This window comes from Phoenix dactylifera, chromosome 8 (genome assembly GCF_009389715.1).
Source record: "Phoenix dactylifera cultivar Barhee BC4 chromosome 8, palm_55x_up_171113_PBpolish2nd_filt_p, whole genome shotgun sequence".
NCBI lineage: Eukaryota > Viridiplantae > Streptophyta > Magnoliopsida > Arecales > Arecaceae > Phoenix > Phoenix dactylifera.
The window spans coordinates 14,125,734-14,179,868 of NC_052399.1; the positions used below are offsets into that span (position 1 = coordinate 14,125,734).

General features: G+C 38.6%; 3 protein-coding genes across 10 annotated transcripts; all 3 read left to right on the plus strand.

Annotated features, from left to right (window-relative positions):
- Positions 1–20,448: 20,448 nt before the first annotated feature.
- On the plus strand, positions 20,449–28,950 carry LOC103695519 (ACD11 homolog protein-like). Of its 3 annotated transcripts, none has more exons than XM_039128981.1 (4): positions 20,449–20,947; positions 21,989–22,161; positions 28,335–28,466; positions 28,600–28,950. In XM_039128981.1, the coding sequence occupies exons 1-4, from the start codon at positions 20,681–20,683 to the stop codon at positions 28,739–28,741; spliced, it is 714 nt and encodes a 237-aa protein (XP_038984909.1). In that variant the 5' UTR covers positions 20,449–20,680; the 3' UTR covers positions 28,742–28,950. The 3 variants fall into 3 exon arrangements, with proteins under 3 accessions (XP_038984909.1, XP_008775108.1, XP_008775103.1); XM_008776886.4 differs by having other exon boundaries at positions 20,450–20,947; positions 28,335–28,480; positions 28,648–28,950; XM_008776881.4 differs by having other exon boundaries at positions 20,454–20,947; positions 28,335–28,480.
- Positions 28,951–31,489: 2,539 nt separating this feature from the next.
- On the plus strand, positions 31,490–34,709 carry LOC103697608. Its single transcript, XM_008779515.4, has 2 exons — positions 31,490–32,023; positions 34,319–34,709. Exons 1-2 carry the CDS (start codon positions 31,580–31,582, stop codon positions 34,490–34,492), a joined length of 618 nt encoding a protein of 205 aa, XP_008777737.4. The 5' UTR covers positions 31,490–31,579; the 3' UTR covers positions 34,493–34,709.
- Positions 34,710–36,481: 1,772 nt separating this feature from the next.
- Positions 36,482–52,863, plus strand: LOC103695498 (serine/threonine-protein kinase prpf4B-like). 6 transcript variants are annotated; one of them, XR_003383248.2, is made up of 16 exons: positions 36,482–37,038; positions 37,391–38,691; positions 38,800–38,978; positions 39,119–39,336; positions 39,526–39,594; positions 40,617–40,689; positions 40,845–41,001; positions 41,116–41,407; positions 41,654–41,768; positions 42,000–42,163; positions 42,499–42,573; positions 42,712–43,127; positions 43,630–43,692; positions 44,182–44,235; positions 44,372–44,399; positions 52,782–52,863. XR_003383248.2 is itself a non-coding variant. In XM_008776871.3 (12 exons), exons 1-12 carry the CDS (start codon positions 36,649–36,651, stop codon positions 42,898–42,900), a joined length of 3,222 nt encoding a protein of 1,073 aa, XP_008775093.1. In that variant the 5' UTR covers positions 36,482–36,648; the 3' UTR covers positions 42,901–43,318. The 6 variants fall into 6 exon arrangements, 1 of the variants encoding a protein (XP_008775093.1); XR_602253.3 differs by lacking the exon at positions 52,782–52,863 and adding an exon at positions 52,365–52,767; XR_602254.3 differs by lacking the exon at positions 52,782–52,863 and adding an exon at positions 44,584–52,763.
- Positions 52,864–54,135: the final 1,272 nt, after the last annotated feature.

Sequence of the window (54,135 nt, forward strand, 5' to 3'; positions counted from 1 at the left end):
TCTACAAAAACTTGGTCTAGAAGGGATACAGAAAAGAGAGAGATTGACAAAAAGATACAGATAAATAATAGAGGCTTAAAAGTGATAAACAATAGATTTAATAGCTTCATACTCTCCATTTAGCTAAACTACTAACATCTAAACCAAATAATTGCATTCAGTGATGTTTCTGTTTCAGTTATTATATGTATATATTGGTCCATTATCTAGAATAAGGGTGTTAGATACTTAGTTGGGGTTAAAAAAGCATGGTACTGTTATTATGATATGAAACAGTGTCTTAAACTGATCCAGTTTGTTCACCATATGTGCGACATTACCATGAATTGCATATGGTAAGAACTGAATGGTTAAAATTCAGTTACTTATAATTTTGGAGAACACTCAGTATATATTACAACCAAGATATCCTAGATGCAAAACTTTAAAGTTAGCGCAAATATTAAATAATGGGGTCAAAAATAAGCAATACAGAAATCATATTAAAGGAACATGTCACAAGAAAGGAATAGCGGTAGTTATGAAGAGAGGAAAACATCTGGAGTCTGGACAGTTAAGAAGCACAGAGATGCAAGGATCACTGAAATATGCGAGTCCCTCATAAACTAAAACAGGGCAGGGGGAAAAGAAAGATGATTAACTAACGGATGCAGAAACTAATAAATCATCAATAATGTGATTAAAACATTACCATTCCGTGCAATCCCTTCCTCCTAGCTCTTATTCCTCGTACACATACTACCCCGCCTGCCGCTCTATCTCGCTTCTAGAGGGCAGTTTCTCCAATTACCTATTATAGATCCCAGCTTTTAGCGGAGATTACTGCACAAGTATTCGAATTCGCATATTAGGTTAGCGAGTGAGAGCCTACCACTTCTTGATTGCAACTCTGTGCAAGAACAGTTAATTCGTCAACAGGTTGCCCTAAGAAGCGTGCAAGAAGACCAAAAACTTTCTAACCTAATCCTGTTTCACCTCGTCATGATTGCATCTCGTCCACAGATAGCCCCCCAAAAATGTGTAAGAAGACATACCCACTTAATGGAGGATCATCGACGGAGAGAACTCTGAACCATGTAAAAACATCAAACTCCGAACTATGCCCAATCTCATCTCTTCTTGATCTCCTTGGATGCAACTCGGCAACGGGCAGTCGTCCTGAAAGGCAACCAAGAATAGAAAACCAGTAATCAAAACGGGCTCAACTCTTCTTGACTGCGTCTCAGATATACAAAAAGATTCATTGAATAACTAAACTATTCAAGAACTCGATATCCGCAACTTCTCATGCAAAATTTAGTTGAAAATAAGAAAAGATTCAATAAATCAAAACAAAACCTCAAGAAAAGCATAGTCAAGAAAACCCTAGATTGTAGATCATAAACTGAGAAGGAATGGAAGCGAGACAGAGCAAAGGAGGGGTGGGCTACTGGGTGGTGCTGCCATCGATAAGAAGGACCTCACCGAAGCCTTCCTTTCTTCCAGCTAGCAAGAGTCAGGCTCCGGGAAGGCCGCCAAAAAGAAGGGGGGTGGTTCTATATACACCCCCCCTATTGCTCAGGACACCCCCCAAAAATTAAAAAAAAATTAAATACTCTCTACACCCCCCCATTTGCTAAGGACGCCCCTAAAAAAATTAAAAATTCCTAAATTACCCCCCACCCTCCCCACCCCCTCACCTAAATTGCTCTCTACACCCCCCAAACCCCCCCCCCACCCCGCTCTTCCCCTCCAAAACACCTCGCCAACGCCCAAAACCCCCCGTTCCCCCTTCTCCCTCTCGTCGCCGGCATTCTCCCGATCTCCGACCACCTCGCCGGCTTCTCCCGGAACCACCTCGCCGGCTTCTCCCGAAATTTTTTTTTTTCACGGTTCGTGCTCCGTTCGGCACTGAATCGCCGAACAAAAGGCTTCTGCTCGGCTGAACAGTGCCGGACAGAAGCCTTCTGTTCGGCACTGTGCAGCCGAACAGATCTGTTCGGTTGAGGGTTGCCGAACAGAAGGCTTCTGTTCGGCACTGTTCAGCCGAACAGAAGCCTTTTGTTCGGCGATCCAGTGCCGAACGGAGCACGAACCGTGAAAAAAAAAAATTTCGGGAGAAGCCGGCGAGGTGGTTCCGGGAGAAGCCGGCGAGGTGGTCGGAGATCGGGAGAATGCCGGCGACGAGAGGGAGAAGGGGGAACGGGGGAGGAGGGGTTTAAGGGGGGTTTGAGGGGGGTTTTTTTTTTTTTCTTTTCAAAACGAAACGAGGAGGAGGAAGGGGGGGGTGTATGAGAAAATTTCAAGGGCAATATGGTAATTACACTAAAGGTTAGTTTGGGTTTTTTGTTTTTGGTTTTTGGGGGGTGTCCTGAGCAATAGGGGGGGTGTATATAGAACTATCCAAAGAAGGGCGGACATTGGGGGGTATATATAGCAGTTTCCAAAGCACTTAGGTTGAGAAGAAAATTACAAAAATAGCCCTCCTTCGTGGGAAGGGTTGTGTCTTTCGAGCGAAAGAATGTTTTCCTTTATTCGTGCGAAGGCACCATTGGATCGGGTCGGCGAATGAATGAGAGGATTTGGAGTGCTTTCAGATTTGTGTGAAGCATGATTCAATGGTCAACGTCGTCAAAAAAAAAAAAGATCAATCATTCTTTCACCTCAAAGATACAACCCGATCTCTCCTTGGTGCACATCTACTCCAAGGAATTAACTGAAATTTTTACAGTTTTAATTTTTTTATATTATATTTCTATATCAATTGTTATAGATAGATATATGAGTCTTTTCTATTCTCATAATTTATATATTTATATAATAAAAAATAATATATAGCATTTTTAATTTTTTTGACTCATCGGTGAATCCACTATCACTGTATAGTAATTTTTTTCCATAATGAATTAATTAATCTAAAAATATTTAGAAAAGCTCTATTCTATTTTTTGAGGTAATCCACAATGATGTAATGAAAGAGAAGGACCCACAACAACGACGAAACGTCACTTGTAATTTAATTGATTTATTTTTTTCTTTCCTACATGCAGAGGAAGAGAATATTTATGGGGGGTCGCAATAGCTCTATTTGTAATATTCCTATCTATTGTTTTGGAAATTTATAATTCTCCAGTAACACTAGGTTGTTTAGAATAAATGCTGATTTATTGAACGGTTAGGAGTTTGTGATCATTCATTTTTTGATGGTGTCAGTTTCGCATTATCTATGCTATAATGAACAAGTTGGGCGCTTGTTTCCTTCTCAAGGGATCCAATCTAAACGTTGGGCAAATTGGCCGTGTTAGATTTTGATCCAACTTGATCTCAACCAAATTTGAAATGATTTTACATTATAGATACAGAGCAAATTTGAATTTCTAATCCAACTTTCATTGTGTTCAATTGAGTTTGCTCTAGTTTGGTCAGCTTAGGCCAAATTATAGGTAATCCACTCGTGACCTGATCGAAAAGGTCTTAACTTGTGGTTCATGTTAGTTCAATGGGTTGAGTTTGGGTGTGAATCCTTCCTCACAAATTGAAGATTAGGTCCAAGTCTACCCTTCCTTTAGCATGACTAGTTAAAGATTGTGTGATATCTTTTGATGTTGATGATATTTATAGACCAATGAATGGTACCAATAGCTTTATAACTCAACTAAATTAATAAAAAATAATCCATCATGGATCATCTGATCGAGTTAGAATATGGGCTAGATTTGTATTGGTACTTCGATAACAATTTATGTACATATAGATGTATATCATATCTAGATAGACATTAAGTGCACAAATATATCGACCTATGCATTTATGGTACGCCAATTTATGATAGATATTTAATTGAACTATCAAATATGTGGTTTATTTATGGAATCTAAGATGATATCAATATTTTACTTTTTGGGTATATATAAATAATTTACTTATTGGCTTAATAGCACAAATAATAATTGATGCTCTCAATGTTGGTGCTATATGACCAAGTCAGTAAAGTTTTTTGTAGGTTTACTTAGAGATTTAGGTTCATTTTCAGTATTCACCAAAGTGCGGAAAGTTAGGGAGATGTCAGTTTATAAAATTAGTGAAGCTTTGTCAATTCTATCGGATGATCTGAGATCAAATCTCACATTCACCAACATTTGGGAGGTTAAAAGTTTCTAGAGAGGCTACCCCTCCCCATCCGCCCTTTTCTATCCAAAAGGAAAAAAAGGAAAAAAGGCCTAGAGAGTATGGGATATGTGGAGAAGGAAAAGAAAACATAGGAGCACCAATAATATCATTAAAAATAAATTGTTATAAAAAACTAGATTCAGGCCAACTTTGAGCTTTGTTCCTAAAATAAACAAATTTAAATCCCAACTAGTATTTTTTTTGTTTTAAGGCACTGGACCAATAGAAAATAGATTTTTGTTCGACTTTGTTTGAAATTAGGCTTGATTAAATAACAAGCTAGCTAAAGTTTATCCAAGTTTCTATTCTTTTTTTTGTGGGAGATTATTTCAGGCCATGCTTGATGTAGCCTAGGCTCAATCTCACCCCTAAAACACGCGTGCACGCATGCAGACCATGCAGTTACATGATCTATGTGTATTTGCGTCCTGATTAGTGTAATCATAGTAACTTATATCGGATGATCTTGAACAATATTAATGTGTTCTGCCATAAATCAATCCATCAGGTTTGAGAGGGACTAATCTGCAACACAAAAGTTCCCCGATGGATTTTATCTAATAAAGTTCCTGTCTAATTTGAATTGGTCCCAGCAAGGCACTTAAATGAGACTAATTCAAGCATAGCATGACAGACTTTTAGGTTATTGTCCACTCATCGAATCCGTAATTATATAATGGGCGGGAGAGGGACGTACTGCTCCCAAATTTTTCAAAAAAGGAAATTGGGCCCCTTCGATTAACATCAAGTAATCAAACAAAATGTTGGGTTCACCTAAGATCTTATACATCATGACTTTAATGAGGTTCTAATGCATCGGTCCTGGGAGTTTCTTACTAAACATATATTTTGAGATGTTTTAAATAGCTAACATCCTAATTAATTATTAGTTACTTGTTCAAGTAGCGACGGATATGTATCAATAGCTGGCGCGACCATATTTATATGCCCAGCTCGATCGCAGCTAGTTCATGAGAATAATGAAATCAAGCATTGCTACTAGAGTCGCATGTAACTCTTTTCTTTGATCGATCATAAGTGATTTAACTGTACACGATTAAATAGAAACTAATCTGGAAGAAGTTTGCAACTCATTTCCACAAGAGAGAACAAATAAGAGCGCGGGGATGAGATAAGAGCGCGGGCCGTGTCGGGCCCCTTGCCGACACCACCGCTCCTCTCTCCTCCTCCGCCTCAACCGCATCTCGAATCCCGCGCCCGCTTCCCTCACGAGAATCCGGCACTCCCTCCTCCTCCCGTTGCCGCTTTCCTCCTATTCGCCGCCGCGGCATATATCCTTCATCCTCCTACTTCCAAGCTTTGCCTGTAGAAACCCCTGTTAGAATAATTTCAAAATATGGGCTTACACTGATTGCGTATTTTTGTTTTATAAAACGGGTTAGACGTATGGCTCAGAATGGTACTATGGTTAAGCCCAATATGATGTGTGATCATTTTGTTTTATGGGCTTTGGTGCACCTTGGATGTATAGGATTGAGTCCTATTTATTGTGGTACTTTTGGTATGTAGGCCAGAAAACCCAATTAGGGTTTTGGAGCCTTTAATGGGAAGGCTCCTCTATGTTTCCTATATATAGGCTAGGTCCCCCTCTCCTCTCCATATGGTTGATAGCTTGCCCCATTGACGGCTATCTTTTGTGAGGAGCAAGGAAGGGAAGATCCAGCCGCTATTATTCCAGGTGATTGAGGAACGTATTCAATATGTCTTCCGCAGGTATATCTCTTAAACTTGAATACGGTATTATTTGTGATTCTAAATCTTAGCATGTTATTATTTATGTCTAACAATTGGTATCAGAGCCTCCATGCTAAGATTAGAGTCCTTCATACACAATTATGATTTCATCTAGACTTACGGATTAATTTTATGCATTGGTGAATGGATCTTCTGCATAAATCTGCATACACAGATTTTTCATTGATAATCAAATATCAGATTTGATTTTAATTTAAATCTGCCATTGTATATTATTTTCGGATTAAAAAAAAAAAAACTCTGTTTTCCTTCTCCCGCATACATCCTTCATCTTCTTCCCGTTCTACAACTCCTCTCTTCATGGGCTAAAAGAAGAAGAAGATGAAGGATGGCAAGGGGCCTTCCTCGCCGCTGGCCGGCGCCTCTGTGCCGTGCGACGGCCGGCGGAAGGAGGCCGAGGCGGCTCGCCCGCCACCACCGCGGGCGGACGGCCGCCCCACGGCGCCACAGCAGGCGGACGCCGCCGCCACTGCGGGCCGCGGGCGCGTCCCAAGCCATCCCACGGCCGGCCGCAGGCCGTGGGGCCTCGCGGCGACGCCGTCAAGTCCCCGGGAGGCGGACGGCATGGTCCCGCGGCTGGGAAGCCGGGGGCGCGTCCCAAGCCACCCCATGGCCGGCCGCAGGCCGTGGGGCCTCGTCGGGACGCCGCCAGGCTCGGCCGTGGGGGCCCTCTCCCGGCCACCCCACGGCCGGCCGCGCGTCTCAGGGCGTCGCGGCGGCCCGGCAGGGGGGTCGCCGGCCACGGGTGGTGGCCGGCACAGTGGCTGCCATGGGAGGCAGCCACGAGTTGCTTCCATCCCAAAAAAAAAAAAAAAGGGCGGCGGCCGTGAAGACTGAAGAGGAAGAAGATGGAGAGGGAGAGAATAGCTAAGGGTTTTTTTTTTTTTCTTTTGCTTGGGCTTAAGCTTGGGTTTTGGTTTTGGGCTTGCAAAGCCCAATCTGAATAAGTCCATGATTGCAGGTGGGCCTTTTATTTAGTCAGCCCATGTTTATTTCATTTGCATTTTATCTTAATGGATCAGAATGGGTTTCGGCCTGGGGTAAAGAGTTAGTAACCCATTTAATTATTGTTTAAATACTGAATAATTTGAATTAGGCCCTCATGCATATTGATTATTGAAGTGTTAAATTTTGGGCATATATTTTGGACATATCTTGCTACCATATATGCCTTGAATTTTGTGATTAACATTTTTTGTTTAAATCACATATGATTTTAATTATGACTATAGCATGTTTAATGGTTATGATTTTGTCACATAACTATCATTTTGTGATTAAAATTTGTTGGGCATAAAGACTATCCTTATTTTCCCATTAAGAGAATATTTTGAAATTGAAGTGGGTGGTAGCCACCAAAGTGGCACACTCACTGATATTTATCTAATTTTCTCAAAAAAAAAAAGGATAGCATTGCATTTTTCTAGATTATTGCATGCAATATCTTGCCCGAAGGTGTTATTGTGTATGATGATTTAGAAAAATGACATGAAGTGATTAATGGGATTGCATTAGCTTAGAATCATTCTTCTGCCCAAAGGCGATGGTGTTTCGAAAGCTGATATGATTTTATTAATTGGCTTCATGATATGTTTTAAGAGTACCTTATAGCGTGTTGTATTGTTAGCCCAAAGGTGACTTTACAATGATGCACCAAGGCTCTTACCGTAATTAGACTTATATGTTTTTCAAGTTGATTACGGACTATCTAATTAATAGCCCAAGTTGATTAGATAGATATGTTATCATCCATTGATTGCATGCATCATATTTGGATGATATTAAATAAAATATGTTGTTTCCGCAGTTTTGAATGCCTCTTCCCTTTTCAAGCCAATTGTCTGCTATTGAAACCTTGACTGAAAATAATTATGTGAGATGGGAGATAGCACCATCCTAACCTGTGAAACCAAATTGTCGTGAGATAAGATATTGAATTATGCTCTATTAGCTTAGCATAACTATAGCTCACCGATCTCCAATTGAAACTAGCTACATCACATGCATCAAACTTAAAATGCCTTGTAGTGCCTGCTGGAAGCCCTGGCAATATTAAGAAAATGCTGAAGGCAAGAAGAAAAGTTTCCATGCAGAATGCTGGATGAGGAAGAACGGCACCCATCCCTTTGCTACTCGTTTAAGACTCGCTAGTGGACAGATTGAGTAGGTGACATACGTTGAACATTGAATACTGGATACCACACACTGGTGTCCTATTTCCTCAAGCATGGGCCTTACTCGGTTGTCCCTAGCGTTGGGTCAAGTAGAACTTTAGAGTGCTCACAAAGAAAGAATGCTTTTTAATGTGCCCAACATTAGATTACCAAAACAACCTTCACCAGTCCGGAGTCTCTCTAGTTTATGACATGAATTGAAGGGTGCAGCTCAATGACCCACCATCTGCTGTGAGTAAGAATGGCGTGGCTGTACTATATGAGTCCTACAACCTATACCTCTTCTATATTTGTGTCATCTTATTATAACCGAGGCATAAATGGTAATGAATGGATGAACAAGACCCTTCAGCTAGTGATATGTACATCATAAGGAGAGAATTAAGACTGATATGATTACTACTACTGCATGGTAAAAGGGCCTTTTTTGTAATCCTTTGGATACCCTTTTGTTTTGGGATTTTAGCTTAGAAGGGTGCGGTTGTTGCAATGAAACCTCTGCAGTCACCAACTTCTAAAGGGAATTTGATTAGTCTTGGTAATCAAAGGGAGACCGCCCAACCCTAATAATTACAAGAACTAATAGTGGTAACAACCCTAGCATCTAATCATTAAAAAAAAAAAAAAACCTTAATTGCTTATATTATACAATGCCATTCTGCTGGCTTCCCATATTGGCTGGTAAGAAGTTCCTCTATATTATGGCATAAGCGTTTAGGGCACATTTCAAGAGAGCGAATGGAGAGATTGATGAAAGTTGAGATTCTACTCTCTCTGAATTTTTCGGACTTTGACACTTGCATAGATTGCATAAGGGGAAGCTAACTAAAACTACAAGAAAGGGATCCACTAGAAGCGATGGTCTTTTGGAACTAATTCACACCGATATTAGTAGACCGTTACCTTCTACTATATGTGGGAACAAATATTTCATAACCTTCATTGATGATTTCTCGCGTTATATTTATGTTTACTTAATTAATGATAAATCCCTCGCTCTTGAAAAATTCAAGATATTTAAAATGGAAGTTGAAAAACAATGTGGAAAAAGTATTAAAGTTGTGAGATCTAACCGTGGTGGTGAATACTATGGTAAGTATGACGAGTCCGGTCAGAACATGTGTAATTTTGCGAGATTTTTTTTTACAAGAATGAGGGATAGTTCCTCAACACACAATGCCAAGAACACATGAGCAAAATGGTTTTTCTAAAAGGCGTAATCGAACTCTGAAGGATAAGGTTAGGAGTATGATTAGTAGAACAAATTTGCCAGAATTCTTGTAGGGTGAAGCATTGCAATCTGATATGTACATTCTGAACAGGGTTCCTAGTAAAGCTGTTGAGAAAACTCCTTTTGAATTGTGGACAGGTCATAAACCCAGTTTAGCCCATTTTAGAGTTTGGGGCTGCTCAGCTGAGGTTAGGATTTATAATCCTTCTGAAAAGAAATTAGACCCCAAATTGATGCGGGGAAGCATGGGATTCAATCTCCTGCAGCCCGCTGCAATTCACAGCAACAGGAAACAGAGGAGTTTGGGCTCAGGAAAACAGAGCTTCAGGTTTTTTCTTCATTCACCGTGTAAAAAAAAACAAGCCAAAGGAAAAAGAGAGCGGCGGCCCTTTACACCAATCCTTTTTATAGGGCCACGATCTCCCTCTAAACCCTAACAATAAGGACTCAATTCCTAACCAAATTCGAATTAAAACAGACTCCTAATCAAACTAAAATCAAGCCAGATTTCAAAACAAAATTCAGACTTTAACAGACTCAAGTTCAAAAGTTTCAAACAAAGTAGGACTCAATTAAACCAACATTCAGGATCTTGTAGACCGTAGGATTGATCTCTAGGATCAGGAGATCAAGTGGAATTTGTTGGAATCCAAGGATCGCACTCCATCCGCATCGTCTTCCTTGGTTTCGTCTCGTCCATACCCACCCTGTTCCCAGGCCAGCAGAACTTTAGCAACAGGGGAATTTTCAGCAATTCCTTGATCTGCATCAGTCCCCTCCACTTGGAAAGAACTCGTCCCCGAGTTCCTCTCAGGATACAGCGGCTCTCCCGGATCATGATACTCATAGAGATCAGCAACATTGAAAGTTTTTGAGATTCCCATGTCTTCCGGCAAGTCAATCACATATGCATTACTATTGATCTTCGTTAAAATCTTGTATGGCCCATACTTCCGTGGCTTCCACTTGCTGTATGCTCCCACCGGAAATCTCTCCTTCCGCAAGTAAACCATTACCTCATCTCCTTCTTTAAACTCCTTATATCACCTATGTTCATCCGCCTTGGCCTTGTACTGGGCATTCATACCTTCCAAGCGCTTCTTCACCTCCAACTGTGTTGCTTTAACTTCCTCCGCTAAATTTTCTGCTGCTACACTCTTTCCGGGAAATTTTGGTAGACGAACTAAATCCACAGCATGCTTTGGAGTTTTTGTATAAACAATAGAGAAAGGTGATTTACCGGTGCTTCGATGATTAGCACTATTGTAAGCAAACTCTGCTTGGGGCAATGCATGATCCCAATGCTTCGGACTATTCCCACAAATACAGCGAATTAGATTTCCAAGGGTTCGATTAGTGACTTCTGTCTGCCCGTCAGTTTGAGGATGTGCAGTGCTACTGAATTTTAAGGAAGTGTCAAACATTCTCCATAAAGTAAGCCAAAAGTGACTCAAAAATTTTGAATCCCGATCCGATGTGATAGATTGTGGGACTCCATGCAAACGGACAATCTCCCTGAAAAATAACCTTGCAATATGGGACGCATCTGATGTCTTTTTACAAGGGATGAAATGCGCCATCTTGGAGAACCTGTCCACCACGACGAAGACTGAATCCACACCTCTCTGCGTTCGGGGAAGACCCAATACAAAGTCCATCGATAGATCCTCCCAAATGTCATTTGGCACAGGTAGGGGCATGTAGAGACCGGTGTTTTGAGACTGTCCTTTTGCTGTTTGACAAATATAACACCTCTGGACAAACTTTCCAACATCTCTTCGCATTTGTGGCCAATAATACCTCTCCATAAGACTAGCAATGGTCTTGTCTCGGCCTAGATGCCCACTAAGCCCGCCACCATGAAGGTCTCTAATCAGCTTCTCTCTCAGTGATGATCTGGGAATACACAAGGAATTACCCCGGAATAAATAACCCTCTTGTATGTGAAAATCTTCCATTGCATGATTGCTGGAACACTTGGCCCACACATCCTTGAAGTCATCGTCTTCAGCATACAACTCCTTCATGCATTCGAAACCCACAACCTCCAAGTGCAAGGTTGTCAATAATGTGTTACGCCGACTCAATGCATCTGCCACTCGGTTCTGTTGTCCAGATCGGTGCTTCAACACAAAAGAAAATTTCTGCAAGAAGCTTACCCATCTGACATGCATGCGGTTCAAGTGGTTCTGGCTATTGATGTACTTCAAGGCCTGATGATCACTGTATAAGACAAACTCCCTCTGAACTAGATAGTGCTCCCAGTGCTTCAATGCCCGGATGATGGCATAAAACTCAAGCTCATACGTAGTCCATTTCTGCCGTGCTTCGCTGAGCTTCTCACTGAAGTACTCCACGGGCCGCCCTTCTTGAGTCAGAACAGCCCCTATCCCAACTCCCGAGGCATCACACTCTACCTCAAACAGCTTCTCAAAGCTTGGCAAAGCTAGCACTGGTGCCAAAGATAATTTTTCTTTTATCAATTCAAAGCTGGCTTGCTGAGGCTCTCCCCACTGATACCGACCTTTCTTCATACATTCAGTAATAGGAGCGACAATGGTGCTGAAATTTCGAATGAAGCGCCGATAAAATGTTGCTAACCCATGGAAGCTGCGGACTTGGCTGACATTTGTGGGGGTGGGCCACTCCCGTATTGCCCGCACCTTCTCTTCATCAACATGTATACCGTCGGCCCCAACAACAAACACCAGAAACACCAGGCGGGTAGTTACAAAGTGGCACTTCTTAAGATTGACAAACAATTTATTTTCCCTCAATGCAAGCAAAACCGCCCTCAAATGTTCCTTATGCTCAATCTCTTTACGGCTATAAACCAGGATATCATCAAAATAGACAACGACGAACTTTCCAATAAATGGTTTTAATACCTGGTTCATTATCCTCATGAAGGTGCTCGGTGCGTTGGATAGGCCAAAAGGCATGACCATCCACTCGTAAAGTCCATCCTTCGTCTTGAATGCCGTCTTCCATTCATCACCGGGCCGAATTCGGATCTGATGGTAGCCGCTCCGAAGATCAATTTTGGAGAAGACCTTTGCTCCTTCCAGCATGTCCAGCATGTCAGTCAAGCGGGGTATGGGAAATCGGTACTTTACCGTTATCCGGTTGATCGCACGGCTGTCCACACACATGCGCCAACTTCCATCCTTCTTCGGTGTCAACAAGGCTGGCACTGCGCATGGGCTCATGCTCTCCCGAATCAGCCCCTTCTTCATCAGATCTTCAACTTGCTGCTGCAGAATTTGGCTATCCTTAGGGCTCAGGCGGTAATGAGGTAGATTGGGAAGGCTTGCGCCAGGCACTAAATCAATGTGGTGCTGAATTTCTCGCATGGGAGGCAGCCCATACGGCAATTCTGCAGGTGTAATATCCTGAAATTCCATCAGCAACTCCTCAAACTCCTTGGGCACCGGCTGCATGCTTGCTGAATTTGATTGCTTCGCGGCCAGCACCATAATTTGCTTGGTCTCCTTGACGTCCTCCATGAACTGCTCTGCTGAAACTGCAAGAAAGGATTTCCCCTCCACTTGAGAAGATTTGGGGATGCACCTTTCATTCATGGGAACTAGGAGGATTTTCCGGCCGTGCCACCTAAACAAATAGGTGTTGTCCCGACCCCTGTAAGTGACGTCCGTGTCATGCATCCATGGGCGCCCCAGCAAGACATGGCAAGCATCCATGTCCACCACATCACACACAACCTCATCCTGGTAATACCGTCCAATTGATAATGGGACCTTGCACACCTTGTCCACTCTTGTTTCAGCACCCTTCTTAATCCACCCGATCTTGTAAGGAGACGGATGATCTTCGGTCTTCAATCCCATTGCATCGGCCAGTGCCAAGGAAGCAATGTTCTCACTGCTGCCACTATCGATGATCACATTACATACTGTTTTATTGATGGTACAACGAGTTTTGAAGATGTTGTGGCGTTGGGACTCCTCTTTAACCTTTGGAGAAAGCAAAATTCGCTGAACTACAAAAGAAGCTGGAACCCCCTGATCAGGCGTCGTCACGGTCACCTCCTCCTCTTCTGACCGCTCCTCCTCTTGCTCTTCTTCCTCATACAACACCCCTTCATCCTCCTCCGCCTCTACTATGTTAACGGTCCGCCGCCTCGGGCACTCATTGGAACGGTGCCCAACCTCTTGACACCTGTAACATCTGATGGGCATAGGCTTTTCATAAGGATTGCTGCCCCTCGGTGCCACAGGTTGCTTGCTAAAATTTCCGGCGCCCCTTGATGCAGTTGGAGGTAGAGGCTGACTCGAAGAGGTGGCACCATCAACGCCCTTCGGTTTCGCCGTGGTGGGGCGTGAAGGAGTAGCTCGATTTGTGGGCTGAAACTGATTCGCCCTTCGCGTCGCCTGTGCTTCCAGTTTCAAGGTTAAGCTCGTGGCTTCGGATAGACTCCACACGGGATAAAGATCCACTTGGTCTCGGATCGCCGGCTTCAACCCACCAATGTACCTCGCCACCTGCTGATTTTCTGTTTCTGACAGGTTGTTGCGGGCATTGAGTCGGTTGAATTCATCTGTGTATTCGGTCACCGTTCGGGGGCCCTGTCGACAATTCTGGTACTGGTGGTAGAGTGCCTGCTCGTAGTCAGGCGGGAGGAAACGACTTCGCAGGTGCTGCTTCATCTTGCGCCAGGTAGAGATCTGCATCTTTTTCTGCCGCAGACGGTTGTGCTGTAGTTGCTCCCACCACGCGGAGGCTCCACCCTTCTACTTGTAGGCAACCAGCTTCACTTTTTTCTGATCTGGGATCTCCATGTAATCGAAGAATTTCTCCACCTCGGCCAGCCAATCCAGAAATCCCTCGATGTGGAGGTTGCCGCTGAAGGTTGGAAGATCCACTTTTAGTCTAAAATCAGAGGAGCCATGGTCTCCTCTTTCACGCCGAAAGCCCGCTGGTTCCTGGTTCCGTTGCGGACGCCACCCGCCAACGTCGTCGTAGACCCCTCTTCCATCAGGCGATCGACGTCGTCGTTCGCCCCCTGCACGCCTGAAATCAGCCTGCTCGGGGTTTCTTCTCGGGCATAGACCATCGAACTCGAAGAAGGCGGGTCCTTCTTCCTCCTCTTCGGACGAGTCCATGAGGGGCTGCTGCCTATGCCGGTGGGGAAGATCTCGCACCGGTGCTGGTGGTCCACGAGGGAAGGCCTCGCCGGCCGGCACCCGATCCTGGTTGAGATCTCCATGATTTCCGATCCTCAACTCTTGAAGTGCATGCTAGATGTCGCGCACAGCACCTTCAAGGCCTCGGATCGCTGCCCAAAGGGCCGGCACCCCGTGATCACCGTTGCCGGGGTGAACGCTCGCAGCGCTGTCATCCGCCATCGAAGCAGGAGAAGCTTGCTCTGATACCAAATGATGCGGGGAAGCGTGGGATTCAATCTCCTGCAGCCCGCTGCAATTCACAGCAACAGGAAACAGAGGAGTTTGGGCTCAGGAAAACAGAGCTTCAGGTTTTTTCTTCATTCACCGTGTAAAAGAAAACAAGCCAAAGGAAAAAGAGAGCGGCGGCCCTTTACACCAATCCTTTTTATAGGGCCACGATCTCCCTCTAAACCCTAACAATAAGGACTCAATTCCTAACCAAATTCGAATTAAAACAGACTCCTAATCAAACTAAAATCAAGCCAGATTTCAAAACAAAATTCAGACTTTAACAGACTCAAGTTCAGAAGTTTCAAACAAAGTAGGACTCAATTAAACCAACATTCAGGATCTTGTAGACCGTAGGATTGATCTCTAGGATCAGGAGATCAAGTGGGATTTGTTGAAATCCAAGGATCGCACTCCATCCGCATCGTCTTCCTTGGTTTTGTCTCGTCCATACCCACCCTGTTCCCAGGCCAGCAGAACTTTAGCAACAGGGGAATTTTCAGCAATTCCTTGATCTGCATCACAAATCTACACCAGAATTTATAGATCAAAGAAAAATGATAAATGGCTATAATTTATAAGTTCTATTGTCCTAATCGTGGCACCAGAATTGTTGAGTCTATTACGGCAAAATTTTTGGAAAATGATGTTGGTAATAGTGAGAGTTCTGTATTAAAGAAAACTTTTGCTGAACTGGATCAAGTTGCAGTTCCAATTCTCATTGTACAAGAAAGAGTTATTTCTCAGCCGATTACAACAATTAATGAAGAACCTGGGCATCAAGAAGAGCCTCACATTCCTCCTCCAACTACAGTTGAGTCATTTTCTGAACTATAGGTTAGGAGATCATAAAGGAAAAGAAGGTCTGCCTTGCCTAATGACTATATTGTCTACTTACTCGAGAGTGATTTTAATATTGGGCATAATATTGATCCTGTCTCTTTTAATGAACATTAACAAGACCTGACTCAGATAAATGGCTGAATGCCATGGAAGATGAAATGCTTTCTATGAAGAGAAATACTATTTGGGAACTTGTTGAACTTCCACCACATGTTAAGGCCATAGGTTGCAAATAGGTTTACAAATTCAAGTAAGACTCAAAAGGGAATATTGAACCACAAAAGCTAGATTGGTTGCAGGGTTCACTCAGCGAGAGGGCATTGACTATAATGAGACTTTTTCACCGGTTTCATCCAAGGATTCCTTTAGAATTATCATAGCACTTGTAGCACACTATAATTTGGAGCTTCATCAAATGGATGTTAAGACAGCGTTTTTAAATGGAGATCTCTATGAAGAAGTTTACATGAGGCAACCTGAAGGTTTTGTCGTAGAGGAAAAGAAAATTTTGGTGTGTAAGTTGAACAAATCCATATATGGGCTCAAGCAAGCATCCCGACAATGGTATTTGAAATTTGATGAAGTTGTGACTTCTCTTGGTTTTGTTGAAAATACAGTGGACCAATGCATTTATCTCAAGATCAGTGGAAGAAAATTCATTTTTCTTGTTTTGTATGTGGATGATATTTTACTTGCCAGCAGTGACCTAGGGTTACTTTATGAGACAAAGAAAATGTTATCTGCTAATTTTGAAATGAAAGATCTTGGAGAAGCTTCCTTTGTACTTGGAATTGAGAGACAGCGTGATAGAGACCGTGGCTTGTTGGGACTTTCACAGAAGACATACATACGACGCATCCTAGAGAGGTTCAATATGCAAAAGTGTGCACTTGGTGATGTACCTATTGTAAAAGGGGATAAGTTTAGCAAATCCCAATGTCCAAAGAATAAACTTGAAAGAAAATCTTTGAAGAACATACCGTATGCAAGTGTTGTAGGGAGCCTGATGTATGCTCAAGTTTGCATGAATAGGCCTTTATCTTACTCTTCGAGATCTGGGCCAAGAGCCATAGTTAGTTGCTGTTTCCATTTGGTTGTTCTTTCTCGTTGTTAGCAGACATAGCCTATGCAGTGAGTGTCCTTAGTAGATTTCAATCGAATCCAGGATAAGAGCATTGGAAAGCAGCTAAGAAAGTTATGAGATATTTGAAAAAAAAGGACTGAAGGTTATATGCTTACCTTTCAGCGTCAGATCATCTTGAGGTGGTAGACTACTTGGATTCTGATTTTGCAAGATGTCAAGATGATCTGAAGTCAACTTTTTGTTATATTTTTATGATGGCTGGTGGTGCTATTTTTTGGAAAAGCATTAAGCAAACTCTAGTGGCTTCCTCTACTATGCTGGATGAATTTGCGGCATGTTATGGAGCTACAGTTCAAGCCATTTAGTTAAAGAATTTTATTTCGGAACTGAAAGTTGTTGATTCCATCTCGAGACTAATTACCATCTACTGTGATAATAGCGCAGCGTTGTTCTTTTCAAAGAATAATAAGAGTTCTGGTGGCTCTAAGCATATAGACATCAAGTACTTGATAGACAGAGATAAAGTTAAAGAAGGACAGACAAAAAATAGAGCATATAAATACAGAGGCAATGATTGTAGACCCATTGACTAAAGGACTCGCACCGAAAGTCTTTAAGACACATATTGCCAATATGGGCATTGTGGAAACCTTTGATATTTTTGGTTAGTGGGAGTTATTTATGTAAAAGAATTATGTTTTGGCTTGATCCCCTTTACAGGGTACGTAGGCAACCCATATGCTTCGGGTACAACCTCTTTCAATTATAAAAATATTTATCTTCCTATTTATAATTCTGTATTTTGTGCACAGAAATTATAATTATGTTTGAGCATGCATTGCACATATGTCTTTTATTATGATATCATTTTGATCTCGAGATATAATGCATAAAGACATGATGTGAGTCTCTTTTGAGACATGTGGCTTCTTTTGAAGCATTTATGAGGACCGATATGAATTAGCACACCTTTGATCACATTTTGGTGCTAAGTTCATACTACATACTACCACATTGGTTGGAGGATGGGGATCCATGTCGATAAGGATGTTAGCATTTGTAGCTGTGGAGTGGTCTTACATCGATTAAATGGTGTAACGACTTCCATGCTCAATGTTGATGTTCTTGTTGGACCGGATCATGTATCCAAGGTGATTATCATTTGAGCTATATGTGTGGCCACTTTTGTAGTCTAACCCGAGAGTCGTTTTCAAAACAAAGTTTTTTAAATTAATATGACAATCCGTGTTCGCCCAAGTGGGAGAATGTTAGAATAATTTCAAAATATGGGCTTACACTGATTGCGTATTTTTGTTTTATAAAACGGGTTAGACGTATGGCTCAGAATGGTACTATGGTTAAGCCCAATATGATGTGTGATCATTTTGTTTTATGGGCTTTGGTGCACCTTGGATGTATAGGATTGAGTCCTATTTATTGTGGTACTTTTGGTATGTAGGCCAGGAAACCCAATTAGGGTTTTGGAGCCTTTAATGGGAAGGCTCCTCTATGTTTCCTATATGTAGGCTAGGTCCCCCTCTCCTCTCCATATGGTTGATAGCTTGCCCCATTGACGGCTATCTTTTGTGAGGAGCAAGGAAGGGAAGATCCAGCCGCTATTATTCCAGGTGATTGAGGAACGTATTCAATATGTCTTCCGCAGGTATATCTCTTAAACTTGAATACGGTATTATTTGTGATTCTAAATCTTAGCATGTTATTATTTATGTCTAACAGTTGGGTCAGGCGAAGACGGTGCTTGGACCAACTATGAGCCCATCAAAGCCTGGAACAGTATACCCAAGATTCTCAAATATGAAGAACCTGGATGCCAACATGAAGATCCCAGAGGTCGGGAGCTGGAGCTTGAATTTAAGTTGAGGGGGAATTTTTGAAGCCAGTCCGTTGGAACAAGTCAAGCTTGACAATGCAAGAGTGTGGGGTATCGTAAACCTTTTGCCATATCTAGAAGAGAATCTGACCAAAAAAAAGTCTATCGCTAGACGAGGATGCCAATGTGCTACGACCAAGCTGGACCAATCGTCTTGCTTATTTACCTAGCAGATTTGAAATGCTCGAAATGCAGCATAGTTTTTCCAAAGTACAGTCACACCTCCAACTCAGGTTGCCACGGTGGACCATCTTATCTGGAAAAGGCTAATCAAAAAGTGTAATCAGGAGTCTTTTTCAGTTACCTTGGAAAGGGCATCTTATTCGATGAAATTTTCGTCTAGGTCTTTCAGAAAACACTTACTTTCCTTCTACCTTGTTTCATAGTGAGTCTTTTTCAGTTACCGGGGCATTCCCTCAACTTGGATAGATCAAATTATGCTTCAACAACTCCATCAAGTCATAAGGAGTGGGAGGAGCTGCTATATTATAAGAGACCAAAATGTTCTGCTGTAGTTTATGGAGCATCTTATCTTCTTAGGTATTCAAGTCTAATGGCAACGCTCTATGTTGTTTAAGTAGGACTCCAAAAAGGGGTCTCTATGGAGACAAGCAATGAACAAATAAATACATGGACACGAACAACCACATCATCCATGGTAGCTGATGAATCTAATGCTTTTTTTTTTAATTTTTTGTTTGTTGGTAGGCCTTTTTCTAGTTTTTCGTGGCATAATTTTCATTTTTTTTGGTATACAACTAAACCTTATCAACTCTCCGTCAAGTGACAAAACTATTGACTTTATCAATACGCAACGCGACACCTTTAATTTAAAAAAATAATTTTGTTTTATCAATTAGAAATTTATATTGTTGTTTTTTACAAAATTATATATTTTTTAAAAGAAATGAATATTTGAAATGAAACACTATAAGTATGTTTAGAATGCAAAGGATGATGTTTTTTTTTTTTGATAAAATTGAATAGTTATTGATATATCTTAGAACCGGCTATAACCGACGTGGCAAATCCATCAATGAGAGCTCGCCACGTGGTCGACAGTAAAAGCACGTGTAACAGTCATTCAAATTTCAAACCTTTCTATAGTTAGTAACAGCTCAGTCCATAATCACATGTGGTTTTTTTTTCGTGCACACGGCACAAGTGAGATATGCGGACGTGATGCTCGGACAAGATACATGGGTTGTTACCTAAATAATGATCACATGTACCTTATTTGCTCGATGATGAGTGTTGACCCTCTTTTATATAAAGCACACCGAGGGATCCTTGGGTATGTCTCTCGGTTCCATTACCATGCCGTGACTCAGCCATCCCCAAACATCTGTTGTTCCTTGAGATCATCATCCAACTTAGGCGTCGAAGAATCCCTCAGCTAGATACTTTTTCTTAAGTGGATTTCCATATTTTTATTGTTTTAGGTTGGATTGATACAACAGCCACTCGGCCAAGCGCAACCATCATCATCCAACTTTCGTACCTTGGCTTAGAGATCAAGAGCAACCTCGAACCGACCTTGCCAATTTGAACGGACAATTTGCTGTTCTTTATCGGCCATCTAGTTTGCTTGCCTCGTGATTCGGTCGAATTTCAGCAGCAACTATGATGATTATAGATTTGACAAGAAATATACTTAAATAAGCACCTAGTTTGTAATATATTCGAATAGATTATATTTATCATTTTCTTTTCATCAATTAATTGCATTTTATATTGTTATTCATAATAATGGATCTCACTAAATCTGCTGGTGATTACTTAAAAGAGGTGCTTGAACTCGGTATAGTTTCCGACCTTTCATGCTCTAACCACTTCATTTTGTGGGAAAAAAATATTTAACCACCACGTACCAAATACCAATTAGGTTACGCAACGGGAAGTTTCTCAGGTCCAACCGACTCCGTTGGAAAAGCCGCGGTCTTTGTTTGGTTTCTCTGCACGGAACGCATTTTTGATTCCTGTTTCCACCCGCGGGTCGTCGTTTCCTCTTCGAAAACTTTGGAAGGAAAAGCTATTGCCCAATCTCTTCTCCTCTCTCTCCTCCCATCCCTATTCGGCCATCTCCCCATACGCCGAAGAAGATTCCGGCGAGATACGATGATGGGGGAGGAGATGGAGTCTTGCTCGTCGACGCCCTTCGGTTCATTTACCAAGACCGACACCGATTCCTCCTTCAAGGAGTCCGAGTCGGGGACTCCCCTAGCGGCCGTGGCTGAGGCCTTCGAGGAGTTGGCGAGGTCGCTGGAGACCCGTTCCGAGGACCTCAAGGTCTCCGCCTTCTCCGACGCGTGCTCTCTCGTCTCGGTCCTCTTTGGTTTTCTCGGCTTCGCGTTCAAGTTCGCCGAGATGGAGTACGTCTCCAAGGTCGGACAATTTGTTCTCGCTCCCCACCCTCCTCTCCCCATAAATCTTTGACAGTTACTGCTTTTTTTTTTTTTTTGAAATTATGATGTTTCGTTGATATCAATGATCAAAAGGTTTGTTTTTTTTTTTTTTGGAATTGACGGGGTTTGATTTGGTGATATTATGGGAAGAAGATAAAGAAAGAAGATTGCAATTATGGCAGTTGATGAAGTATGACCTTTGGGCTTTGGCCTAGTTTCCAATTTGTTCTGCATAAGCTCTGGTGTCGTCTATCCAATTATGGAAAAATCCTGTCTGCTTGGAATGTTAAATTTCAAATGACATAGTTAATTAGGTACGACAAAGCGACTACATATGTTAGTAGTAGTTATTAGCAAAGTAAGTAAATTTGCATCTTAGAAGAAGTCTAGGAATTGCACCATTTGAGAAGAGAACGATGATGGACTGATTTAGAAGCGTTTTGGCCTTCTCATTCAAGAACTGTATGCTGATTTTAGGCATAACGTGGGAACTGACATATGCTCATTGTAAGCCTTTGGTTGATAATTTTTTATGAAAAAAATATTCAATTTATAGATTTAGTACCATAATTCTCAATGCCACACTTGCCTACAATTGGAGTCCTGAACATAAATAATGGCAGATGATGGGGCCACTCCTATTTTTCTTCAAACATTTATGAATCTGAGAACTGATTTTTATCGTACGAGTAATTCAAGCAAACAATAATCAGTTGTTCGTTTCTTAAAATTTTCCATTTGTTGTACCAAAATTACTTATTATAATCTAAAGTAGAAGTGTAACACTATGTCCATGTAAAGATTTAGTCCTTACCTTGATGGCTCTGCAGTATCGAGAAGCAAGTTTCATTCTTTTGCATGCATTTTGCTTTCATTCGATCCACTTTTGAGTTGAACATGGCCTTCAATTTATAATTCTACTGTTATGAGTGAATTTTGGTTCTTCATTCTCTCTATTGTATTCAATAATATTCAGCTTTGAAATTGAACTGATAATTTTTGTTCTGATTAATTTTTTCAGGTAAATGACCTAATTGAAGCATCAAAGATGTATGATACATTAAACAATATCCTAGACTATGATGTCGAACACGATACAGTTAGAAAGCAAGGAAGCCATTCGCGTAATTTGCGTAGGGTCAGACTAGGTCTTGACCTCATCAAAGCTTTGTTTGAGAGATTTTTATCATCTGAGTATGTCTTGCACTCCTCACATTTTCTTTCACCCTTTTCCATCTTTATCTAGTTATTTTCATTTTCTTTATTAGTGTAAATACTAATCTTCATCTGGGGGAAAATACTGGTTAATAGATTCTTCATTGCATGCAATCTTTTTGTCTAGGTTCTGTTACTAGCTGGAACATGACATCAACCCACCTGTATATTTTGACTTAGTCTAGTTGGCGGTTAAGAGGAATAAAACAATTTATCAAATTACATCAGCTATGCCCTCATCAAGTTGTACATGTGTAATTAAATGTTGATTTTTTCTAAAATAATAGATGTGCATGTGCGTGTTTAATGCAATATTATATGCTGATCTCTAACTATTCCCCCTTTTCAACATTCAATGTTGAGTTCCTACCAGTCAGCAGGTGATGGGGAATACGATCAGTGAAGTTGGAAGGAGTCCGGACCTTTATTCATTTTTGGTCCAGAACTTTACAGGAAGTGTATAACTACAATCAAACTAAGAAAGGACAAGAAATAATGGTAGTTGCAGTTAAATAAACGAAATGCTAGTGAGTCATACTATCAATCTTTCTGTTTGAGGCTTGATTTAAACACATCATGGTGTATGCTTGAGTGCACATAAAAAATGTGGTGACAAATTGAACGGTCTTAACACTTCCATCTGTCAAAATGAACAGCTATCATGTTATTTAATGAAATTGAGTATATGGAAGCAGGCAGTGATGATGATGTGAGGGTTATGCTAGTGATGACCCTGACCCATTGTACTTCCAAGTGACAAAAGCATAAAATAGAGGTTAAATGCTGTGGTATGTAATAATGGATCCCTAGAAGGTGTATGAATCAATCATGGTATAAGGGTTGTCAATGATGATACATATATGTTTTAACAAAAAGAGATCTGGAATAAGCTCATATGTCAAGGGACTGGCACAAATCAGTACGGAGTGAACGCCATTGCAAATCATTTGTTTAGATCAGCTGGCCATTGTAGTTGGAACATTTGTGATATAATGGCCACATTAAAAAGATAAAAGGAATGATGAATTGCCGCTCTCTGGATCTATAGGTAACAAGAAACATGTGAGTTTCATAAGAGTGGATAAGTCCCTGGTAGAAATGCATGAAATCAAATGCTTCAGTATCCATGTGGCTTGCAGGATGCATTAGATATCAGTGGCATGTCACTAGTGGAGGAACTTTTCATATTATAAAGGACCTGCTATGGCTGCTTGAGAAGCCCTTGAATTATTGGCTCATGGGCAAAGTAAGGAAGTAGTTTTGCACTTAATGTATGAAGAAAAGGATTCTACGATTCATATTGTTCTTTTAGTCATTTTCCCAAACCTCTTCTCAACAGGGTTTTTCTGTAAATGTCAAGCATGTTATGTTTCCATTCCATGGATGAAAATAGAATGACTGGAAGGGTTCTCAAGAACTACTGCTTAAGCAAGATTTATCTACTAGAATAGTTATTGGTTGGACTGGCTCGAGAATTCATAGTTGCAAAGTCCCCTTTTGGAATCATTAGAGGCAGCAATGAGCAGAAAAATCAATATTGTAAGAGATGACTTTGTGAATAATTAGGATGAAATCACATCCGGAATTGGTACCGTCTTCAAGTTGCAAAATATGATACATTAAGAAGAAAGATGGTAGGAAATGCTCCATCAGAGGAAGCACCTCCTAGATCGAGGCATAAAAGTAAACAAAATATGAAGGATTACTTGGTAGTCAGAATATAGCTCCTTGTTCAGCTGGTTCTCACGAACCATTTGAAAATGTCTTAGAGTTCCCTCATATTTCTAGACATGCAGTGGAACCTGAATATGATGAGAAAATTCAAAAAATTGTAAAAAGGGAGTTGATTGGGCAAACATATGAAGTAGGTGACTTAAGAGATTGGTGGATCTGGATACATTTCAGGCATAAGATTTTAATGCAATGGTGCAAATGGCATTTAGTGCTAGATACTAAATCTGCTAAATCAAAGTGCTGCAAAACTGCCTATTTAGATCTGCAAGAATGGAAAGTTAGTGGTTTAAATTTCTAAATGGGAAGGGTCATGGCTTCCCCAAAAATGAGGGAAAGGAAAATAGTCAAACAGAACATGAATGCATGCGGATTGGGCTATAAAAAACAAAGCATGAAAAGTTACTCTTTAGATTTCTATCATTGAATTAGGTAAATAATATCCTATGGGATTCCAATTTGGCAAATTTTACTGGATATGTAGTAGGCTTGAGAGAGAAAGGCCATCAGTCCATCTAGGGTAGACTACTCTTTAATCTCAATTACTATGATGGAATATGATTCAGATGAAGGGCGACATTAGAAAAGGGTGGCTCCTAGATCATTTAGAAAGAAAACACAAGGTGACAGATAACAAAGAAGAAATGGGCTCGAGTTCAGTTTTACCAAATGATTGGTGCTATGGATCTCCCGGAGTGAAGCTTCAAGGAATGCTTGATAGGGAGAGAAAAAAAAAACAAAGAAGAAAAAGAAGCTACTGTTCAAAGTCTTAGGCCCTGTTTGGGGGAGCTGTTAGTAGTAGAGCTTTTGGAAGTAGAGCTGTCTGAAGCAGAGCGTTTATAAAAAGCTATTTGCTGTTTGGTAACTATATTTCTAAAGTGCTGTAGCACTTTAACATGTGTTTGGCAAACAAATTGAGAAAGTACTTTTGTGTGACAAAATGACCATAAAGGACATTACCGATATTATATAACAGAGCATAATTAAATATTATATATATTAATACATAAATATATGATATAGTATAATATTAATGTAATGTAATATAATATTATTATAATATAGTACTATAACATTATGTATTATAGAATAATAATTTAATATAATATTAAATTATTTAACATAACATATCAATGTATTATGATATAATGTAATATAATATTATATTTATAGTATAATATAATAATAAATATACAAAATATTATAATTATTAGTGTAAATTAATTTTTCATCCTTCTAATGATCATTTATCTCTCTAACAAATTTTCTAGCTAGGTGATAAAATGGTTAAATAATTACTAATATTTTTATTTATTTATTTATTTACTTAGATCAGATTATTTGCCACTCACTCATTATTTTTCTTTTTATTTATTTATTTATTAATTATTTTATTTCACTGAAATATAGAGGGGTCGCCGACCATAGGTGGTGGCCGGCATGGTGCAGATTACGAGCTCCCAAAACAAAAAAAAAGGAAAAAAAGAAGAGGAAGATGGAACAGAGGCGGCGTTGAGAGGAAGAAGAAGATAGAGAGGGAGAGGGAGTGGATGGGTGAGAGAGGAAGAGGCAGGATGAGGATTTTGGAAAAAAAGTGTGATTTAAATAGGGGTATTTTGGTCCAAAAAACAGCTTTCCGATAAAGCTGAAAACATCGTTTTCGGAAAGCTCCAAATTGGAGTTTTTCCCCAAAAGCTGTTTTCAGCTTCCCGCAAAAGCTGAAACAGCTTTCCGAAAATTTTACTAAACACCATTTTTTAACTAAAAGTACTTTTGGAGGGCCAAAAAGTGCTTTTTGGTCCTCCAAAAGCTTTCCCAAACATGGCCTTAGGCCCTGTTTGAGGGAGCTGTTGGCAGTAGAGCTGTTGGAAGTAGAGCTGTCTGAAGTAGAGCTGTTATAAAAAGCTATTTGCTGTTTGGTAACTACATTTATAAAGTGCTGTGGCACTTTAACATGGTAAACAAACTGAAAAAGTACTTTTGTATGACAAAATGACCATAAAGGACATTACTAGTATTATAAACCAGAGCATAATAAAATATAATATGTATTAATACATAAAAATATAATATAGTATAATATTAATATAATATAATATAATATAATATTATTACAATATAGTACTATAACATTGTGTACTATAGAATTTTAATTTAATATAATATTAAATTATTTAACATAACATATCAATATATTATGGTATAATGTAATATAATATTATATTTATAGTATAATCAATAATAAATGTATAAAATATTATAATTATTAGTGTAAATTCATTTTTCTTCCTTTTGATGACCATTTGCAGTTAGCCAGCGGCAGTCTCGACGGAAGGAAGCCAAGGCGGACGCACGTTGCCGTGGGCGGACGCCGCCGCCCAAAAGGGCACCCCACGATTTCCAATATCATCAAAAATATGAGCATAAATTAATTTTCCATAATATAACATAATATTAAATTATTTAACATAATATATTAACATATTATGATATAATGTAATATAATATTATATTTATAGTATAATACATAATAAAGGTATAAAATATTATAATTATTAGCATAAATTAATTTCTCATAATATAATATAATATTAAATTATTTAACATAACATATTAATGTATTATGATACAATATTATATTATATTTATAGTATAATACAATAATAAAAATATAAAATTTTTTAATTATTAGCGTAAATTAATTTTTACTCTTCTGATGACCATTTATCTCCCTAACAAATTTTCTAGCTAGATGATAAAATTGGTTAAACAATTACTAATATTTTTATTTATTTATTTATTTATTTTATCTTCTCTATTTTTTTCATTTCCTTTTCTTCTTTTCATTTTCTTTTCTTTTATTTTTCTTTTCTTCTTTTTCTTTTCTTTTCTTTTCCTTCTCTTCTTTCTTCTTCCTCCTTCCCGAAGCTTCTCCCCTCCCTTCTTCCTTCTTTGCCTCACTTCTCCCGCGTGGTCATGGAAGGGGCGATCAAGCTCCCGGCGGCGCGACGATGGGAGGATGGGCGACGAAGCCGAAGAGAGAAGCTTTGAGGAAGAGGGAGAGCGGTCGGGGGAGAGGGAGAGGTGGTCGGGCGAGGGAGAAGAGGTGGAGGGCGTCAGGGGCGGCGACGGGGGAGAGGGAGCAGCAGAGGAGGATGGAGAAGAGGAAGACGATGTCGGAGGCGGCGGCGGGGGAGAGAGAGCGGCAGAGGAGGAGGGCGTTGGCGACAGCAGTAGGGGAGGGGGAACGGCAGAGGAGGAGGGAGAAAAGGCGGAGGGCGTCGAGGGCGGCGGCGAGGGAGACGGAACGGCGGCGGAGGAGGGAGAAGAGGGGGAGGGCGTCGTGGGCGGCGGCGGGGGAGATGGAGAGGAGGGGGATGGGCGGAAGAGGAAGAGGAAGAGGAGGGTGATGGGCGGAAGAGGAAGAGGCGGTGGATGGGCCACTTTGGGAGGAAAAAAGGGTTTTTAAATGGGGGTACTTTTGGTAAAATAACAACTTTCTGACGAAGCTGAAAACAGCTTTTCAGAAATTTTACCAAACACCCTTTTTTGTCTAAAAGTACTTTTGGAGGGCCAGAAAGTGCTTTTTGGCCCTCCAAAAGCTCCCCCAAACAGGGCCTTAGTCTTACTTGTAGAGATTTGATGAAATGATCAACTTGAGCACTATTTTTTCGTCTGAAAAAGAAGGGCTTAGGATTTGATGCCCAGACATAACTTAATTAATCCTATGATCAGTCAACACAAATGAAAAGAACCTCTCCAGAAATGAAGCAAGCCATTTTTTTCATTAGATTTAATCTATTCAGAGGTAGAACTGCTGATGTTAGTACCTAGTGATAATGATACATGCAGGTTCGCCTTCATATGCTGGGATCGATGGGGTGCCTTGAGCCCTTTTCACATAAGGAGGGTGAGAGGATAACAATCCCAAATATACACTTCTCTATACAGTGTATATAGTGATAATGCTTGGTTACGTCCACATGCATTTAGGTTAACTTCTCCACTATGGTATTGAGGATTGATGTGTGTACCTTTTTTGTCATGCAATTTGTTTCAATTATTTACTCTGTTTCAACACAGTAACTGAACGAGTAATTCTACTTTAAAAAGACTGTAATTATAACTTTATGACTATCACAAGAGGCTCTCCGCACTTTACGTGTGCTGAATCCTAACTGTTTTCATACTTTATATTGAAGCATTACGTTTGTTTACATGTACCCAGCTCAAGTACATGAGACTGTCACTTCCGATTGACATGAGACTCACCTACATACAAGGAATGATGAATTATGTGTACATTCAAGCATACACTGTTACAAATAGCCTTTTGCAGCACCATACTCTTCTTATTGTCCTCGGTTTATCTGGGGTGAGTTCGGATTTGATCTTGTCTATTTGTCACATTTCTCTCTCAGCGAATGCTCGCTAAAGGAGGCTGCTTCAACTGCTTATGGACAAGTTTGTGCACCATTTCACACCTGGGCAGTCAGGAAGGCAGTTGGCGCCGGGATGTGTACTCTTCCGACCAGGGAACAACTATTGTCGAGGTTAAATGAAACTGGTTGGTTTGCTTCACTTTTCCATAGTTATAAATCATTTTGACATTTAATTCATTCTGTACTACAATTCAATAACTCAGTAGTTCTAGTGCCAGCTAATTTCTTTGTATACAAATTCCAGATTTTGGCTGTCCATTAGATACCTCACGGGCTTCCACTCTTGCTGCAGAAAAGTCTGCACCAAAGGAAATGAGAAGATATATCAACGCTTGTATTCCCATTATAGAATACATCGACAATCTGTTCCTTTCAAGAAAGATTAGCTTAGACTGGTGATATGACTTAACATGTTTTGTTTTTTAATGGCGTAGTTAGCAATTCATCATCTATTAGTGCTCTTCAATTCCAATAGTTTCTGTAACTGGGAAGCTGCTTCACAACATCCCTAATGCATTATTATTTTTTCTTAGATCTCCAATGTAATGTAAAATGTGTACCATTTATTGTAAAATTTGGACTACTTTTGCACTACTTTTTGCTGCTTGCTTCTTCAGCGATAGCTGTTGCCAGACATTTTGTTATTGATTCATCACATTCCCAGAGTTATTCCCCAGTCTCTAATCTATATTTATCCAACTCTCATTTTGACTATAGTAGCAGATTGAGTCACTGCTCATGGAACTAAGGATTTATATATACAGGGAGGCTGTTGCCCTTGGAAATCTAATCCTCGCCCCTTGCCACAAGCCGCAAGAATCTTACCATTTTAAGCAATGTTTGGTGATAATTATTTATAAACTTTGCTTTAGACCGTCAAATCTTTTTGATGCCAATTAAGATATCATCTTCCATCATATAGAAAGAAGCACACTTTTGCTTAGAAAAATTTGAATAAAAAGTTCTTTTTAAATTTCAATCAATTTAGATGTTTCTAAGTTACATATCAAATTAGAATATCATGTCATACTACTGTAATCATTAATTTTTACTTTCACTTGATACATAGATAATAGATTTAATAATTTATTATTATTTTTAAAAAAATTTTAGTTCATTCTATATAAAAATAATAATATTTAAATGGAAGGGCTTGAAAGTTGAAAAGTCCAGAACTGTTATTCTGATATTTTAACGATCGTTATTTTGGCAAGAAAATCAGGCAACGCTTCTCCCCCTTTCCCACAAAAATGACACAAAACTGCGAAAAGAAGTCACACGACTCAGGTCCTGTTTGGGGGAGCTGCTGGCAGTAGAGCTGTTAGAAGTAGAGCTGTTGGAAGTAGAGCTGTCTGAAGTAGAGCTGTTATAAAAAGCTGTTTGCTGTTTGGTAACTATATTCGTAAAGTGATATGGTACTTTGTTTTGTGTTTGGTAAACAAACTGAGAAAGTACTTTTGTATGACAAAATTACCATAAAGGACATTGCATAGTATTATACAACAGAACATAATAAAACATAACATAAATTAATATATAAATATACGATATAGTATAATATTATTGTAATATAAAATAATATTATGTTAATATAGCATAATAGTAATATAATTATTAGAGTAAATTAATATTTGGAAATATAACATAATATTAAATTATTTAACATAACATATTAATGTATTATGATATAATGTAATATATATTATATTTATAGTATAATACAATAATAAAAGTATAAAATATTATAATTATTAGTATAAATTAATTTCTCATAATATAACATAATATTAAATTATTTAAAATAACATATTAATGTATTATAATGTAATGTAATATAATATAATATTTATAATATAATACAATAATAAAGGTATAAAATATTATAATTATTATTATAAATTAATTTTTCATAATATAACATAATATTAAATTATTTCAATAACATATTAATGTATTATAATGTAATGTAATATAATATAATTTTTATAGTATAATACAATAATAAAGGTATAAAATATTATAATTATTAGTATAAATTAATTTCTCATAATATAACATAATATTAAATTATTTAAAATAACATATTAATGTATTATAATGTAATGTAATATAATATAATTTTTATAGTATAATACAATAATAAAGGTATAAAATATTATAATTATTATTATAAATTAATTTTTCATAATATAACATAATATTAAATTATTTCAAATAACATATTAATGTATTATAATGTAATATAATATAATATAATTTTTATAGTATAATACAATAATAAAGGTATAAAATATTATAATTATTAGTATAAATGAATTTTTCATAATATAACATAATATTAAATTATTTAACATAACATATTAATGTATTATGATATAATATAATATGATATGATATTTATAGTATAATACAAAAATAAAGCTATAAAATATTATGATTATTAGTATAAAATAATTTTCCATAATATAACATAATATTAAATTATCTAACATAACATATTAATGTATTATGATATAATATAATATGATATTATATTTATAGTATAATACAAAAATAAAGGTATAAAATATTATAATTATTAGTATAAAATAATTTTCCATAATAATTTTTTATAATTTCCCATAAAATAATTTTTCACGGTCCAGGGGCTCTTCTTCGTGGTCCACGCTCAATGAGGACCTCAGCGTGGGCCGCGAGGTTGATGATAAAAAAAAAAACAATAGATTGATTTTGGAAGGTATGGAAAAGGATTAAAATTTTTTTCTCCTAAAATGTGGTTCAAGAAATGCATACAAAAATTGAAAAGAAAAATACATTTGCTTACGGAATGGAGTCTGACGGCTAGGGTTCTTGGCTCCAGCAGATTTTTAGGTTTATAAAGGGACAAACTATAAAATTATGTTATTTTAATATGGACATTTTTGTCAAAAATACAGCTTTCCGAAAAAGCTGAAACAGCTTCCTCCCAAAAGCTTCAAATTAAAGCTTCCTCCCAAAAGCTGTTTTCAGCTTCCCGCAAAAGCTGAAACAGCTTTTTGAAAAATTTACCAAATACAGTTTTTCATCTAAAAGTACTTTTGGAGGGCCAGAAAGTGCTTTCTGGCCCTCCAAAAGCTCCCCCAAACAGGGCCTCACACCGCGCGTTACTGTGCCGTGGAAGTACGCTCTCTTATCCTCTCAATCTTGGCCGCTCCTTCGTCGCCATTCCCCTACCCAAAAATCCGATGTCCCTCTTCATCTCTAAGATGGCCGGGAGCGGTCTGTTCACCGCCCAGCACCACCACCTCCCCAGCCCCCCACCCTGCTTCTCCTTCTCCTGCCCCTCGTCGAGCCCCCTCTCCTTCCCTTCTCCTCAAAGAAGTACCCACGTCGCGCGCGCGAGGAAGGGCCTCTCATCCCGCACCCGCCGGCTCGAGAACCGAGGTAAGAAGGGCGCCGCCACCACCACCACCACCAAGGAGGAGGCGGCGGAGGGGGTGGCCGCCCGAGAGGAGGCTTCTTCTTCTGCTTCTCTGGAAGTCGGCGGAGGAGGGCCGGAGGGGTTCGCCGCGCCTTCGCTGCCGATGCCGGAGCTGCCGGGGGAGGAGCCGGACTTCTGGGAGGGGCCGCAGTGGAACGCCTTCGGCTTCTTCATCAAGTACCAATGGGCCTTCGGCGTCCTCTTTGCGGTAATTCTCCTTCCCCCTTTGCCAAAATGGAACCTTTGATGGAAATTGAACTTCTTTATTCGTTTCCTTTCTTGCTTTAGTGAATTTTTCTCAAGTGGTTTCGATGTTTTCGAGTCTTCTTCCTAAATGACCCTTTGGATTTTGATTGTTTGTGTTATGTGGGGAAATCATGTATGAATTGAAATGAGTTACCTTTGAACATTAGAAAGGACAGCTTAAGGAGGATAATATTTAACATCGAAGGGGAGGTTATGGTGGATGACTACTGAGCCACGGAGGTTTACTCATAAATGTTAGGATTCAAATGATAGACGAATTGTGATTTGGGGCTTGCTCCAGTGGTCAGATCCCTCTTCTTGGCAAGCAGAGTTTCTTTGCTTGAGTGCTGGTTTGTGCATTCCCAAGAATTGTGTATTGGGTAGTTATAGTGTGGTTGAGTTCTATTAACATTCTATTATCAATTTATTGTGGGACTGGAGCATATTGTTTGGTTTGAGGAGGGAAGTTGTATATATTTTGCTAATGGTGAAATTTTACTTTCTTAGAGTTTGATTTAACATTGGAGAAGCGGTTTCATATTATATTCATTGTTTAATTATGGTTTTCTAGTAAATTCATGTTGTTTATCAGACAAGTTAGATATGTTATTCGGTTTCTTCGCTATGATTTAGGCATAGTTAGGAAAGTTGTGTATCTATGCAACTATTTGAGCAGCCCATAAAGCTAAATTGCAGTTTAAATGGTGAACTTAGGAATTTCATAGAATCTATTCTCTCTCGGGATGGGGGGGGGGGGGGGGGGGGGGGGCGCTCTTGTGCTTAAAATGGAATAAGAAGTCAATTTAGGTGGATGACTAATCATCACTACCTAAATCTAGATTTCTAATGACATTCGATCTTTAATCTGCATAGTTGTTTAAAACATCATATGCTGAAGAAAAGGAAAGAAAAAAACTGATACTAACAGACATGAAGATGACAATGCTTAGACACTGTTACCTTATCTCACAACATCACAAGATGCTGCAATAATTTAAGTTACTTCTACTTTGTATATAGATTACATTGTTGCCCTAAGAGAGATGAATATAAAAGGGATTGCTCCTTTCCTAAAAGAACTGAATGCTATCAATCAAAGGAAGTTATATCGCATATTCTAGCAACAAAAAAGTATCCTGAATCTGCACTTGTAGTAGTTCTGACAAGGAAAAAGCAAAACAAACTGTTCTGCTAGATATGATTACTATGATAAAAAAATTGTGTACCTCCTATAAAAGAAGTTTGATGTCACGTGAAGTTAAAGAGGGGAGACAATTCTATATAACATGTACGTTTGAACTGCTTTCTGAATATTTAGTTTCAGTGGTTCTTAGTGAACAGTTTGGGCCTGGGAATCTTATGCCTCTGATCAAATTGTTTGACCTACACCAGCCACCCTTTTAAGCCTTTTCAGATTGTGTTAATTGGATATAATATATCATGCTTTATACTGTAGTCCACTATTTGAAAATAAAAAGGGCCCAGGCAAACAATATGAACATGGCAGAGATAAATATGCTGACATATGTGTGGTAAGGATAATGAGTAAGAATATAAGTGGGCGAGTTAATGTTACACCAGTTTAGAAAGAAGTGATGTAGAACTGAATGAGATAGTATGAGCATATGTGCTGATGATTTTGGGTGGGCTTTTTGAGTAGAAGGGCTCAAATATGTTTCAGAGGATTTGGAAAGAGCAGGGAATACACCTAAGTTGACATGGATGTGGTGATAAGGAATTTGGGAAAGCTTCATCCGGAAGTAACCATTGAAAGGAAAGATTGGCAAATTAAGGTCGTAAAGCCATCTCGAGTCGTTTGAATGAAGATTGAGGCTTGTGGTTTCCTTTCCTATCCAATACCGAATGGTGCTATCTTGTGCTAATATCCCTTCTTTTTTCTTTGGTAGGCAACTTCCTCGGTTTTTTGCTATGATGTGGTCTGCTATTGCTGACTTACAGTTATTTTTTTTAGTTTTGGAAGTTCCTATTTTCCATCTCTCTCTCTCTCTCTCTCTCTCTCTCTCTCTCTTTCTCTCTCTCTTTGATGAAAGCCTTAATTTCCCAGATTTGGTTCATTGCGTCAGTGATATACCCAAAATTTAAGCTGAGAACCTTTTTGTTGTAGTACTTTGCCTTTCATGAAGCTGTAATTTCTTTTCCAAAGAATTAAGTTGAGATTCTCTAGGCTCCTTGCCATGATATTCTATTGGTTCCTGCAGACCAGATGACCAAACTAATGCATTGTCTGCTTTAACAGCTGATTGCTTGCGGGATTGCTGTTGCAACATACAATGAGGGGGCGACAGATTTCAGGCAAACTCCTGTCTATAAAGAGTCAGTTCAGTCGCAAGAGCTCTTAGAGGAGCCAGAGGCATCGAACTCTGATGTGTTTGAAGGCAATCCAACTGAGGTAGCCCCAAGTTTGGAGTAACAGTGGATATGATCACATAGGATTATGAACTCCATGCTGCGACTAGAACTCCATGAAGCTTTTTGATGTTGTTTATATACTGTATATTTGCATACCATATAATTCTCCTTTGTTCGGTGGGTTTGTAATTTTTAATTATGCAATGTGAACGTAGCGAATGAGTTCTTAAAATGCCCCATTAAATGCTATTTTATATTTTCTCCGTGGGTCAGAATAATCCTCAATAGCACAAAATTCTATTTTCTTGCATTTTTGTCGATATGGTTCTATTGCTCCTTTGAGAAAGATGTGGCTTTAGTCCAATTCTATCCAGACATTGGATGTGGCTTTAAGAGGATGGATTCTCATGATGCCATTTCTTGAGTTCCATGGATATGTGAAGAGGGTAGAGATTCTACTCGACCACCGTTGAAGATCCTTGTGTGTTTCCTGAGTCCACTTGCCGCCTCCGCCAACTGAATGCTTGGGGGTAAATTTGTTGTTTTTTTAACTGCTTTTTGTCATAATAAATATTGCTGCAGGATTTTGATGTATTAGTTATTGTTTTGAGTCCAGTCTAAAATCTGTTGGTCCTGACATTTTCTGTGAACGTAAGATGATTCTTGATGTCCAACTCTTATTAATTTTTTGTTGTATACATTGTGATGTTAGTTATATATCATTATGATTATGTTAAACAAGAAGACTGAATATGTGAATTATCCAAAAAAATTGTTATAATAGCAGAAGAAATTAACATCAGAACTGTCATTCAACAAAAAGAAATCCGCATAGTTAATCATTTGCTGGACTATAGAACGGGAACAGATCCATTTAAGTTCTTCTTGCCGCAACGATTACAACACCCAAGCTACATGACAAGGATGATTGCTTCGGTCTCGTGTAGGATGGCAGCTAGTCGTGTATATATTCAAGGGATAACTACTCTATCTCCCTATGCAATTACACTAGAGATCATTATATCTTTTCCAAAAAAAAAAAAAACAAAAGTGAGATAAAATGGACTTAGTTGTATTCCATTGTTATTGAGTAGATGGCTAATGTGCCTCCTTGTGCAATTATAGATGACTCATTTTTTTAAATGCATGAGAGAGTCGAAAGAGAGGGGTTTAATGTCAAAACTAAGCCTTTGGTAGGTAGAACAAATTTTGAAAACTTATACCTTATATTTTGGAGGGATAGGACTTATTCCATAAAATATAGATATTTTGATATTTAGTTGGGTATATAAATACAAAGAAAAAAAATGAATAAGGTGCATCGGATTTTGTGAAAGATTTGAATTTTGTCAAACACTAAATTATTCTACCTTTTGCTTAGATTAAAGAATGGATAAATGTCTTGGAAGTCCCTGCATCAAAACCATAGATCCCTTTATCAAGGATGCACAAGTAATTCTAAATAGATACCTGCCTTTAATTTTTATTTTTTTTCTTCTCGAGCTTCCGGGATGTTTGGGTGTATATTTAGTTTTTTATTATATTTAAAATTGGTATAAATTTCTTTAGCAGGAAAAAAAGATTTTTTTTAGGCAAACTAATCGTCCTTGCCACCAAGGTGGTAGCATAGTTGGAAAGGAGCTTTGCTTCTACCGGCACGGTTTAGGTTTGAAACGTGCAGGCATCGATTAAATGTGGGGACCGACTACCCTCTGCTTGGACATGCACGGTGGGAGCGCTATCTGTACCAGCTAGCACTGAGATGGAGTTGGGGTGACGTACTCATACGATGGGTGACTCACGGGTCGGAGAGGGTATGAGTAAAATTTCTATCCGCATCGAACATTTTCTGGTAAAGGGGGGTCCGATGGAGGCTGCTATGCAGGTGAAGTTTTCTTTCTTTTTGTTTTAGAAAAAAAAAAAATCATCCTAGGTTCGCAAAGAACTTACAATTTTCAGACGGTGGGGACTTCATTGTCATAACTTTTTCACCAGGGAGTATATGAAAAGTAATGCATTCCAATGCCTATTTATAGCCGATGGTTCGGAAGACGCGGAGAAGGCGAGTCCGGGAGGATAAAGATATTTTCGGGAAAAAAAAACGGATATGGGAGCAGCTCCTTTCTAATAAAATTATTCCTCCCCTCTTTCTCTTCGCGTTCGAAGCCCTAACCCTAACCCTAATTTCGTTAATCATCCCCCAAATCAACCCTTCCCATGGCCAGCGACGAGCCATCGTCTCCTCCTTCAGCCGGCAAGCATTGGAGGTCGGTGGACGACCAGGAACCAGAGGAGTCGTCGAAGCGCCGGAAGCACCACCACCACCGCCACCGCCACCACCACCGCCGCCGCCACGACCATCACAGCAAGCACGGCGGGGAGAGGGACGAGGCGGAGAACGCCGCTCCCGTGGCGGAGGCGGATGCGACATCCTCTGCCGTTCCGAAGCCTGGTGATGACGACCGGGAGGAGGGAGAGATTCTTGAAGACGAAGAGGGAGGTGGAGAAATCAACGGCAAGAAAAGCGTCGGCATGGAGTTAGAAGGGGCTTCCGATGTTGAATCAGGCGAGATCAAGGCGGAAGGTGCCGATGCTGATTCCAAACGGGTCTGTTTCGAGATCTCTTGATGCTTTTGAAATGTGTGTTTGACTGCGTTCCTTTCTTGTTATTACGTTTCATCTTCTTGATTGGGGATTTATTCCTTAGAATTTCATCGAACTAGTAGAAATTAGAGAAAGAGACGCAACATGACCTGTATATGAACTAACAAGATCAGCTGCTGAAGTTCATTGTGGAAAAGCTCTTTTCTTGTTTTTTAACCATCGAAATGAAGAATCTCTCGGTTTTTTTTATTCTGTCCCAGTTGGTAGGCTTGATAATTCTTCATCGATTAGCTCAAACTTTCTGGATATTTTGGAAGTACATGATTTACCAGTTGGCTTTTGGGGTTAATTACAGGTAGCTTCCAGGGAGAAAGATGCGCTGTCAACCAATAGTCTGAAGGTGCTTAATTTTAATCAGAATACATTGACAGATGAAAGCATGTCGGACAAATCTCAGAATTTTGAGAAGTTTAGTGGCAAGGACGAAGCTCAAGTGAAGGGATATAATGCAAATGGAGGGACACGTGCTTGGGAGTCTGGTACTATATCAGCAAGTGATGGGGAGAATGAAGCCAGACAAAAACAACCAAAGTCACCTTTGAAAGGAAACGAGAAGGAAAAGAAGCACAAGGGTATTGTTACACATGGTACAAAAGGTCGGTTGAGATCACGATCTCCTGTGTCTAGAGAAAGTTCGCATAAGCACAGGAAAAGGGATGACTATGATATTGAAGATTCTGATCATAACTTGGAGAGGCCGCATAGGGAACCACGAGATGCTGACAGTAAAGTATTACATAAGAAGGATAGATCCATATCACCCAAAAATTTCCGGGAGAGATACAAAGACACCAGACGATCTCCATCTTACAGCAGGCGCACTGGTGAAACCAATCATAGGGATCGATCAAGGTCCTGTGACCGTATGAGGGAGAGATCTAATGAAAGGAGTTCAGATTCTTATGCAGATGGTGGTGCTCAATCTGGACCATTTGAGTTGCAAGGTACTGGTAGGAATGAGTTGGACAGATATGCAGCCAGAAGTCGAACAAGTGAAAGAGGGGTACACAGGGAAAGAGAGAGGAGTAGTAGTTATAACAGACTTGATGGATGGGAGGACAGGCATGGCACTCGGGAAAGAGAAAGGGAGAGAGAAAGGTACAGTAACAGACTTAGAGACAGAGATAGCATGGAAGTGGATAAGGTTGCTCGTAGAGAAAGGGAGAGAAGCAGTAGCTATAGCAGACATGATAGGCGGGAGGACAAGCTTCGAAGTCAGGATGGAGACAGGGAAAGAGAAACATACAGTAGTAGTAAAGGCAGAGATAGGGAGAAGCTAAGAGATATGAGTAGGGAGAGGTATAGAGAGAGGGAGAGGCTAAGGGATGTTGATGGTGATCGTCAAAGGGACAGAGATGGCGAAGATAGGGGTAGGAATCGGGCTAGAGATGGGGACACGCATATGCATATAGATAGAGAACAAAGTAGACTGATGGAAAGGGATAGGGTTAGTAGTCAGGACAGGCATAGGGATTATAGGCATTCAAGATATGTTGAAGTGGAACATCGCAACGAGAAAACAAGATCTAAAGAGTCTAGCAAGGAAAGTTGTTACAATAGAAACAACCGTGAAGAAGAAAAAGTGGAATCTATCAGGTACACTCATTAGATATTAGATTTGTTAATGAGATTAAACACAATATCTTATTTTTGTTTATTTATATATCCCGCTTCATGTGATGTGCATGGAATTGTTAATGACAGGGAGGAAGATGAAGAGGACTATCAAGAAAGAATTGAACAACAGCTTGCAAAACAGGATGAGGAAGATGTTGATAAAATCAAGGAGGAAAGCAGAAAAAGGAGGCAAGCTATCCTGGAAAAATACAAGCAGCAGCAACTGCAACAACATGTGGAATCTTCATCTAATGATAATGAGAAAGGTAACTCGTTTTGCCATCAAGCTGTTTTAGTGCATGCCACTTGAAATAGAGGATATAATTTCTGTTCCAATATCTACCTTTGTTTTCCCTACAAGTCAAATTGATCCCATCTATTCTTTATAAATATATATATGTACCAGAGGAAAAGGCATCTATTGATAAGGACAAGCTGCAGGAGCTAAACTCTATTAAAGCTGATAAACAGGCTCACTATGAGGAGCCTGAGAATAGGCATGATACTTCAGATATTTATGTTGCTGATCTGTCGTTTTCTGTGGGCAAGTCACCTACGCAAAATGGACGGTCAGTTAATGAGAGAACAACTGGTGCTCGGGAGCTTGGGGAGGGCACTCCCAAGGTTTGTTGTTCAATCTGGCATGACTCTCATCTTAATACATCCATTTCTGTTTATCCAAAATAAGTTTTGAACTTCTGATGCTTGTTAAGCATTTATTTAGTGGTTTCCTCATTCATTTTTGATTTTTTTTACTCATAATTGAGTAAAAGATGCTAATTGATTTGTTCTGAACAATTTTTTACCCTACAGAGTGAAAGATCAACAGATATGTTTTCTGATGACATCTTTGGAGAATCACCTGCTGGAGTTCGTAAATCGGTAACTTGTTATGCACAGATTTTTATCCTATATTGTTGATCTACTTGCAGTAAATTATTTATTGTTAGCATCATATTGTTGCAATTCTTTACTTTTACCTTTTGGTTTTGTGCTCCATTCTTAACAATTGAACAAAAGCTGTCTGTGTCTGAAATTGAGTCTCAATGCATAAGACGACACACTTGGTGGAAATCATTTGTTTTGAGATATATGTCGCTATGTCTAAAAAAGGGAGCTTCGTTGAGAAAAATTAAACATGTGCATCTTGAAGGCTCACACATATATAATATTTTATGTTATTTATTTACTTTATGTCATGCCAGATCCACCAATATGGTTGGTCTTACTCTTTTTGTCTGAACATGCCCCTTCTGATGGTTAAGAAAAATTAGTTGCAGCTTCTTTTTGAACCCCATATCTCAAATATGGGTCCTGATCTTCAATTCAATTCTGAAATTTTAGATATTTGATATTGAACTTTGATAAAGGGAATGTCAATAGCATTCTGGGGGCAATATCTCATCCTTAGGTTGAAGAAAAAACGAAAGCAAGAGAAATATGATAAGTGGTGAATGATGGAAGGAGCGAAATTAATGCAGCAAGAGCCAGATTAGTAAGAGTTCTGATTGTCTTGAATGGAAACAAAGCTGTTCAATATAACTGGGCATGGCTAATAAAATAAAAGCTAGTATTGCTGCCTATCAGTCTCATTTGGTAGGCACCATTGCACTGTGTTGATGACCTGCAGGCATGCTACCGCTATAGGTATAAAATGGTACACACAAAAACTTGATTCTTGATGTGTATGCGCATTTTGTGCAGGGACTACACATTCTTGTGTCTTCTGCTTCTAATTGCAGTTTATGATTTTGAATTTTTGTACTTTTAATTTGCCTTCATATATCCATTATAATGGGATTTCTTAATTTCTTTGATTACTGCAGATTAAATGTGATAGGGAATATTTAGATATTTCTAAGCTCCAGTGCAATTATTGATTATATTATGTGTATCTTGTGCAGGGCAAAGGAGACGACCTGCAAATTGATAAAAGTGGTCTCCATGACAACTGGGACGATGCAGAGGGTTACTATAGTAAGTTTTGATGCCTTAGTCATGTTTACATATAGAAAGCATATTTTGTTTAATGTTGCTTGCTGCTTTTAATGATAGTGAATATTAGGTATACACTGTTTACATCTTGGGACTTTATGACAGTTGGAAGTTGCCTTTCCCCCTCCCATTTGCAGGTTATAGGTTTGGAGAAGTGCTTGATGGTCATTATGAAGTTATTGCAGCTCATGGCAAGGGTGTTTTTTCAAGTGTTGTTCGTGCGAAGGATCTTAAAGCTGGGAAAGGTGATCCTGAAGAAGTAGCCATAAAAATCATACGCAACAATGATACCATGTGAGTGAACATCAAAATGTTTAATTTTTAGATGGAGTTATTTTAAATTCTGTTAATCATGATTGCTTACCCTCTAAATCATTTGAATGTTGTCTTATGATGTAAATATACAAGGTATAAGGCAGGTCTAGAGGAATTGGTCATACTGAAGAAATTGGCAGGCGCGGATCCTGAGGACAAGCGCCACTGTGTTAGGTTTCTTTCAAGTTTCAAGTATCGGAATCATCTTTGTTTAGTTTTTGAATCTCTTCATATGAATCTGCGTGAGGTTCTAAAGAAATTTGGTCGTAATATTGGGCTTAAATTGACTGCTGTGAGGGCATATGCTAAACAGCTTTTTATTGCGCTGAAGCATCTAAGAAACTGTGGCGTTCTGCACTGTGATATAAAGCCAGATAACATGCTGGTACACCCTCTCATCCTTTGTGGCATTATTTTGCAGTTTAATATAGTGCACCATTCACATAATAAGAAGCATGTTTCTTTGTGCTCATATGTGCATATGCTTCTGCGCAAACACGATGTTTGTTTTGAAAACATACCAAGTTTTTATATTAGAGTGTACCAATTTCTATTTGTGTTGTCTTTACTGAAAAAAGCTTGCTGGATTAACATATTCTCCTCCTTGATGCTGTAATATTGCTATGTGTAGGTAAATGAGGCTAAAAATGTGCTAAAGCTCTGTGATTTTGGCAATGCTATGTTTGCTGGTAAGAATGAAATAACACCATACTTGGTCAGCCGCTTCTATCGTGCCCCAGAAATAAGTGAGTTCTGCATTTGACACTCTTCATGCTTAGCATTTCTTATTATAGTTTCATTAACTGTGATTCTACAGTGCTGCACATTCTGGTACATGTGCACGCGCCTGTGTGGTAGATTGTGCCTGTGCATGCATGCAGTATGCTTGTTCGTAGTTTTGCTTATACCACTGATATGCTTTTGGTTAGATTTGGCCCAATTATATATCCTGTGATGACTGGAATTTTCTTTGGCAGTTCTTGGATTGCCGTATGATCATCCGATGGATATGTGGTCAGTTGGTTGCTGTTTATATGAACTTTATACAGGGAAAGTCCTTTTTCCTGGTCCATCAAACAATGATATGCTTCGACTGCACATGGAGTTGAAAGGTCCTTTCCCAAAGAAGATGCTCCGGAAGGTAAGGTGTTAAAGAAAGTTTTCGTGATGTTTACTGTTTTAATAGAAGAGGTTGTTTTCATAATTTATAATTGAGTACTACTCCATGGAGATCACGGGTTTCAATGTTTCAGAATATTGATACTTCTTTTTATATTTTTCGTTGGACATTTAGTTGTGGCACATCATTGCATTGTTTCATGCATTAGAACTTGAAGTTAAACCATTTTAATTAATTGCTTCGTTTTTGATCTAGAAAATCATTTGTGCCTTCATAACATCAAACTATATAAATGATATTTTTACTTTTTTAGCTGTGCTTTTGATTATGTGCGCTTATCTGATATTTCTATACAGGGTGCTTTTGCTGAGCAGCATTTTGATCAGGATTTAAATTTTCATGCAACAGAGGAGGATCCTGTTACAAAGAAGGTCACTACTCTTCTATGGATATCTTCTTTAAGTCACTATTTGAAGTTAATTTTAGGTATCTGCAATAAAAAAAAAGCAGTGCAATCTGAAATGCACAAGTGCTCACCATTTTCTTTTGTTTCTTTTTCTTCCCTACAGCCTGTTAAGAGACTGCTTCTTAATATTAAGCCAAAGGACATTGGTGCTCTCATGTCAAGCTATCCTGGAGAGGATCCCAAAATGTTATCCAATTTTAAAGATCTTTTAGAAAGAATATTTGTATTGGATCCAGAAAAGAGGATGACAGTATCTCAAGCGTTGAGTCATCCATTTATCACGGGCAAGTGAACTAAGATGCTGATTTTTCTGACTGCAAATATGATGTTGAGCATGCCTCTTCCTTGTGATCTAACTTTCTATTTAGTCATCTAATTCTTCGGCATTTATCTGTCTTTTCCCCGCTGCATCGGAGCTTTAAGTTTGGAATGCGTGGATGAAGCTGGAAGAGATGATGGTTGAAAAAAACCGACCTTCCTGCATGGCAATTCTTATCAGTGGGATGTGTTCTGTTTCTTGTAAGACAACTCGCCAAAGGCGTTTTCATCTCTTGTAATTCATACGTGATCATGGGCTTTTGAGCATCTATAAAAAATGTCCTTGTTAATTCCGCTTTTAGTTATTTGAACTTCAAATTGAGCTACCCTACAGAACTGAGAATTAGAAATGTGTTCTATTTTAGCGAATGAAATTCTTGTGAGGATGAAAATATTGCTGTTTGTGGTCTTCGGAACTGGTGGTTGCACCTAGACCCTTTCCACGTTTTGGATACTAAAATCTTATGCCACTTTATAAATTTTATCACTTGGCTTTCTTCATTTTTATATTATTTCCTTACTATCAGACATGATGTTGTCCGTCCGGTTGTTGATGTAACTGGGCTATTTGTCTGCAGATTTTGACATCTTAATCTTGAAATTATCATCTTTATTCTTATTGTCAATAGTTAGTTTTTGCAGTGTTATTTCATTTATCAAATTTGTTTGGTCCTTGGAGAGTCTAATTCTGTCTTTCGTTCAGGGTTTCTGCCAGGCTATGAGGGTAGCAACAATGTTTTAGATGCTAAAAGGCAACCAAAAGAAGGTACCCTGGTTTGATTGCTGGGAAGCTTAATGTGTTTGAAATCTTTAAAAGTGGCATTTTCTGGCTATAATACTGTTGTTATACTAGTCTTGAAGTTTAATTGCACAATGCGATAGGAAGGGTGTAGTGTATGACATTGAGTGATCCTATATATCTCTATTTACTTGACCAAAATATCCTTTTCCGTATAAACTCTTTAGGTATCAAAATGTTCTGTAGGATTCATGTGCAATGTGCAGTTCTTTTTCTTTTTCTCCCTCTTTTTGATGAGAATTACGAGCCTATAGGTTTTCTGGATTTATTTTTTAGGTTCATCTTTTATTCTCATGAACTTACTCATTTGACATACTAATAAGATATTTTGATCAGCTAAATCAGTTACTCTGCTTTATGATAGTTTTAAATGTGTGCTTTCTTCCTGCTTTTTTTTCTGTACATAACCTTGACAAAAGTCTACCAAAACTGATATTTGCTTTGGTGTTCTGGAAGACTTTGCATAGGAGACTGGTGGATGCATGTCTGGTGCTATGAAAATTTTAAATGGTAAAATTTCCACTATGTTTGATTTCAAGTTATTCCAATTTATCAGTCACTATCTTCTAATTTAAGGTTTATTATAATTGATGAGCTAAACTCCTTTCTTGTACAAGACTTACTAACATGGCATTCCTTTTTCTAGGTGCAATTGCTATTTTTTTGGAGATTCGGTAAGTTTCCTATTTTTCCTTCTTATTAATTTTCAGGATGCTTTGGGCAATTTCAGTCAGAATTTGGAGCTAAAGTAAATTAGCAATATTCTTAGTGGCATCTTATTGATATAATTTGTTTTGATATATGGTGTATATGAAACATGAACGTGGCTCATTTGGAAAAATGTACTATATAGAACAGTCATGATCAATTCATTTGTACCAGATAAGTTCGCTTACTTTGGTTGAGGATTCTTTTCTCCTTTTCTTTTTTTGCATGCTACATATTTTCTAGCAATACGGTGTGGTTTTATATCTTCTTTATTTATTTTGGATTTTACCAAGTCAGCTTGTATTAGTCTTTCAATTGAACTGGATATTTAGATAGATGGATTCAGTTGAATCATCTCAACCTTTTCTTTTGCCAACTCATTTTATCGTGATTTTGTTATGATAATTTTTGGTAACTTAGCAATAACATTATTATTTTTTGATGAATAAGGTGGGAGTGCCACCATCCTTAGTAAAATTTGGACCTCTTTGAAGAGGAGAGGTTGCTATCCAGCTGAGATAAGTGCAATGGATTTTAAGTTTATTAGATTGCTTTGACTTCATATGCTGCATATATGGTAACCTCTTTACGTTGTCTGATTTTTCGTGCTTTTTATTCCCCTTTTTTTTGGTTTTTTTGGGGGTTGGGGAGGGCACAGTTGAAGATGGTAAAAGTTTTACTTTGCTTTGCGATTTGATACAAAGCTGTGGTTGTTATAGTTCAATTTGTTGCTATGGCTGCTTCCAGTGACAGTTTGTAACATGTTTTAACAAAACTTTAAGCATGGGCCAATGTTGAGGTGTTTAGGTCAATTTCAGCCTAACTTGGTGCTTGTCCTCAACAATGCAAAAAATATTTAAAATTTACTAGTCGCTGAAAAAGCTCGGTCCTAAAATGTGCGCAGATCATGTTTGTGTTTAGCATTCTACAATTGTGATTTTTCAAGACAGAGGATCCTTTTAAATATAGAATGATAAAAGATGCTGAAAATCTTGTGTAGGTTATGCAATAACTTGTCAGAATAGCTTGATATTTAATCAATTAATACATGAAAAGACATTCTTCTGGGTTTATTTTACATTGCTTTCGGTACTAATTTAGCAAGAGCCTTTCAATTCTCTCTTCTGTTTGCTTCTTTCATCTGAACATATCACTTGATTGGAAATTTTGGTCGGACCAGACCTAGACCTGAATTTTGTTAAGAAACCTCACTGGATCAATTGAACTGTTCAGCCTGAATCATCTGGTAAAGCATTGGACCATAAAATAGTGATGAGAGAAGTGACCTTGCTACATATCTTCCTTCCTAACGCTTTTCGTTCCTTTTATCCTTCATGCTCAATGGAGCAGTTGATGAAACATAGATGGGGACAAAAGTCTCCATCTAAACATAGCCTTGACAGCATGGAATTCAACTTAGATGCTAACCTGGGGGTGAAGACCTAGCTGCCTATTATGAATAACTTTGATCTTCCTCCTACCAGATCATACTATAAACTACTGCCTCTATGAGAGCTTGTTGTAGCCTCTCTTCATGCTCCATCGACTCCTCGTGGCAAAAAGAGAAAACTCTAACCCCTAACTCAGAAAACCTTAGGATTTTCATTCCCTCTTCTTAAGAACAAGCCTCTCTGTCTCTGTGGAAGCTTGAAGCTCCTTTCTGTTGCAGATCACATTGGGGGGGATTGGATGACAATTATCATTGATTGTCGCTAAGAGATCATAGATGTTGGCTTTTGGTGACCTATCTCATGGAGGAGTTTCAATGAGGGGAAAATAGATGTTATTGGGAGGGGCATCTGGTAGAGGAACAGGGACAATAGTGTTTGACTCTTAATTGACTTGTGGTTGGACCTTGACAAGTAACCTGAGCAGCAATATTGTGTTAGGCTGGGTCAGCAGGTTCAAAATACTACCTAAAATAATATTTCGAGTTTTGCATTAATAAGATGGGTTCATTTTTGGTTGACTTACTTCAAGGAATATTTTGCTTTGAGCTAAATAATGGTCATCCAATTGTACAGGACTACTATGAAAATCAATAAATTTGATGGATATTTTTTTCGTTCCCAATAAGGTAGGAATTTTTAAACATTCTAGAACATGCTGAAACATTCTTTTAAGTTTTATAATGTGCCTTCAGCCTTGTGAGCATTACCATGATTGGCTTCTTTTTAAGGCTTCTTGAGTCCATGCTCTACCATAATTCACCTTTTACAGAATGTTTTATGAAAATGCTAAGGTGGTTATAATCTTTAATATATCGTAAATAAGTACAACTCCTTTTGCTGGATGCCTGTTTTGAGATCCACGTGTACTTTGTGAATGCAGAAATGTTATCAGGGATTCAGGGTCGTATTGACCTCATGAAAGCAGCCAAAATTGATATTGGTGTTGGATATCATTTTTTAGGTGCTAATATTTTTGCATAAATAGGTTGATTACTAAGGGTTTGATCAAGATAGTGGTAATGTTGTGGCATTAGGGCATGACAGTCCAGCTGAAATGTGATATTATAGTGGATTAGAGATGTTGTTAGAGTGATAGATAGATGATAAGTGATGTACTTAAGATGCAGTGCAAGTTAGATCAGTGTCAGTTAAAAATGTTAATTTCATGGATGATTGGACTACTATTATGTTGTTGTAGTGATGATGGTGGTGGTTATTATTTACAGAATGTGCACTCTATGAATATTATACGTCAATACCTGATTTTGCCTCTAAAGTGCAATATAGCATGATGCTAGAGATGCTTACTATTTTCACTCAATTAGACAATATACAGAATCATGTAAAACCTTCTTTTGCTTTCTGCGGCATTCCTTACTAGTACAAATGAACTTATGTAGAAATAGTCTTTAATTTCTTCACATTTTCATTCAATGGAAAAGTTGGAATACTACAGTGATGCAAACTTATTTCTGTAGTGATGAGTATTAGTAATGTCTTTTGGAGTGAAGAATATGTGCAAATTAGTTGTTTTAAATCCTCATGAGTTTGATACATTAGCTTTATTATCAAGAACCACTGTTTTGCAAATTTCCATTGAAAAGTTTTGTTGTGACATCGTTGCATCATATATTTTCCGTTACCTCATAAATTCACAATTTGAGAAAAATGTCAAATTGTGTCTCAATGAAGCTGAAATTGTCACTGCTAATGTGCAATTGAATCATCTTGCCTGCAATATATGATGTAATCTGGGAGAAGAAATTTTTTTAACCCGCTCAACTCGAATCTTGTAAAAGAAAATTTTGAAAATAGGAACATTGGCGAAAGTAGGATTTAGGTCCCTTTTATTTCCTTAATGAATCATAAAATCAAGTTGCAAAGTTTTTATTTATACTAGTGAGGTCCATTATTGTATATTTCTGGTCGGGTTTCTCTTCTAGTTCAAAGAGGCTACAACTTTTCCAAGATAGACATGACTATTAGAAGTAATCAACATAAAGCTAAAATCCTATAGGAAGTAAATCTCAACTTCTACATCAGCTTTATTTTTGCTGCTTCGCTTAATTTTTTCTGAACTAGGAGACATGCCTGGTCAAAGTCTTTCTTGAAAAGAATTTTTTTGCCTCGATTGGTTCGTTTCAAGTCCAAATTATAGAATTTGGTCTTGATTGCTCAGTGCACCACACCCTTAGGGGTGGCACCACGTCATAGGCCTCGAAAAGTTATCCATTTTGAAAAAAAGGAGCACCATAATTGGATATTGTATGCGTAGAGATTAGAGTCTTCGGAAGTCTGGCACATGATTCGGCTTTTTGATTTGGTGAATCTCGTTTTTGGATCCTATCCATTCTTCCCCATAGTAGCTTGAGTTCACTTCGAGTCTGGTGGTCTTCTTGGATCAGGGTTCTTCTTGTTTGAGGGATTTAACTTTTACTAAATTAGAATTGAAGATAAGGAAACACATGCTTCCCTATCTCGCGACCGAACTACTTGGCTTTTCTAGGAAGCTACCTTTCTGGTTGATCTGAAAAGACCAATTCCTGCTATGTCTGATTTCTATAATCTTTTGCTCAATGATACAATCCTCATCTAATGACCTTTCTTGCTCTACCCATAGATAGTCTACAGCTGGTAGCACTGACTCTCTTGGACTTTTCATCTAACATGGAAGGCTCAAACAACTTCAAATTCTCATCATTGATTATTGAGTACATCTCCATAGATGCCAGCAAATCAAGCTGGAAGGTATTCTTCCCTCTCTTCTTCAAATTTTTGAATGGACCATTTCAAATTGCCTTCATTTTCCTCCTTCGCCTTTCAACCTTTCTTTCCTCGAGGAGAGTCAGACTAGCTCTCCCTCTTGGAAGTTGCACTTCATGGCAATGCTTGTCATGCCGTTCAGTACTATTATTGTGATCTTTGCAGCTGTGCCTTCAGCTCTTGATGTATATTTATGATATTCTCCACAAATCTTTGAGTTCATGCCTGAGTATCTCTTCTCCATGTTGTTCTTTGGTGCACAACCAACTATGAACTACATGACGGAGGGGCTCTGTGGTAGATATATCTAGTTGACCTCAAATAGTGACTCTTGTGTAGAACCATGGATAGCTCAATCCTATGTGAATCGGAGGCATGACAAGCTATCATCCTAAGTCTTCATATGCTTGAAATTATAACCTGGAAGGGGGTGCATCGTAGTACAATCCACAACTCCTGTCTGTCCATCATCTATGGGTTGAAGTTAGTGCTTTGCTTCAATTTGATATGATATGCTCCGCTTCAATTTGGTATCTCTATCATATCCCGTAAAATTCTTCAAATATTACTTGGATAATGACTGTCTTGTTCTAAAATTATGGAAGAAGGCAGTAGGAAGTTTTTTCATACATGCTGAAAGAACGTAAGTTGCCTCTCCTCTCGTCCCTATTTTCTTGTAGGGAATTAGGCACACCATCTTGATGAATCGATCAACCATCACAAACAAGTAGTCGTGGCTGCATCTCATCCTTGGCAATTTTCCTGAGAATTTCATTGAGACAACTCTCCAAAGGTCTGCTAGGTACTGGTAATGGTTTATACGATCCTAGTTTATCGAAGGGCTTCGATGTGCCATATAGTACACAACCCTTGATGAAGTGGGCTACATCTTGTTGCATCTTGGGCCAATGGACATACCTTTTCAAGTTCATTAGTCTTCTCTGCTCCAAAGTGTATTGCAACCTTTGAAGTGTAAGCCTTTTGAATCAAATGTACCTTATGGGCAGCTCGAGGGATATATAAACATGTTTCCCCTATATAGCAGTCCATTCTTCAGGTGAACTCTGTTAGCAAGCCTTTCTTCAATTTCCTCAGTTGTTTTGAAAATTTGGACTTGTTGGCATAGAGGTTCTTATACTTCATATGACCTTGTGGCTAAATCTACTTTGCAACCAATAGATTGGAGAACATTGTAGATGGAGGCTTGGACAATAGATTAGCTAACTTGTTTATAGCGTTTTTCCTATATTTGATCATTGGGCTGAATTGCTGTAGATAAATCATCCACTTCATTTGACGAGCCTATTGCAACTTGGACTATGTACGGAGAAACTGAAGTGGCTTGTGATTTGGGTGCACAATTATCTCTTTTGTTTTGCAAGTATAATCGTTGATGCTTCACAGCTTGATGTAGATGACACGACTCTTTGTCATATGTTGGATAATATGACAATGACCCCTAGAGCATTTGAGTGATATGGTACTTGATTCCTATCATGTAGGAGGATTTGCTCCCATATTGGCCACAACATTGAAGGGTCTTTGCAAATTGGGCAATACTAGGAGTCTAGGACTGTTGTTTTGCAGAACTTCGGTAGAAGCTGAAAACTATTTTTATGTTTTTTTCAACCATTAAAATTTCTATTTTGCTCAAGGTTTGCCGTCTCTGTACTGAATCTTGCATCGATAACGTCTTGGCATAGTGTTGGCACGCCCAGTAGAGTGGTTTGGCATACTGATACTCGATACACTCCTCATACCGTGTATAGGTTTGATATCGCTATGGTGGTTGGTACGTCCTCAGGATGTTGCTGTCACTTTGCTATTCCTTTGCTCGCCTACTTAGAATGATATAGCAATTTTGGCTGATCGAAGGTTGTGGCTCACCAAATGTACAAACTCAGTGGCAGCTGCATGGATAGGAAGGTGGCCAAGTTGTTGTTGGGCTTGAGCAAGTACGAGAGTTCCCAACAGTGATGCGATTCCTTGCTCCTGGAACACCACCACTGGTAGGAGGAATTTTTCTTGATTGCCAGGTATGCGAAGGATGGGTTGAAGCAAATCATGGGTAGGTCATCAAGCTCCCTTAATGTTGCTGGGCTGGTACTGAGAAATAGGGGTTCTTTGGGGTCTGATATGAGCGAACTTGTGCCACTCCATGAGTTTTTGAGGTCTGGCAATATGATTGGCCTGCACTTGAGATTTGCACACATGAGGCTGATTACTTTTCAGGTTGATGCTTGGGCTCTCGCTGGATTCCGTGGTAAAATTTCTTTTCCTCGCACTCTATCCCCCTCTGTTTCCTTTCTATCTTTCTTCGCCAAAATCTCTTCTTGGAGGAGGGTGCCGTCTCTAGTTTGGTCTAATCTTTGGAAACCCTATGTGAAAGAATTATTGGTAAAGATATTTATGTGACAACAACGTGATTTGGAGTCCATTTGGCACCTTCTCTTTCGTGTCTAAAAGAGCTAGGTAAAGCTGTAAGGATACAGGGCCATTTTAGGGACATTATGACATAACCGCACAAGCTCAAGTTTTGAGCCGAGCTGAGCCGAGAGTGTTCAGGCTTGGCTCTTTTCCTAGGTGAGCACAAGTTCAAACGAGTTCTTAGCGAGCCGCTCCCCAAGCTGCTTATGTGCAGCTAGGTTTGTTCACACCCCTAGGTATAGGACAGACTGAGTAAAACTCTGGAATGGAAATTAAATATGTCGAATGAAGAGGGACGACATAGAGATGCATTATAGATTACCATTTATAGCAGAAGAGATTCTCATCACAAGAAATTAAACAATAGGAGAGAAGGGGAAGGGTATTTAGGGAACAAAAGTTGATAGATGAAATCTTTTAGGTTATATTTAAAAATTCAAAGCTCCTATGTCTTCTTTATATGCGTTCACTAATGGCTAGCATCTTAGAAATTTGAGATGTCGTGTCGAAAGACATATTGGTTGTATTTTAATAATAATTAAGTCTTTCATTAATATGCTGTTTTATAAGTTATGTGGGCTGTGGTTGCTGCCTTTATTTTTCACTTAACAGAGGGTCAGTAAAGTGAGAGCAATTCATGCTGAAGGCTTATGTTATGAACCGCTTGGGGATTTTCCCATTGTTCTAGGTATGGGTAAATTTGTTCATGGTGTGCATGTGGACCCACCTTAGGTGGGCACGAACATAGGTGTTTCAAGTCCTACATAAGCTGTTGAAACATAGTAGAGAAGCTGATACATCCAAGAGTTTGGGACGGTGGTGAGGGACATCTATTCTTTGTTGGGTCTTATCTGCATGCCAGACAACCCCAAACACTAAAGATTTGGTTGCAAATTTTGCAAATTAGATTTTCTTTCTTCCTTTGCTTGCAGCGAGAGAGTCTTAAGAGTACTCGAGCTTTTGATTTGTGAAGCCCCTCTTCTCTTGCAAGAAGGGACTGGCTGCTTGTAGTAGGTAGATTTGTATGGTTTTATTTTATTAAATGTCTGAATTTCAGCTCCATAGTCCAGCAGTTGATTGTTCTTTGGTGCGATTAATGGTTTGCCTGGAGATTTGTGCTCAGCAGATGATGCAAGTACATTTTTGGCAATCATGATGCCTCATCTTCAATAGTCTATATTTATTTTTGGATTTGCTGAGAACATGCTTAATAATTCATTTTCTAAGATGTCTCTGGTTTTACACATATTTTGTACATGATGCAGTTAGATATGCTTTTAATAACTTTAGGGCAAAACAATGTGTTGGTGTACTCAAAGGGCACCCAGGCTGGGAGAGCTCTGACAGTTCCTGAATGGTAAAATTTCTTTCAAGGTTATGAAGAAATAGTGTTTTTGTGTCATCCACCTCCATGGAATGCACGCATGTCGTCGAGCATGAACAAACATAAATCCTCTGTATTAGAGCCATGCTCATTTCAACTTTAGCGCCAGGACACGGTAAAATTAAGCTGGTTTTATTCTTTCCCCAGTGTTGGTGGGTTTCCTCCTGTTTTGCTAGAATGGAATATTTGCTTTCTTCAGGCCTAGTATTGTTACATTTATTTGCGTTCTTTTATTAACTAGGGATTGTTTTAACTGCAGTCTCACCGCAGGTGTATTATGAAATAATGTTGTGTTTTTTTTTTTCTGTACTCTTATGATACAGGCTGTGTTTATTTGAACATTTTGTGGCCATTAGCTGCTTCATCTTGGTTTAAAAGAGCATAAATTATACTTGTGTTTCAGTAGTGAAAGACCTAACTCTATTATCCTTTTGCTTTGCAACAAAATTATTGGATTGGTTCATTTCTAGGCAAATATGCAATTTAGTTTAACCTATCACTGGGTGAAAGTTGTCGATGTTTATGTTGCTTCTTATAGTAGGGCTAAATATGGATGGATTGGATACCGGTATATCTGTATTTGTTTCTATATTTTTAATGAATATGAATGTGGATAGGATATTTTTCAATGAATATGAACATGGTATAAAATGGATATCAAATCTAGCATCTATATTTGGTCTAAATGGATATGGATGCAGATCAGATATTAAGTATGTATCTGTACATATATAGATACAAATTAGATATTAGTTATGTTCATATTTTTCTATCCAAATATGGATATAACTCAAAATACTAATATGATATAATCAGATTTTTAATGAAATTCAATTGCAAAAAGTTAATATTAATTATATAATTATAAAGGATAGTAATATAATCTACCATGCATTTACGAAAAAAATACAATTCACTGTGTAGATTGCCTGAGATCCAAGATAACTATATATTTACGGTATGGTTGTTAAATCCACATAGCGACTAACCTAGTCAAGATTGAAGTCATTGTTTTGACTGGGTTTGTATTAAAATATTAATATTAAAATTGATTAAAAATATAATATAAAAATATTGATAATTATTTTGTATAAGTATTATTATTATTTAATTGTAGCATAAATTAAAAATAATAAGGAATTATCTATTTTTAGAAAATTTGTAAGAAAAGTCATATATAAATATTACTGTGTAAGGTTGCAAATGGGTTGGGTTGACCCGTGACCCAATCTGACCCGCTTAGACCTGATCTGACCCGATTTAAAGGACCTGTGAGGCAAAGAACCTACGGGTCGGTTTGGGTTCTAAAATTAGACCCATTTCATTTTTTGCGTTGGATCTGGGTTCACTAAATTCTGACCCAATTCGACCTGATTTGTTTGATTTTTGGAGCAATCTTGGATTTTCTACCCTGCGACTTGACTCGACCCATATCAGTACACTGTTAGAGTGTGCAGGGGTGTTTTAGGTTTCCAACTCTCCATTCTTTTAATCTCTTCTTGTGTTTGATGATGAGAGGAATGGAATAGATTATCTTTTGTCTATTGTTGAATGACAAATTTTGCATTAAAGCTGTTGAATAAAAAGGATTAGCATAGATATAATTCTTTCCTACTCAAAAAAAAAAAATCATACATAAACAATTTTTTTTTTATTTGCTAACAAGGTTGAGCCTAT

Excerpts from the sequence above, each read along its gene's own strand:
- LOC103695519 (XM_008776881.4), top strand. The coding sequence starts at position 20,681 with ATGATGGGGGAGGAGATGGAGTCTTGCTCGTCGACGCCCTTCGGTTCA. Across the intron at positions 22,162-28,334 it reads GAGAGATTTTTATCATCTGA|CGAATGCTCGCTAAAGGAGG; the intron begins GTATGTCTTGCA and ends TTTCTCTCTCAG. Across the intron at positions 28,481-28,599 it reads GTCGAGGTTAAATGAAACTG|ATTTTGGCTGTCCATTAGAT; the intron begins GTTGGTTTGCTT and ends TACAAATTCCAG.
- LOC103697608 (XM_008779515.4), top strand. The coding sequence starts at position 31,580 with ATGTCCCTCTTCATCTCTAAGATGGCCGGGAGCGGTCTGTTCACCGCC. Across the intron at positions 32,024-34,318 it reads CCTTCGGCGTCCTCTTTGCG|CTGATTGCTTGCGGGATTGC; the intron begins GTAATTCTCCTT and ends CTGCTTTAACAG.
- LOC103695498 (XM_008776871.3), top strand. The coding sequence starts at position 36,649 with ATGGCCAGCGACGAGCCATCGTCTCCTCCTTCAGCCGGCAAGCATTGG. Across the intron at positions 39,337-39,525 it reads TTGGGGAGGGCACTCCCAAG|AGTGAAAGATCAACAGATAT; the intron begins GTTTGTTGTTCA and ends TTTACCCTACAG. Across the intron at positions 42,574-42,711 it reads AGGATCCTGTTACAAAGAAG|CCTGTTAAGAGACTGCTTCT; the intron begins GTCACTACTCTT and ends TCTTCCCTACAG.